This window comes from Betta splendens, chromosome 21 (genome assembly GCF_900634795.4).
Source record: "Betta splendens chromosome 21, fBetSpl5.4, whole genome shotgun sequence".
In the NCBI taxonomy this organism is placed as follows: domain Eukaryota; kingdom Metazoa; phylum Chordata; class Actinopteri; order Anabantiformes; family Osphronemidae; genus Betta; species Betta splendens.
The window spans coordinates 12,048,535-12,118,792 of NC_040899.1; the positions used below are offsets into that span (position 1 = coordinate 12,048,535).

The 70,258-nt window shown below is 44.4% G+C and overlaps 5 protein-coding genes and 1 long non-coding RNA gene across 7 annotated transcripts; 1 reads left to right on the plus strand and 5 right to left on the minus strand.

The window, feature by feature from the left end:
* Positions 1-1,329: 1,329 nt before the first annotated feature.
* gmppaa (GDP-mannose pyrophosphorylase Aa) lies at positions 1,330-8,397 on the minus strand. Of its 2 annotated transcripts, XM_055505173.1 has the most exons (13): positions 8,241-8,397; positions 7,553-7,650; positions 7,246-7,349; positions 6,877-7,069; positions 6,660-6,719; positions 6,440-6,570; positions 6,288-6,302; positions 3,943-4,077; positions 3,652-3,749; positions 3,526-3,572; positions 3,234-3,326; positions 2,355-2,523; positions 1,330-1,925 (listed from the first exon to the last, which is right to left on the minus strand). In XM_055505173.1, the coding sequence occupies exons 1-13, from the start codon at positions 8,278-8,280 to the stop codon at positions 1,825-1,827; spliced, it is 1,284 nt and encodes a 427-aa protein (XP_055361148.1). In that variant the 5' UTR covers positions 8,281-8,397; the 3' UTR covers positions 1,330-1,824. The 2 variants fall into 2 exon arrangements, with proteins under 2 accessions (XP_055361148.1, XP_028992736.1); XM_029136903.3 differs by lacking the exon at positions 6,288-6,302.
* A 1,322-nt stretch (positions 8,398-9,719) lies between these two features.
* Positions 9,720-15,368, minus strand: pnkd (PNKD metallo-beta-lactamase domain containing). The gene is made up of 9 exons (XM_029137563.3): positions 15,185-15,368; positions 14,633-14,748; positions 14,268-14,380; positions 13,733-13,791; positions 13,385-13,477; positions 12,921-13,084; positions 11,852-11,938; positions 11,578-11,693; positions 9,720-11,172 (listed from the first exon to the last, which is right to left on the minus strand). The coding sequence occupies exons 1-9, from the start codon at positions 15,337-15,339 to the stop codon at positions 10,999-11,001; spliced, it is 1,077 nt and encodes a 358-aa protein (XP_028993396.1). The 5' UTR covers positions 15,340-15,368; the 3' UTR covers positions 9,720-10,998.
* On the plus strand, positions 15,368-20,127 carry LOC114847304 (protein lifeguard 3-like). Its single transcript, XM_029136871.3, has 12 exons — positions 15,368-15,963; positions 16,336-16,583; positions 16,660-16,727; positions 16,837-16,901; positions 17,014-17,067; positions 17,193-17,243; positions 17,334-17,373; positions 17,577-17,614; positions 17,719-17,806; positions 18,166-18,261; positions 18,395-18,448; positions 19,304-20,127. The coding sequence occupies exons 2-12, from the start codon at positions 16,355-16,357 to the stop codon at positions 19,451-19,453; spliced, it is 933 nt and encodes a 310-aa protein (XP_028992704.1). The 5' UTR covers positions 15,368-15,963; positions 16,336-16,354; the 3' UTR covers positions 19,454-20,127.
* dars1 (aspartyl-tRNA synthetase 1) lies at positions 19,787-42,768 on the minus strand. The gene is made up of 18 exons (XM_029136870.3): positions 42,608-42,768; positions 40,431-40,533; positions 37,942-37,971; positions 37,530-37,587; positions 36,063-36,155; positions 34,671-34,773; positions 30,979-31,081; positions 30,304-30,384; positions 28,885-28,944; positions 26,728-26,839; positions 24,990-25,124; positions 23,204-23,351; positions 21,804-21,950; positions 21,571-21,613; positions 21,023-21,103; positions 20,741-20,852; positions 20,536-20,607; positions 19,787-20,388 (listed from the first exon to the last, which is right to left on the minus strand). The coding sequence occupies exons 1-18, from the start codon at positions 42,628-42,630 to the stop codon at positions 20,297-20,299; spliced, it is 1,596 nt and encodes a 531-aa protein (XP_028992703.1). The 5' UTR covers positions 42,631-42,768; the 3' UTR covers positions 19,787-20,296.
* A 2,324-nt stretch (positions 42,769-45,092) lies between these two features.
* On the minus strand, positions 45,093-47,040 carry cxcr4b (chemokine (C-X-C motif), receptor 4b). Its single transcript, XM_029137616.3, has 2 exons — positions 46,882-47,040; positions 45,093-46,759 (listed from the first exon to the last, which is right to left on the minus strand). Exons 1-2 carry the CDS (start codon positions 46,897-46,899, stop codon positions 45,632-45,634), a joined length of 1,146 nt encoding a protein of 381 aa, XP_028993449.1. The 5' UTR covers positions 46,900-47,040; the 3' UTR covers positions 45,093-45,631.
* A 1,963-nt stretch (positions 47,041-49,003) lies between these two features.
* LOC121201930 (uncharacterized) lies at positions 49,004-56,444 on the minus strand. The gene is made up of 4 exons (XR_005897129.2): positions 55,932-56,444; positions 55,736-55,818; positions 52,286-55,439; positions 49,004-51,971 (listed from the first exon to the last, which is right to left on the minus strand). It is a non-coding gene; the product is annotated as an uncharacterized LOC121201930 (long non-coding RNA).
* Between the last annotated feature and the right edge of the window lie 13,814 nt (positions 56,445-70,258).

Here is a 70,258-nt window from a genome sequence, read left to right on the forward strand (position 1 = left end):
CCTTTTTTCATGACAGCTGTTAAAATGTTTGACCTCCTTCCGTGCCTGCTCCCCTTCACGTACTCTCTGAGCGACTTTACAGACTTGTACCTCGGGAAGCTGCTGGAGAGAGTGCGTATTTGTAACGCTGAGCAAAGTGGACTCCTGTATTCTATGGCCTTCATATTCTATTTGGAGAGGGCCTCGGGTGTCTATATGTACCGTAGCGTCTCACTCTTTGTGTCGCAACATATATTATACATCTCAACACAGAGTGAGACTTTTCTGTCACTCTGAGACTTTAGCCAGAACAACCTGATCACAGTCCTTGAAATGAATTCATTAATTACATTTACCTATATTTACTGTTATCCTGGAAGACATTTAGATTTCTTTTTACTTTACAATAATTAGCTTCCACACAAAGTTCTTCTTCTACTCTTCTTTTGCATTTTACCGCAGAAGCAAATGGTTTGATTAAACCCCATCTAGACCTACTGTAACACGTAAAACACTGGCAACAGCTGAAATGCCCTGTGAACAATAACTACCCCTCAGCTGCTGTAACTCCGGGCCCTCTTCTCCTATTCTAATTACCTGTTGCCCTCTAATCCAAAGAGAACCACAGCACGTGTCCTCTGAGATTGCTGCAGCCTGAATGCATCCGGCCACAGGAGACCTTCCGCACACTAATACTGCCGGGATTTGCCCATGCGTCATTCACAGAAGACCTGCAGTTTCAGTGTCTAACTCAACCTCTAGCTCCACGGATAAAAGAAACCATCTCACATGTTGTGTTTTACTATTTTTAACAAGTATTAATATATCTAATATATCTCTATGGGCAAATTAAAACACTGTTATGGGCCTCGAGCCTGGCAAGATTTTGTATAGCAGTGGGGCAGCAGGATCAAAAACAAAAAGAAATGTACACAAAAGGCTACGCATGAAACATGAATTCAACTAATCAAGAACACAATCAATGTACATCAACTTGTTTTTTCCCCTTCATTTGAGGGCATTAAAATGTATCATGCCGCAGCCCCTGTATCACAATTCAAATCGCTTCTTAATAGACACTCTGGTGGCAATAATTGGAACAAAAGTGCAGAAGTGATCATGAGTGCTGGAGGGCTTAATAAGTAAATGTTAATGTGCCGCATCCATAACTTGGAACAGCTCCTCCAGTGATTGCAGATGCACCATTTAAGCGGCTGCTCGTCTTGCTTGTGCGTTAGTCTCCAGGCCCCCTGCTGAGTTCCCATTTTAAAAGGCAACGCCACTTGATTGCGACGTTAATCTCGAGCCCGCTGATTTATTTTGGTGCTAGTCAATTTTTGAGACGAACAATGGCGATGGTAAAAAATTTTAATCAGCGCTCCACACAAATAATCACCCCTCTAAATTAACCACATTCAGTAGCCAGTGATTTTTATTTACCAATACTTCTCCCTCTAAAGTAACAAGACAGAAGTTCACCAAGACGCCCTTGAGAAGCAGTACCGTCCTCTGTGAAGGTTTTTTTTAAATCATATCCTCATGTCAGTATTTATTTTACAGTTCGGTAAAGTTAATAAAAAAGCAATAAAAACTTCTAGCGTGACAGCATTTTTCAAGGTGAATCAACAAGCGTGATTAGCTCGTGTCTAATGCTGCTGACGCCCAATGATGCATAAAGACTTGAGGACAAATATATAAAAATCTATCTTTCAAAACTATTTAATGAATGTCCCATATCTTCAGTTTTGACATCCTATATACAGTAACTCTGGGGCAGTGCCGGCGTGCGTCCGGCCGCATCCTTCAGCGGTGACAGTAACTGGACACAAACTTGAGGGAGATTGACTAGAGAATAATTTGGTTTTTAAAGCTGCGGTTGAGGTCTTTATGTGGGAGGACAATGGAGTTGAGTATAATCACCTCGGAGGGGATGGTGACATTACAACCTGGGGAGATAAAGCAAGGCCTGTGTTTAGTCTAAGATATGACTTAGAAATCTCATTTCAAGCACACATGGCATGATGCATTTCACATTTTTATGTGTGCAAAAGCAATAATAAACTTCAGTACTGAATGCACCGTTTTTACACACAACATTAAGCACCAAAAACTAAACATGGAGACGGATAATAAAGATTCCCTGCAATCGTTCCTTTTTTATTAGGCCACATTGTCCACTTATTGCTAGGAAACGTGGGGCAAATGTATGCAGACAACAGCTCCAGACAACAGCTTGGACCAGCCCGGCCCTGGGAGTAAACACTAAGCAAGCACCATTTGGAAACTGGAAGCATTTCCCTCATTCTTCCATTTGCTTTCACTTCTGGGAGCATAATCTGAACATTCTGTCCCACTTGAGGGCAGAGCAGCCTTACCGAGAATCGTAATTGAGGGCGTAAGTTTCCCGTCTCTGAAAAGGGTCTCGCTGTCCATTTTTGCGTATGGATCATTGGGGTTTGGGTCACTCGGGGTCCCTTCCACTCTCGCCCACTTGCCGATGGTGCTATCCCATCCCACAATGCTGTTCAAAACACAGCTGTGGTCCTAGAGGGGAAAAAAAAACACAGTATGACAAAAAAAAACTCCTTGAGACCTTTTAAATATTTAGCAGAGAAGTCTTTGAAGCATCAAAGGGATTGAGGTCTCTGCTGCAGATATGCTGTACTGAACCGTTACTACATGTGAAACAACGGCGGACATCGGATTCCTGCAGAGAAAAACAGGAGTTGTTTATATGGAAGCGCACCTCGTTTAACAAATTGTCCTTCTGGGCAATATGCAATAAAAGTCAATAAGTCAGCCATGGCCTAAATTTATTTTAGAGATACACAGTCATCACAGAAGACATTGGATTAAATTACACCAGACTCCAAATCGTTAAAAATGACATCTTTGTGAGAGACATAGGCAACAATATTTTTGGTTTGACAGTAGAGCTTAAAAAAAACCCAACATTTCAGGGAAGTCATTGGTGAAGTGTGGATAATGTTAGTAATAAAACGTTGGGATGCCACTGACGGGACATGGGCAGATACGTTTTCCTTCAACTCGATTACTCTGAGGTTCAATTTAATTCCAAGTTTGATGTTGATGTTGTGCAATGTGAGGGAAGTTACTTTTTTCAGCATGTTGCTGAATTATTTGACTAAATATATACCTTCAATCATTATTGTTTCAAGCTAATGAGGTTCAGTGCACTCCACTCCACTAAGAGTCTGGAGAAAAATAAAACAAACACACTGCTGCATATTCACCTGCAGAGTCGCACCATGGAGAATGATGGATTCCCGAACTCGGACTCCAGCGCCGATAGTCACTCCGGTGCCGATGGAGACGTTAGGACCCAGCTGCATGTGAAAAGAACCTTAAGTGATAACCGCCGCACAACCTCAGCACCATTAAACACCCGGTAAACTAATACCGGTGACACCGCGTAATGAGCAGATCTGTATCTTACTTATTCCCAATAACAGAACATCTACTTCATAAGATTTCCATCAGTATGTGTACGGAGTTAAGAGCAAAACATTATGGAAGAACTCCTACCATGGCAGTGGGGTCAATATTGGCGGTAGGATGAATATAGACATTACCTGGGGAAATGAGGAGTATACATAAAGTTTGTGTTTGTCAATTCAAGGACTGAAGCTACAGGAGGTTAATGCAGCTTACCGCTTATTTTGGGCCCTCCCTCCTTATTTGAAGCCAGTCGTTCAGGATGGGATGTATGATATTGGTTAAGGTACAACCGACTTGCATAAATTGCAGACCTGAGGAAAGACAGGAGCTCAGTTATACTTTATTTTTAATATATTAAGCGTGACTAAATCTGTGGAATTTACTGTCTAGAACATTTAAATGCTGCGTTCAAGGTTCATCCTCTCCTCTGGCTTTTGACAGCACATATTGGAATGACTAATTTATGTCCTGATGAACGAGTCTGCATTTATCACGTTCACTCACCCTGCAGATTTAATCTGGCTCCAGAAGCTGAGGGTTTTATACACATAGAGCTTGCCCTGTCCTGCCAGTGCAGTAAAAATGTCCTGCTCCAGCCTGATGGCCTCCGCTCTGTGCCAGCCGTTGGTCGGCTCCTCTCTGCAAGAGACACGCTCAGTTTATGGTACCAAGTTACGAATAGGTCCAGGGGGGCTCGTTTAAGAAAATACCGTGCCAAAAGAAACAGCCCAGACAAAGTTATGAATCATAGTGTGAAAAATAGGATGCATTGACTGAGCTCAATCTTAGGTGTGATGATAAGTAAGATCCTGTATTGTGGAACCATTTTCATGTGTAATGTACAATGACCTAAACGGTGATAATACAACAAGGCAGCTGAGGATTCGCCATCATGAGCTGCAGATATACTGAAGTCCAAACTCACAAGTACAGAATGTTTTTTGGTTTTTATAGTTAAAGGCCTGGGTTTGAAGCCACTGCTCAGTCAGGCTCATGCAGCTGGTGTCAATGATGTCTATGTGGCTACACGTCAACCCTGTCCACGGTGGATCCTTGATTCTTTACAGGAAAAGCAGTCAGGATTATGGGTTTTATATATTTTTGTCTCATTGGACTAAAAACTACAAAGGAAAAAAAGTTACAATCACGCCTGAACTGCTCAACTGTTTGTTGAGACTCCTCTAACATTTACTTTGGTGCAAAACTAATCAACGGCTCCATTGCCTCCTGGTTTCCAAAGTGCCAAAGAAAAACATAAATGCGATGCCGCACAAATCAGGCCGCAGAACGAATGAGAACGAGAACACGCACTTGAAATGCATCGCTGCTACTAACTTTAAAGGTGTCAGTGCTGGGTTGAAGCCGAGGCTGATTACCTAGTAGTGATCCAGAACCTAAGTGGAAGAGTCTACGTGTTCCATATTAATCAGGGTCTCTGGCACAGTGCATTGTGAGAGCCCCAAGATGAAACGGAGTGTTGAATATTGATGAAAAGAATATCTAAAGGATTGCACCCATAATCGAAGTTTCGCCAAAAAGAGGGGGATGTGGTTTGAGGCAAAGCAGTCCCACAGAGAGTTTGCAGTATAACACTTATCAAGCAACTCTAGTGTGGTGAACAGTTTTGCTGATTCAGTGCCTAGTTTTTGATTTAAGTGCTGCTGATGTTTAGTAGGTGAATTATGCACACTGTGGTTTGACCTTTACTAGTATATTTGCAAAGGTGTCCTTGTCTTGCCAGATGTTAGTTCTACTACACCACAACTGACAAATCCTAAACTAGTTTAAACTTTAAAGTTTTTCCCTAACCATGCACACACTATATGGATCTCAGGTGCTTTAGCTTCAGTGTGTCAACAGGGGTCCGGTTTTACCCATTTAGGCTGGGATCAGAATGGTATCTAACCAACAGAGCAACTAACGAAACACAACACCACTAAAAAACGGTTCACCATCAAACACACACACCCACTAACTCCCATCTGTCCAGCTCCATGTGCAAAACAGAACTAAGATAGGACGGGTTGACAACAAAACACAAAACAACATTAAAACTCTAGCAATTAATTCTAATATATCATCATATTTCATAAAGCGCCCCACAGCTGGTTTACTATACTGTAAATTTGGCTTGTTCAGATTTCCTGGTGAAGAATCTGAACTGAGTCACTTACAAAGATCAGATTTGGGACAATTCAGCAAGTAAATGGGAAAGTACTGCAGCTAAACTAGAGGAACTATGTAAAGAACAAATGCCGAAGCAATAAAAAGGTACTAATTGCAGAATTTATGAAAAATCTCTGCCTCCCAGCACCCGTTAGGCTAATTAACCTGACAAATGCCATCTATAAAATGATTGCAAAAGCTAAAAAAGGAAAAACCTGTCCTGTGCCAGGCTGTGAGGCCAATAGCAAGGTGTGACAAACGGATCACATACTGTACCCGAATGGTAAACAATTTTACTCAACCCACTGCACAGATAGCATATGGTCCCTTTTGCTTTTCATTTTGCACAGATGAAACAACTATGACGTAAGATGCTGATTAATGAGTCTCAGACATGCTGGTACTGTGAGCAGCACTGGTAAGGTGAGCAGCATTTAACAAACACACAACAGTCAAGATGTTCTAGAAAAGTGTAATTCAATTCCTAATATAAAGTGCAATCTTCTTATTTTCAAGAATAATATATAATACAAAAAGCCCATCTGTGTATATTTAACTAGTAAAGTGGCCCAAGCAGCATTCACAAAGCATCATGTGCAATCTCAGCTTCACCACGTCTTATGATTCTACGGCTCACATTATACTACATACTGTAGTCACAACGTGCAGCCTGACCAACTTACCCATCATATGGATATCTGATGAATGTGTGGGGAAACAGAAATCATGGCAGGGATCAGAGAAGGGAGGAAAATGAAAAAAAGCAAATGAAGGAAAGAAATGGAGAAAATGTTGTACACGTGCACTCCGGAGCAGAGAGAGTGTTTCAACTCACAGCAGCATGTCCTGCTGATTCTTCTGGAAGACGGTTCCGATGTGCTGAAAGATGTCGGGGTTGAAGAGGTATATACCACAGTTGATGATGTCACTCACAAACGTGCTGGGCTTTTCCACATAATGCAAAACCTACATTTAAAAAAAAAAGAATAAATAAATTAGACAAAGTTATGATTCCAATATTAACAGTGATGAAAATAAAGACAAGAAGGTTATACCTCATTCGTTTCTTCATTTTCAACAATACATCCATAATTCATGGATTGCTTTCTGTTTGCCTGATAACAAAAAATGAGATTGAGAGTCATTGCTAAGATAGTTGAAAATTTTAAAGCGTAATAAAAAAAAGACATTTGATACTATTTTTATTTCTTAAGTAAAATGAACCCAAAGCACAACAAACAAAATGATTAATTAGGTGTGATTAAATCTAACCGTTGTCCCCAGAATAACACAGCTGTTGGGTTCTCCGTGTTCTTTCTGGAAGCTGAGCATCTCTTTGAGAGGAAAAGCTGAGCAGACATCCGCATTCAGAACAAAGAACGCTTCTGGACCACCGGAGACAATCTGATCCCTGAAGTGATAGATGCCCCCTCCAGTGCCCAGGGCCGCATACTCCTGCAAATACCTGGAGTCAGGAGGAGCAATCAGTCATTCAGCAGTGCTGGTTCACTACAGCACCAAAACACTTACGTTTAAGTTGAATTAAGACAATATGTTGCTACAGACACAGTAAGTCATGACTGTACTGTCTGTACATGTGCAAAACAAGCCATGAAAGTAACGATTCACACTTAGATTTACCTAATGGAAATCTTGAACTCTTGCTGTGCATTGGACAAGAATCTGTTCAGTTCTTCGTTTGGCTGATAAAAGCCGATGAGCAGAATCTCCTTCATATTTGGTACCTGTAACACAAAGCATGGTAATTGATGGGATGGGCCATTTTCATTTAAGGCTATTCTCAGGTTTACACTGGCACCGACACATTCCTCAACTAAATCAAAGTTGTTTACTAGTTTAGTTACCTAGTCGGGCTGCTACATGTTTATGAATACAACCTATAACATCTTTCTTAGCTGTTCACTGCAGATTTTGCGTTGACAGTCACCTTGACGCATGCTTCGATGTGGTGCTGCAGCATGGGAACACCAGCCACCGGAAACAAGGGTTTAGGGACTTCAAATGACAGCGGCCTGAACCTTGTGCCTGTGAACAGTACAGGCGGTTACTCATGAATGACATTGCAATCTAGACCAGTACACTACATTTACTGTTACAGTATGTATTTGAATGGCATAATATTTTTTAAATGCGGTACTACATGTTGTTGGGTACAAGTGAACGTCACATTAACAAATATTCTGACAGCAGAGTGCTCTTCAATTTCACAGAAATATATCAACATCACCTATCCAGTCTCTCAATAAGACGATTCCTTTGTTTATTTTCTGTTGATTGTTAAATACATCTGGGCTTTGAAACAAAATCTCATGAATGAATGAATGAATATCAGGCTGTCCTTCCTTTACTCACTCTAAATAATTTACTGGATGCAGTGAGCCACAGACAAACATTCTAACACTTATCTATATAACTACATGTAATAATTTGGTATTATAGTCTGAGACATTATTATGGATCGATGACAGCTGCCTTTGTTTGTCTGACGTACCCTCATTATGCCACGTCAGTGATGTAAACAAGCTTAACGCGACCATTAGCTTTAGCAGCGCTGATTCGCTTTGACAACACAACATCGACTCCGACAACAACACGGAGATTAAATATATTGCTACCTTTCTGCGGGCCTCCAATTAAAATAACCGCCTTCAACATCTCGAGCCTGAAGCTGTGACTTGTGACGATCGCAAACACCTGCCTAAAATCTACTACAGATTAACTGCGTGCTACTTCCGCATCCACTGCTTGCGTGTGACGTCACGCGGTCGCTTTGAAAACACGGAGCGGAGAAACGTTTAAAAGGGGGAATAGAGTGTGAAGACAATAACCTCTGATGAAAAAGGGGCAATTTAACGCGAATTGTGACAATAAGGTCTCCCACTTTAATGTAATTAACTAACTTTATTAATTGATTAACTTTTTAATTAATTAATTAACTAATTAACCAAGACTGCGGAGACAGACTATTACTACAGAGGACAACCATAAACCTTGTTTGTTTTTGTCTTTTGCTCATTTTATGTCTCCATCCCTAACACTGACATCATTCCAGATGTTGCACACACACTCATTAGGTGAACTGAAATAATTGGAATAAACGTCCAATGAATATCACAGCCCACTTACCTGTAATGGAATAGTAATGCAAAACTATCTGTAAAATTAAACTACATATATCTAATTTATGAGGTATTCGTATTCAGATTATGAGGGCTGGCGCATAATAAACAAGCTCTCTGTCAAGTCTGTTTACCTAGAAGATAAGATACACAGATGCACAGTCAATACTTTAAAGCTTCTAATGTATGCCGGCAGATTTTTCTCTACTGATGCACATGATGATGTGTCCTTTTAGCAAATAGTCAATCAGGCCACATACAGTGTTTTGCTTTTTATTTTGAGGTTAATGATGGCCACATTGCTAGAAGTCAAAGAGTTTAGGACTTGAATTACTTTCAATTGTGTTTAAGCCAGCTGGGTTAGGCTCCAGGACCCCCCACGACCCCGCATTACGAGCAAATGGTAGAAAATGGATGGATGGATGTATTTAAGCCTGAAATGTAAAATGCCAGAACTAAAATGATGAAAACTGTGTCGCTGTCCAAATTATTCTGGACCCAACTGCTGTCTTGTTATATTATACTACCTTGTCACCAAAGTTCAACTCCCACATTTCTTATGTGGAGCATCATTTGAACGTGCTTTTTATGAGAAAAGTTATGGCAGTGGGAGATATAACTCAGTTATCAGTTTTAAACATTCATAAAGACAACAAATAACACATAGAGACCTCTAAAGGGGGAGTTGACTTTCATACTTCCTCATTAAAACATAACCTGAAGAAAAACAGTCTTGCGAGTGGTGGTGTTCATAACTCAAACATATGCTAATAATGTGCGAATCGGCATCAAACAAACAGAACATTTTAGTCAATTACCAGGGGACAAGGTGCTTCTTTGGTACAAGATCTTCTGCAGGAGTAACAGAGGAATAAATAGATTTCTCTATCTTCAAAAGTTTAAAGGTTTATTTCTTTGCATTTTGAGGCGGCACTAGACAACCTTCATAAAAAGACACACAAAAAGCAGAGGGAATATATTATTGGGTAGAAGACTGTGTTTATTGCACTGAAAACATGTTTCCTTCTCTGTTGTCACAGACTAATAAAATCCTTCAATGTATTAAATGACTTCAGCTTTCAAAGTTACATAATTAGAAAAATCTTTTCATCAATCTGTGCAGTGTCTACTTACAAACTTACCTTAAAATATTACAATTTAAACCAGAATGAACTAAACTGATGTCGCAACTTATTTTGCAGTGTTTACTGTCCTAAACATTTAGTTATTTGTGGCAGACCCAACATATTATGGACTCTTATTTTTTTGTAGGCTGTGCACTGTGCCACTGATTTGCCCAGGCAGAACCAGCTAACATCACAAATACAGCTTGGAGTCTATAGGGAAACACCAGTTTTATGTCTAAATAAATGAAGTAGTTCAGTCATGTTTCACACTAAAACAATGGAAATGAGTCAAATACTTCACAATGTACCACAACTTGAAAAAAATTCAAGTAAATAAAAATGATGCAAGAACAGCAAAAATCATTTTTGTTGTGAGGCACAAAAACATTTGGCTCATTTAGCTCAGTAGCAAAAATACTCCCTCTTGTTTCGTGAGTGAATGAATAGAGCATTTCGGGAAGGCAACAGTGCTGGCATCCATGCGCACTGTCACAAACTAAATGATAGTAACACCTTTTAAAAGCCAAAACAAACTTGGCTCTTTCACGCGCAAGGGTGACATTTAAATCTAGTGTAGAAAGTGGAAACAGGGAAGGATTTGTGTGATTCAATAAATTAGAAGCAAGATATTTCAGTAACAATTGTTACCGCAGTCTCCAAAAAGCCACAGTGAGTGACATGGTCCATACACAACGTACTTTAGCAGCATCTAAAATGTGCAGCCAGCTAGAACCAGCATCCCAAAACAGTCAGTGTTGTAAACGACACGGTACCTAGTGCCATGTGAAGTCCAGACCTAGATTCACCCCACGTTTCACACACTGAGAAATCTGGTAACACCTATTTGTAAAAACAGTGAAGTAAACCGTGCACATCTACATTAGTGTCTCTAAATAAGAGAAACTAAAGCAGCACTGCTGCAAACCTGACACAGCACGTGGAAGAGTTATTGGATTCATATTATGTAGTGTTGGGACTGTTTTCTCAAGGGTCACGGTACAGCTAACAATTAATGTCCTCTTAAATGTACAACACCTCAGAGCTGAGCTTATTATGACTGATTCATCAACACTGCTGTCCAGTACAGGCCACTCCTGTGTTCCCTAAGGTTTAACGGACTTCTCACACTATCTCCTGTTGTAGAGGTCTTTGCGTTTTCGTAGCTCCTCCAGCACCCGAGCCCTGAACTGGGTCCAGTCTTCATCCTTGCCCTGCTGGATGCCCAGGGCCTGATGGAGCTCCACGGAGTGGCTGCGCAGAAATGGATTGTACTGCTTCTCCTCTCCAACAGTCGAGGGACTCTGAAAACAAAGCACATATATTTGTTTTTCTCTTTACTTGCTGATGATCTCCTTATCATATTTACAAATCATGGTCGCAAAGCAGAGACAACAGAACACTGATTTAAAAAGTAGTTAGTAGAAAGTTGTCAAAATTCATAGGTGTAAACTTTTTTGGCTGGGGAAAATCTAATCGAAATTCTGGACAGGCACTTGAGCGAACAGCCAACCTTTGCTCTGCTCTATCACAGACGAGACCCGACTACGAGCGCCTGCAGGAGGAAGACAGCGAGAACTCGGGGCACTGACAACACACTGCACACTGCATGCAGGTGATAAGCCCTCCCTCCCAGGTGCTGGACAATATGAATCCTTTCTGGGATGGCGGACTTGAAAGGCATAACAATGGTGATATATCATTCTCACCGTGCACAGCTTCTGGCCCCGCTGCTGCAGCACCCACTGATATTTGTTTTCCCTGGCAGCATTACGTGGCTCAACCTGAGCTGCAAACAGCAGGTTGTCTTCTGCATACTCATGACCTGAGGCACAAACAAAAAACGGACACTTGCACTCCACAGAAGTCCTTTAGGCATGCTGTTTCAAGTCTTTGACTGTAGATCAAATGTACACTAAACCACCACACTAACGCTCATGCTTGTTTGATACCGAGTGTCTGAAGGTGTGAGCTTTTTCCTACCGGGCCACAAAAAAGTATCGTCGCTTAATGTGCCCACGGTGTCCAGGGATGACAGCATGGTTGTTGCACTGCCTTCAAACATTCTCCCTGAAAAAGAAGAAAAAATTATTTTGGATTCAAAACAGAGCATATGAAAGTTGTAGAGAGAATTGTTTCTGCATCCAGCTGAGTGACAAACCTCTAAGGATCTTTTTATGGCTTCTTGAAATTGAATTTAATTCAATTTATAGTATTAGTCGGTTAGTTCCAAGTGATGACCAATATCTATAATTATATAAAAACCTTCCAACCAACAAATCCATTCATAGAAGATACATTCAGCTCTGTTTGGTATAGATATATGCAAGACACACTTTTTAAGGCCAAGATAAAAAAAACATTAACAATTAACATAACCAGGAGATTCAAAACCAACCATTACAAACAAACCCTTTTATTGTTGACTGAACTGCCAAAGAAAGTCTAATTTATATGCTTGGCCACAACAGGCAGCGCTGTGATTTGCATGCAAGCACTACTGCGTAGCTGAGAGGCCAGCGGTGTGTGTTTATTGTGTACTAGACATGTTTTGAGTTGAGTGCATTTTGAGGAGCTCGGAGGTCTTTGTGAGTGAGTAAACACAAAGCACTAAGTGTAAGCATTTGAACCAGAGCCAGGAATTAAACATTAACAGCCTGTACAAACAGATATGAGCTGCAGAAAACATCTGGCCTGGCGGCCTAATGTTAGGTAAACCATCTGGTATCTGCAGACACAATCCTCTCTCACAAAGAAAACAATGCAGACAAGTCAGTCACTTGAATTTCTCACTGAACCAGTGATGCACAGAAAGACAGGAATGCTGTAATATATTTAATGTCATCTAATATATAAAAATATTGAAACTAACACATTCCTTGGATTAGCAATACCAAACCAGCAATTCATTCTATCAATCAGTGAATGGTCAGGGGGTGTAAAAACCTGTATAGCGCAGCATTACAGCATTCATTCATTCTACATCAAATGAGCACATTGAATGTGTCAATGCTGATTAGAAGCATCCATTCATCCCTGTCCTCTAACTTACCACAACCCGACAGGAAGACCAGGTCACCAGAGAAGAGACTGGAGGGGGCACTGACCGCTCGGCCATCCAAGAGGTAGATCATGTGGCCCACTGTATGTCCAGGAGTGAAGAGGGCCCTGAAGGTCATGCGGCCAACTGTGACAGAGTCTCTGTGAGAAAGCGGGCTGGGAACACACACACACACACACACACACACACACACACACACACACACACACACACACACACACACACACACACACACACACACACACACACACACACACACACACACACACACACACACACACACACACACACACACACACACACACACAACAAGACGATGATGTTAATAAACCGCTGACATTTAATTTGGGCTGTTTGACTGAGTTGACATCTTGCCTCCATTGTATTCAGACTCTGTATTGTACAGCTGATTCTGTACAAAGCAGCATGGGATACTTTAGAAAGCGAGGACTTACTGCGTGAGGCCTGGAATGTTATCAGTTGCATTTCCATAAACTCGGCATGAGCTGTGAAGCCTTTTCAGAGCTTTATTTCCCCCACTGTGATCCCTGTTAATGCAACAGAAAGAGCATATTGTGAACTCAACAATAACACATCTCCAAACATACATTTAATTCTGGTTCAGTCTGAAAATAAACTAGATATAATAAACGTATGAAATACAGGACAGAAAAGTGTTTCTTTTAAAACACAAATTAAGTAGCAAAACATTGGCCTATATTGATTTGACGGCTTGTACAGTCTGTAATCCACCATGCTGGGAATTTCTATTAATGTCTTCTCAGGTAAACCAATAAACTCACCAATGCTTGTGTGTACAGAGTATTGCTTCTAACATCACTCCCTCCTCTTCAAGGACTGCCTGAAAAGTTACAAGTGCTGTTAAAACCTCCAGTCACCACATTAAAGCAACACTTCAGCTGCAGTTTATTAAAAAGGCCACTCAGCTACAAAATACTGCCGATCGCTGCTTCAGCGTGACATTATAATTTATACTTGCATGCCTGTAATGGAGCCTGCGGTCAAGCCATTTCAAACTAACTATAAATTAACCAGAGACAAATGATGGTAAAGCAACGACTGAAAGTAATGCTGAAAAATGAGAGGGGGAATTTGGAAAGAAAAGCGGTAATGACTTATTTATAACCTTCATTCCCAATAAAGCATTTTAGATGTCAATACTGCAGAGCTGTTGCACAATAACAAAGAGGTGAACTATTTACTTGCAGTGAAAATGGGCCCTGGCATGTTTTAACTTTTCTTTCTGTGTGCTGCAGCAAGTCAAGCCAGGTCCACTCCTACTTAAAATCTCCACTGACTGACAGTCAAGACATTCACCTGAACTGTTTGAGGATCTGCAGGGTCAACAACAACTGCAACACTGGAGGCTGTGTCAATTACAAGATAGCTGTAGTTGTCAGACAGCACGGCGATGGGAATTATTTTGATACCTGTGGGCAGAAAGAAGAAACCTTTAGTCAGTGGCAATGGTAGAATAACATGTCACCAGTACGGAATGAAAAAGAAACAGAACATTTGACTAATGCTGCCAGAAAAAAAATCATTGTCATTAATTATCATTTACTATAGCAAAGAACACACCAGTAACTACAGTAGTAAAAAAATAAAACATAAGAAGGGAGGTGCGACACATTTCCATCTTTGTTGACGTTGATGCCAGTGAAACGCACACTGTTGCATACCATTCAGCTCCATCGGCTGAGCCGCGGAATGTCCAGCAGGGTAATGCTCCCGTGCTTTCCGCATTTGTCTCTTGTAGTACATGTATCCAAGCCGGGTCCTGGTGTACAGCGTGTACCTGTGTGGCAGTAAAACAGGCTGAGACGTAGTACGCGTTGTAGCAGGAAGTGAAACCATTTACGCGTGTAATATGTGGTGGTGAACAAAATACTAGACACGGCAGCGATGCTGGTTAAAACGCACTAACTAAAGAACTATTTTTAATGCTGTTCACGCGAAACAGTGTCTCCCACAATGAAATAGAAAAACAGATGGGTCTGTGTGCTTATGCCGAATAAACCCAAAGGGTTTCGCCGATTCAGAACTTGCATCAAACTAAAGATTCAAACTAAACATTCCCGTCGACTGCTTAAAGCAAGCTTAAATTGTACCACATTTGACTGCCGTTTGGTGCGACGGCCTCTCCAAATGCTAATGGTTACATGTGCTAGCTACGCTGAAAACAACCACTGCGACGACAAAAAGCCTGGCATCAATTAGTGTCGTAAACTTACGCTATGCGGAACAGCGGCTTCTCCGTACGAGCCATTATCTTACTCAATGCTTTTCTCAGAACCAAATGTACTGTGCGTCTGTAGCGAAGACAAAAACATAAGAAACAGAAAAAAGATGCAGCAGCAGCCAGTGTCATCCATTCAGGAAACGCCATAGCCTTTGAGCTGTGCGTGATGACGTGAAGCCCATACGTCAACCCGGAAGCGAGAAAAATAGAGAGTTGAGCGATGATTATTAATAAAACAATACAATTACAACAATCACTATTGTTGTCATCGTGTACCGTTTTAAGCTGTTTTCATCACTCATATAATGGCATACTTTTGTCACTACAAAACAGCATTAAGTTATTACCATCAGCCAGTTATAAACTTTAACTTTTCTGCTATATATGTGGATATATTTGGAACAGAAAGCAAATAATAATTGTAAAAGTTAATTTACATCATAATTAGAGCTATGAATTGATTGCCTCAGCCATTGTTGGTTACTTAATAATTACTAAAATAATAATAAGATAATAGATAGATCTGTGGATGGGTGTGTGGATGGATATAATGAATGGTATTTGAAACGTGTTCCCTAATCTTATAACTAGTATTTTTATTGCGTGGAACATGAGCCTGATCCTTCATGCTGTCTGAGACCCATCAGTATCGGTATGAGTTTCAGTAAACAGATCCTATTACTACGATGACATCCCTCTGTGGTGAAAGTCTGCAAACCTTCGAGGAAGAAAAAGGACGCAGGGCACTGGGCTCTCTTCTACAGCCTCCAGGTAAGAAACGTTTGCTTTCTTTATAATATTTATAATGTAGGTTCATCTTGATAAAACTATGTATTAGTTACTAATAACTATTACAACCACTGTGAGCATTCAATGTGCCCCACACATTTATAGATTATTTATATTATTATATATAGTATAGCTCTTCGTTACAGCAAATAAATACACAAGGCTTTTATAGTTTCGGGAGTGTGTATATATATATGTGTGTGTGTGTGTGTGTGTGTGTGTGTGTGTGTGTGTGTGTGTGTGTGTGTGTGTGTGTGTGTGTGTGTGTGTGTGTGTGTGTGTGTTTATTATTTACATTAGTTTCGGTAAGTATAGGTTTGTATGTAGCTGATCACAGTTTCTTCTCTGCTTGAGGTGGTCTGGCTAAAAAACCATGACATCTAAGGTCGACAGTCCACCTCCTCCCTATGAGATTGCCCTGCACCATCCCAAAGATGCCAGCACTCTGCCACCACCTCCGTCGTACAGCCCAGGCCCCGGCCACTGGGGCCAGGACGGCGTCTACCCGCAGGCCGGAATGTGGTCCGCCTCTGGGTTGCCTCCGTCCGGGATGCCCATCATAATACCGACTCTGTGTGCTGGAGTGCCTGCAACCAGCCAAGGTTCTGAGGGAATAATACAGGACTTATCACAGCCCACAGTATATTTCGATTCGCTTACCCCTTTTCAATTCTGTAGGAGACATGGAGGATTTTTTGAACACCCAGTGGGAAAGCACATCGGTTCGACATGGCTTCATCCGAAAGGTAAAGACTGGAGTGTTTTGTTGCTCACTGTGCGAATGACAATCCAGCTTATCTCATCTACTTTACATCCCAGCTCAACAGAACGTCTTGGTTTTGTGTTTGTGGACAGGTTTACTTAATTTTAACAGCACAGCTTGCGGTCACCTTTTCAATTGTTGCTGTCTTTACATTTGTGTAAGTGTCCCAGTTTGTTCCATCATAATATTCCAACTCATGGATCACGTACAGTATGTGTTGGAGGACACAGCGTGTTACTGAGTGACTCCTTGTATCTGTGTCGTCCTAGTGACCCGGTCAGAGAGTTTGTTATTCAGTACCCCGGCATCTACTGGGCATCTTTGTGAGTTAACACTGTAGGAACTAAACAAAAAAAAACAAAGATGCAATTCAATAAATGAAATATAACCAATAATATCATCATTGCTGTTATACAGTGACACTATTTTTCCTTTTTTTTCTCCATAGCGTGGTTTATTTTTTGGTTTACTGCATTCTCATCTGCTGTAAAGAACCAAGGTGAGCTCTTGTAGAATGTGTTACCTAAGTATTCATATGTGTTGCATTGATATAGTTCCTAAAGGTGTTATAATATATATTTTTCTTTAGGAGGCGCTTCCCATGGAACTGTGTGCTGCTGGCAATATTTGTGAGTATCGCTAATGGTCCAACAGATGCGCATGGCAAAGCTGAGAACATGCTGCGAGTAGTTGGATGCTGACACCGTCAAAAACTCCCAAAGTGTCTGAACTCTTACTAATAGCAACGAAAAATAAGAGAAGGAAAGAACATAACGATCTTCAGAAGTCACTGTCTGCCGTGACATGTTGTGTTTATGTTTCATCTTTGCAGACTCTTGCCTTATCCTACATGGCTGGAACGGTTTCAAGGTTTGTTTTGGGCTCGGACACAATGCAAAATACACCATACCCAATAAAACACAGCCCATTATCACGATGATGCTTGTCCTAAACATTCTATGTGTCTTTTACAGCTATTATGAGACTAAAGCAGTGCTTCTCGCTATGGGAATAACAGCAGTAGTTTGTATAGCTGTCACAATCTTCTGCTTCCAAACCAAGGTAGATGGAGATGTAAAGCCTGTCTCTGTGTAGCTCAGTAGATTGTTGGCTTGTCAGACGTCGTCTTTGTTGTGGGTGTAAAAGAATGCCTTTGTCTCGCATTACAATGGGCCACAGAGTTCCTTTAAATATTTATAACGTTCTGGGATAAGATGTGAATCCAACTTCTCAGTCTGATGCAACCTAAGATGAATAAGTTTCATTTTTGGCTGGCGCGTGACACATCCAACCAAGGTTATTATTACCTTTTTTTTTACTTTATTCTGATCCTCTTTCGCGTCCTTATCACTGCTCTTTCATGTAGCTTGAAGCCTATTAACTCCACTTTGATCCTGGTAATGAGTTGTTTCTCATCACAGGTGGACTTCACCTCCTGTGGGGGGTTTCTCTGCATTGCCGCTGTTTTGCTCATGATCACCGGGATCGTCACAGCCATCGTCCTCTCCTACCAATATGTGAGGACGCTTTGGTCAAATCCTTTAATTCCGTCTTGTCCGCTCGCGCCTCTCTGTGAGGAGTCCACGCGCAGTGGGGTGGATCTGTGGGACTGATTTCACATTCAAAGACCTTTCTTTTGTCACTCAACAGGTCCCTTGGCTGCATATGCTTTACGCCGTAATTGGAGCCATTGTTTACACCCTGGTGAGTCTCCACTCACACGAATTGAAGAGAATCTGAGCTTGGTGTTGCAGTTACTGCTGGATAACAAGAGGCATAATAGTCCTTACAGCTTGAAATGTACTAATTGATGATTTTATAATCGAGAGAAAAATCAGAGTAAACTATTATTGTGCTATTAGGTTTATTTTGGCCCCAGTAATGATCATTCATTAGACAGGCTGAACGCCCACCCAGATAGAATCACATACTTTAAATCAATGTGTCATGCGGACTCTGATCAAAGACATCAGTGACACATTAAAGCAAAAAAAAAAACCTGAATAAATGAGGCGAGAAATATAATAGGTGCAGTTTCTTTAATCCAGGTGCTCAAGAGCAACTCTGTTATCCTTAGGTGAGCCGAGAAAGTCAATGCCGTACGTGATCAGACTGTGTCAGCAGGACCAGCCTATCAACAGACAGGGATAATGCAGCGGGGTGCAGTGTATAAAGCCCTCATTACAAAGATGAATGCACGTCTGAGGATTCAGTAGTGCCAAGAACAGAGGGATGTGGAAAACAATGGTGTGCTGTGGTGTGTACACGTACACATACTCAGTGTCAGTGTGTTGAATATGTCAGAAAGGTGATTGTTCTACTGGTGTATAGGTTTATTGCTGAGGTCACAGTGGGTGCAGGAGTTGTGCGTTTTATTGCTTAACACAAAGAACACAGGTAAATAAAATTATTTTTAAAGGGGACAAACAACTGAACCACCCAGTTATTCAGCCGAACTAACAAGATGCTTATGGATTTATTGCAGTTTTTTTGCAGAAATTTCACTAAATACCCTTGGCTACAATTTCACTAAATGTTGTTTTCTTTACTTAATGTCAGTTTTTAGTGTACAACACTCAGCTACTCATTGGAAACCGGGAGTTGGCCATCAGCCCAGAGGAGTACATCTATGGAGCGCTCTCTCTATACATCGACATTGTTCACATCTTCCTCTTTATCCTTCAAGTCAGTGGAGCTGCTACCGAATGAGCCCATAGTTAGAGATCATGGTGTCATAGAGTTTTGACAGTTTATCAACAATATAATTATGTAAATCCATCACTACCATATGTTAATGTGGATTTATGTTGTGTCAATAACAAGTATCATTCTTTATTTTAGTGTGAATGAAGTTTTTCCATTCTGTACAGTTGTCCTTTAGGATTTGACCTTTTGTTGTTCAAGGTGATGATTAACTGCTTGTTGACACAAAAAAAGACTTCAAATCTGTGAAATATAACTTAGATATAATCATTAATCAACAATAGCACAGTAATACTTATTGAAAAAAAAACACCACAAAAAATGAAGACAACATCAATGTGGGTTTGAAAAGTTATTTTTTTATGGTGTGTTTAGTTACAAAACACCTGTATTTACAGGCAAACAGCTGGAGACTACAATCATTAGTTCCAGGTCAGTGCTGGTAGTGAGAGGGACTCAGATCTGCATTAATGTAGAGTTAAAACATCACCACAGAGAAGAGCTTAGGGCACAGAATGAACAACACTGACTAGATTATTTTAAGTTGGATTAGGTGTGTGCAGATTTTCAGCAATTTATTTAAACCACTAGCCATCTCCTCTACAGTATCTTATTGTTTCCATTAACTGTTGGTGTTCAACAACTATGTGCACCATCCAATAAAGTATATCCTACTGTTACATCTGCTTTAACCTTTCATCCTAATGATTATTCATTGTGGCACATTGGAGTCATAGGGTGGCACCAGCTCCTATATACTGTTTCCCTTTGTGGATTAGTTTTGTTTCCCCGTCACCGTTACCCGTGTGTTAGTCTGACGGTGACCAGGTTTTTCCATGGCTGGGTGATTCAAGGTGTCAGGCGCTTAGGATCACGTGGGAACATGGAGGTCTGACGCACGTTGTGGAGACCAAGGTACAGCATGCAGACTCTCTCCAGGCCTGGCAAATAGTTCAATCACAGTTCAGCAGAGTTTTATAGATTAACACATATACTAGCTCACCTTTTTTAGATTATGAATAAATGAATTAATGAAAATATATTTGTGCTGTATGTTTAACATATTTATATAAGTAAATACTCCTTACCAATTCCTCCACCACCGTGTGGGGGAGCTCCATACCGGAAGGAGTCAATGTATGACTTGATCTTCTCCAGATCTGTAGAATTTGTTGATCAGTTGTTAATAAAACACTTTTACAAAACATCCAAAGAAACCTCCCAGCGTTCACCAACAGAGGGCGACAGACATCGCACACAAATCACTCATCACGCCTCGACACCGGCTCTCACCAATCTGGTGATGGACGGCCCGGTCGGTCAGCAGCTGAGCGTCGTGGATCCTCTGAGCCCCAGACAGGATCTCCTCTCCCCTCATGAACATGTCGTACGAGTTGGAGTATTTCTGATCGAAAAGGAAACATCAATTGTTACATCAGGACATCCACACAGTTGTTAATAAAGAGAGGGAGTGAGAACAAGACAATTAAAACTCAATTAAAACAACATTTGCAACAGCTCCGTTTCTTTTATGTAGCCAAGAACTGCTTGTGTTTGTGTGAGAGTGAGACTTACAGGGTTGTTTGGATCAGGCATTGTGTAGAAGGGTCTTACAGCCAGTGGGTACTTATCCAGTACATAGAAGTCGGTATCATACTGAGGGACAAATAAATGAAACAAACACAGCTGTAGTCAAACGTCACACACTTTACTGGTTCATAAAGACCCCGATGTTTCCCTTTCTCTTGTGATATCAAACAGCAACGAACATACTTATTATTGCCAGCACCGCTCAGCACTGTTTGTCCTGGCCATGCGCAGCGATATGGGGACCGTGTGAAATTGCAAATTAGCTGCTGGCAATGTTAATTTGAACTCCAGGCCGAGAAACGCCAAGTGGAGAATTCACTGTGGCTCAGGTGTTAGGGGGAGGTAATTGGTTTGTTGGAGCGCTCCGGCGTCACTCAGGCAGCTGCTGTCCACAAATGCTGATTTTAATGTGCAACTCATTAGATAATGGCTTTTCCATATTTACACCCATGTTGTGTGCGTCGGTAATAGGTGCCAACACAAACTTTTCCACTGTCTGCGTCCAAATGATAAGGAAATACATGTGAACAAACCTTTTCCTTGACCAGGCGACCGAGGAGCTTTTCGTTGGGCGTGCTGTAAAACAACAATGCATTTATTTTCACAGTGAAAGTTTTGTTACTGCAAATATCAACTTTGATCACAAGATTGACCTCTGGATGAGTAATAGCTCGATGTTTCACTTCCTCTAACTCGTGATATTCCATTCTGCTTCTCTCAAACGAAATGAAAACAAGAGGCGCAGGGCGTGTGCTGCACTTCTGACCTGAGATCGTCCTCGTCGCCCATCTCCACGCCGGCCTCACGGAGCATGGCCACGGCCTCCGTGTACTCCAGCCTGAGGGTGGGCTCCAGGAATTTGAAAGGTTCGCTGGGGAACTGCTTGTTGACCGTCTGGATCTCCGTCTGGAAGCTGAGGCAGGCGCACAGAAAGACACGGTGAAACCTCCCGACCAAAGCTCAGCATCCCGGCCCACACTGACACAGACTAGTTTGTCTCCGGTTGTTCGTCTATCACAGCTGACAGCCCACACGCCTTCATGTTCTAGGAAACGTTTTAGTATCTTAAAGCCTTAAGCCCTTTAGTTTAAATCCCAAATTTGTCTTACATGTGTTCTTCTTCTAAAATGGAGCGAGGCAAAAATAGTGCAGGTTATAAACAGGCCTAAATGGAAAAGGAACAGTTTGAACTCACACGTCAAGGGGGGGGGGCAGTGTTAAGTACAAGCTAATTCACAAGAATCAAGTCACTGCTGTCAGACTATGACTGATTTAATACGTCAAGGAAAAAACGGTTGGAAAATCATGAGAACCAGAGACAGACAAAGTTCACTGAAATGAGGAACTAGATGAAACAAACAGTTAGTGATTGACATGAACAGTATAAAAGCAGCTGGTAGTCTGACACATGACGTGTCTGGAACAAAGCTGCAGAGTCATATAGCTCATCCGGCGTTCAAAATCGTTTTTACTTTCACTGTCCCGTGTAAAGCACCTTATTAATTTCTTTATAACTGATGTGGCATTTTTCTGTGACATCAGGCCACAGGCCCAAAAAGAGACGTCTTTTATTTGTTAGGTACCCACTGAACAGTCAGTGCTACTCCTGAGGAATGCTGCTATGATGAATACGGAAACAAGGCAGAAAAACAGAACTAGGAAAACCTCAGTTCTAAAAACCCCTCGTGGACCTTTGAAGCTAGAAATGCTGCAGGTTCCACACATGAAAAGGACTCTTGCCTTCTCATCTTTTGAAACCAGGCATCTGCGGCAGCTCATTAAATGCACTGCTCCGGGCCTCGCCACTAGGAGGCAGTATAGCCACATCATTGGGCCTCGTTTGTGGCAGTTTGCAGGACAGTAAGTGGAAACCGCTGACTCGAAGGCAGAGCAGACAGTGCTTAATCGAAGGATAACGCCTTAAAATGTTTTTAAAATACCTGTAATATTTTCACTTTATGACATCCTGCAAATTTCTCATCCTGTCATTTGTGTTTTGAGAAGGAAAACAAAACCCCAGTCCCTGTGGCATTTGCATCCCATTTGGAAAACCACCGTCTACTACAAACATTTGAAAACAACAGATACCCTGAATAATCTGAAACATCACAAAAAAAAGCCAGCCTGTCCTGCTGTGGAGGATCGCTGTATTAATCTTAATCTTACTTGTCTCGCAGCCCTTTGAAGATCTGAACCATAGTGTCAGTGATGGAGTCAATGACTTCGTGGTAATGGTAGTTGAAGGCCATCTCAATATCCAGACCCACAAACTCAGTCAGGTGACGGTGGGTGTTCGAGTCCTCCGCCCTGAAAACTGAGATGGATCAAAGTTAACTTCCGTGTCTTGTGCAGATTATGTGCAGAGATGGTTGTGCGCCAGAATGGCTGCTCTGTCTCAGCTGCTGGGCCTTTGTGCTGTGAGACTAAGCTGCTTTCTTTTATCTGGTCTACAGACCAGTGGAGCGGTCTTTACATGAATCCCAGTGGTTACTTAATGTCTGTCCACATCCACATGTGACTTCTGATATGATAAATATGGACCTTGAATAAAAAGGTACACCTCAACAAGGGAAAATATTAAAAAAAAATGTTTTAAATTGGACACATAAGTCAAGTATGGTAAAATATTATTATATAAATGACTTTATGCACATTATCAATATGGTGCATCTATCCGTCTGGTTCAGCACACAAACCACGCGTGCAGGAGCGCTGACTTGGCAGTTGTTCGGGAGACAATCGCCGGAGTGCTGTTTATTAATGGAACGTTAGCGGGTGGAGAAGTGCAGTACAGAAATGAGCAGAAGCAACAGGGATGGAAGCAGCATCGACGAGGCTGCCAGGAAAAGCTGATTCAAGACTTTGGAGGAAGTTGACAAGCGCTGGAGTCGGTGCACTGGGAGCCAGCGCGTAGACGTCTTCAAGACACGGGCCAGAGCAGATTTTTGTGGTAGCGGCAGCAAAAGGCAGAAACATTTGGTGCTTAGGAGAAAAACTATAAAACCGTTGCTCAGTCCTCGTTACATCTATTATATATATTTATTGCATCTAGAGGAAGGAGGAAACAGATGATGATTTTCTGTTGTTGGTCCATTGTCTCCAGGACTAAGGACTGTTGTTAGGCTTCTGTCTTTATATGGAGGCTGATTTTCTTTTCCAGTGGGACCTAAACTACCGCTTACTGAATTGGTCATGATATTTACAAACCTCTGTATGCACATTTCTGGGTTTGTAGAAAATAAATATTATTGGCTCCCGTGTTTGCGTTTATTTCTGTCTGCTTCCCGGTGGACCTCTTTAGTCGTTTTCACGTCTGTGCAACACCGGACACTGTGGTGCATTTGGCCTCTGGGATTTCGAGCAGAGCTGATCTCAGTTCTCTGCACCTGCAGACTTCGTGCGACCGTAACTAAGGCAACAGTGCTGAGTACATTAGAAGCACTGATGACCTTAAGCCCTTTGATTTCTCCGGTTGTGCTACAGAACAGCAAACAAAGACCCAGTCAAGGGAATGACAGAATGCGTGTCCTTCCCCCCAAATGTTTTATTTTATCTACGGTGTGAATCGTGTATTTACCTCAATTGAAGGGCAAACAAAAAAAAGAGGTTTATCTATTGGAGCTCATGCCGATCTGTATGCTGTTTATTCAATCAAATGCTGACAGAGTAAAGAGCTGGGGATACTGTTAAAGCCTGTACAACGCCATAAAGTCTTTTACAAGCCCCATTGTGTAACTAACGCACTAAGCTCCACAGCAGCACTGACCACAGTGAAAGCAACAGAGGGAGGTCTGTTAAGGTTTAACAATCTAAATGCATTTGGAGGGCCTTTAAAACTGTCAGCTCCAATAAATGGGTCTCCCGCTTTTCACAACACTCCCGCCGCTCATTTCGCCATTTGCCACGAGTGCAGTGAAAACTGCGCGAGTGGACAGATGGGAGGTTTTCTTACCTGGGCCGACACAAAAGACCTTGTCGAAGTCAGCACAGATGCACATCTGCTTGTAGAGCTGGGGAGACTGGGCCAAGTAGGCGCTGGTTTTAAAGTAGGACACCGTGAAGACGTTGGCTCCGCCCTCGCTGGCAGCTGGAAGTGGACATAAAAACGGTTTGGATGTGAAATGAGAGGAGGACCTTGCCGCTGCACAGCGCAGGAGTGACCATTAATTGAAAGGGATGAAACGATAAGAGATGTGGAGGAAACACCTGACTAAGGATGATGTGTTGTTTACCACCTGCTCACAGTGATCTTTCTTTTAGTTAAATAAGGACATTTGTGTGACAGCTCTGGGCCAAGGGAAAGGCTGACACAGCCTTTGTGACTGCAATATGTAGGCTGCTGACAAAAGTCATAAAAACACCTATACATTTTTCATAATCTAATAAACTGCAAATGTTGAGTGCTGCCATCTTTTCAAAACATGCATAGGTCCAAATATACATTTGCCAGACTTACATAAGACACCTGCGGTTGTGAGCGCAGACGTCAAAGGCTTATCTGATATTCTCATGTACTGGGTGGGGGTTCACGCAGAGCGGACTGTATGTGCTATGGGTGTTGGCTGGCAGGAAGATGTGGTTTCTGCAAACAGTACACGGAGCCGGTTTTCGGGCGACGCCAAGAGAAGAGCGGCATTTTTGAATTCAGGCCTGCTAATATCATTGGCTCTTGAAGAAAAGGGGAAGTGGGCTCTTTTCAAATCTGTGACGCATGCGTGGGGCCGACGACTGGCCACCATTGTATAGGACTAACTCATACGAAGGAATCAGAACCTTTGGTGCTTTAAACATGCAAATACTTATGTACCGATGCCAATGACTCTGGTGTAGTGAGCATTTCTCCAGGCAAACAAACCCTGGACAGTGGTGGGAGAATAAAATGCCCGCCAGGGGATTTTCCTCCTCAAACCTGCTCTCACTTTGGGAGAATTTGTGCCTAAATTTGCGGAGGGGCATGAGGGACAGAGTAGAGCATGCAGTAGGCATGACATGACACAGAGGAGCGCACATGCCGACATTACTTGGACTTTGTAATAAGACTTGGCAGGACAGAGTGCAGACAGTCTGACTCATACATTTGCATTCTAGCATGCGGCTCACTGGGGTAATGTCTAGATATGTTCAGGGGTTATAGTGCATGCCTGCGAGTAGCGATCCACTCATCTCAGCCGGAGAAGTGGAAAAGCTCGACTTGTGCATGCAGAATACCAACTAATGCCTCACACCTGATGGTGAGAAAAAGACAAGGATCAACGATGTTTTTCAGGGAAAACCCTTCAAAAATGTCTATTGAAACGTACTAATAAGGGTTTGTGTTTGAATCTTCAGGGACGTGGGCCTTGTTTTGGGGAAAGGTGTCACAGACAAATTAGAGGGTCACAGGGAAGAGCAGTTAGGACTAGATGAACCTGTCTGAAGCCTCCTGATCTGTTTTCATGACTGGGTTGTGGTTCAGAAACTCAGTTAGTCATTAAAACGGTTTGGCGAGACCAACTGAACTTTAAAGTCTGGTTCCTGATTTGAATCACTTAAAATAAAAACTAAACAGGAAGTCAGCCTTACAACTGGCACATGATGACTCACAAGACACCTGCTGGTGGGTCATCTGATTACGCAATCTCCCCACTGTGGGACTATTAAAGGTTTTCTTATTCCTATTAAAAACCAATTCAACATGAGCGTATTCATACCTGATATGATTTTAGGCGTCTGGATCTCCACAAAGCCCTTATTGGTGAGAGTGTCTCTGAAGAGCTGGCACACGCCTGACTGCAGACGAAATATGGCCTGGCTGGTGGTTGTCTGCATGAGGACACACACACAAACATGCACAGGAGCATTACAACACGGCGGGATTTATTTATTACACAATCATAACTGAAACACTAGCCCGCCAATTTCTGATCATGTGCAACCACATTTTATTTTGCTGGCGAGGGCACCACAACATGCCCTCAAACCCGGCAGGAACTTCTAAAATCTATGATTACAAAATGTAAACTGAAAGCAAGGCGGGGAAAGAGATTACAGTAAAAACCTAAGCCCCAAAAACCCCTTAAAAACTGCAGCCGACAGACGGAGCACACTCCCTGAAATCCACTGACTCATCTAAAATGACCACAGGATTTCTACAAATGAGCTTTGCTGGCTTTCAGCTTCAGTTATACATCTTCATAAAGACGCGCCCTGGCCCTTTCAATACTGCACGCACAGGTCTGTGTTAATTAGAAGCTTTCATTTCTTCCTCTTTTCCATCTCTTTCGTCTGTCCAGTCCTGAATAGGCCCCTGTCTGGGTAAAAGAACGGTAAAACGATAATGTCTATATAGTGGCAAGCTCATTAATCTGCAGACAATGCCGTGGGGCCGCCGGGCAGAAAATTTCACTTATTTCCAATCTGCAAAGAGGAGTGAAGACACAACTTAGGCTTCCCTACTTCAAAAATATCAAAATTTGGGGAAAGCAGTGAACCAAAAAGACCATTTTTACCCCAAAAGCAATTCTGAGTCATTTGTGTCACACACTCACACCGGGCTGTGCCCCGTGTCAAACCTGGGTAAACCAATCTAAGACCACATTCAAAAATTAGAAAGCGCTTCCTGTTTACAGCACGTCTGCAGAGAGTAGGTGGCAGCGTAGGCAGTGGTTAGGTCCTGAAACTGGCAGTTCTTCTGAAAGAGTCCTTATAGAGCGCAGCCTCGAGTACGAGCACTTAAGGCGCCTCGACGAGCGAGAAACTTATAGAATCCACTGTGGTGAAGATCCACCACAGGTAGGTTTCACAGCGGGGATAGAAAGTTCACAATTCACTACTGGGCACACCTTCAATTAGCCAAGAGTGAATAGGATTTTCTTTTATTGGGGAGAATTTGTGGGTCCATCATATTTTTTAGACTTATAGATCAACTCAATTGGATTTTAAATATCCTATAGGCAGGTAATACAGGTGATGGGGAACTTCACAAGTCAAAATTCTCGAGCACTTTAATTTTCTGTGCTTTTTGTCTATGTTCAGTTGTTTGAACATCTATTGTTTGGGACTCACAAGGACAGAAATGCTTTTCACAGCACTGTATAAGTAAATCAAAACCTGGGCCGATCAGACTGACTAACAATTCCTGTGAGATAATGGCACCACTGGATATGACCCACCTGTTAGGAACCATGTGCCAATTGTCTTTTAGTCCAGGCATTCAAAAAATATTAAAATGACCCAAGTAAACTTTTTCGTGTGTATTTAGGTTTGAAGCAGCTCATGGTTAAGAATGGTCAAGTTACAGGGGGACTTCCCTAGGAACTAAATTATTATTGCTGGGAGCTTTACAGTTCCCCATTGGAGTGTCTGTGTGCCATTATGGGAACCACTTTATAGCTTCACTGGGCTCTAAAGTGCAAAACTGATGACAGACCTGAGTCCGTGAGCTGTGTGTGCGCGGTGTCACACAAACAGGTGTTGTTGCGAGGCCTGTGAGCTACACAACTTTGTGCTGTGGTGTCGGTGCCTTCCTGCCTGCCACACAGTCCACGTGGGAGGCACAGATCAAAACAATGAGACACTTTGTGGCTCTGTGTCTTCTGCTGCTCACACAGGTTTAGCACATCTCCCACACTGCACGAGATTCATCGCATCAGCTCACTAAATCACAGCCTCTTTTATTTCCGTCTCACTTTTAGAGTTGTCAAAGTTTGTTTGCGTTTCAAAATACGCACATGCTTAAAAGGTCATTTGCTTTTCTTTTAATGAAAAATATTCTAAACAGTTATTTAATCGTTTACATTTTTTAAATTATTTAATACATTTTAGATATTTCAGGGATCATATTTAATTAGACAGGTTAACTAACTCACCCTGAGATCAATCACCCTGTTGTCCAGCTTGGTATCTTGGTTGACGGTGGCTCTGCCTTCCTGAAAGCAATAAAGTAAAAAAAAAATTATATTATACACACATACACGTACATATATACACACACACATCACCAAAGGCAAGAGGGCATATACCTATGGAACTCTTACACTTCAGATTCACTTCCCTGCAATATTTGTGGCCACAACTACAATAAAAAAAAATTCTAATGCAGCTAAAAATCACCGGTGTTCCACTCACGTGCAGCTTAAAAAGCTTTGGTGCAGATTCCGCTATTACAAGGTCAACTACAACAAAAGAAATGGGCAATGTGGGACAACCAGGCAATAATGGAATAAAAAAAATGGAAAGGATAAATGTTTCATCACAGGAGGAACCACTGCTTCCAGGGTCATGGATGTCAGGCTTCCTCGCAGGGCCCGCTGGGTTTGAGCTAATAGCCTGAGTAGCCACATCCGGCTCCGAACAGCCCCATGCAGAGGGACAAAAGGTTAGACGGGCAGACAGTCAGATAGACAGGGTGGTTTAAGCCCGGGTCTCTTGAGAGGACAGGTGCTGCTACTGACATATTGGATCCCAGCAGAAAACACCTGCGATGCCGCTGCAGCTGCAGAGTGCGGCTCATTGTATAAACAGACGGTTCATAGCCATCACTGGTCTGGCCAGTTCCATTTAACAATATACTGATAAAAATGATAATGCAAATATCCCCCTTCTCCTCACCTCCACTTCACAAAAGTGATGATATCACATTTCCCAGGAAGTAGACTGGGTCAAGGTGATGCTCACTGAATCTGATGTTAATCGACGCAAGTGAAATGGTTTAATTTAACCAGGTTTGATTGCTTGATGCTCCCATCAATAACGGCATCACTTTGAATAATTAACTTTTTTTTTACACTGCATGAGTGAGCTGCAATTTTTCATTTTGATGCGACGTAAAGTGAAGTTTAATTTTTAGTTATGTTGTTGTCAGGGTCGCTGGACACAAATGACAAGCACATCACAAAGTAACTGTGGAAACGCGCACACACGCGCACACACACGCGCACACACGCGCGCACACACACGCAGACACACACACACACAGTTAGTGACATTTTTTTTAAGTCTTGGGACTTTCAACTGAGACACAACTGTTATATTTGAATTACAAACTCTTTATTTTCCTGACACTATAATATTCACAGTAAAATTTACCATTACAGTACATAGTAATTTACAGGAGCAGTGTTAGATGTGAGCAGATTAGAAAGCATGGAGGGTGAACAAGGCACTAAAATGTCATCACTAGTGAGAATCTTGGCAGAGAGCCCATTCATTCATTCATTCATTCATTCATTCATTCATTCATTCATTCATTCATTCATTCATGCATTCACACATGCATCCATTCTCACCTCATCCCCCTCTCCATCAGGCCTGACAGCATCCTCTAGCTGCAGCGGGAGACGGGGCTCTGCCTGGCTGATGACAAAAATCTAAGAACGACACAAAGAGCATTAAAATGCAGTGGGCGGCGGGCCACAGATGTTTCCACTAGATGTTCTGTCAGTGGAAAGCACTTGGGCTTCAAATACAGTACATACTGAAGAAATGGAGGTGCGAGACACCGATCGCTTCATCTGTTAAAATCTCATCTGTGTGTGAGCGACTGACACCGTTTGTTACTGTGCTGCTAACGAACACATGCACACAGTGAATACAAACTTCATAAAAGCTCGATTTGAATGCAGCCCACTGAGTCCTGCAACACATCATTAGTATTACATTCAGGCTTCGCTACTGAAGACGATAAACTGAACTGTGTTGCATGAGTTTTATTTCCGTTGTGCAGCCGCTACAAAGTGTGTGTGTTGGAGTAACTAATGATGGTGTGTTGATGCTTGTATGTAGTACTTTCGCTACAACACCTGCGTAGTTCCTGTGTGAACAGACGCATCCTCTGCGCTCTACCTGGAATCGGTGGCATACAGCATGTTCGCAGAGAAATACGTAACAAGCCGCTGCATCATCTGTGTCTACGCGTCAGTGTTAAGAACAGTGTTTGCTAACTGCAGGGAAACTATGCCCACCCTCTCGATGTGGAGCTCCACGTCCTGCTGGGAACAGCTCTCGATCTTCTGCTCCACTTTCCTCACCAACGCCTCCACGTCCACGATGCTCTCCTTGGTGATGCTGGTGGAGACAGTTGGGAGGGTGGAGGGTAAACAACAGCAAGCGCTCAGAAAACAAGATCAGCTGTGTGGGAGGCTTGCTGCATGACAACAGTATTTCCATTAAAGTGCGACGGACACTTGTGCTTGCATTTTTCGCGGCGCGATGTAGTGTGGGATATGAGAGTGATGAGTAAGGTGGTGAGATTTATTCGCTCCTTTCCTGTAACTCGCTGCACAACCTGAAAACACATTGGGTGCAACGACGTGCTAACTGGGGAGGAAGAGGCTAGTCTGGATACCACAGAGCACTATCACACTTTCTCTGCTCAACACAAGCGCCTCTGACTTTATAAAAAAATACAAAAAGAATCATTACAATGAAATTTTACTCAGTTTATTCAAAACTGTGTTTAGAGAAATCAGTTCAAAAAAGTCCTTTTCATTTTATGATAATGTCCAACGGTTTAATGCCACCAAATGCAAACTGCAATTTTATCCTACTATAAATAAGGACTTCACTCTTCACCAGCCACACATAGTTTTAGGGAAGATGACATTATATTCTATCAACATTCACACTTTTCTGTATCATGTTTCATGTATCATGTTAAAGTTTTTCTTTATGCCCTTCAGTCAGACAGTTTTAAAGGACGTGCAGTAAATTAGCACATAAAAGCAGAGTTGCTGCCCTTTTCAGAAAACCGATTCACAGCTTGTTGCAGAACTGTTGCAATAACACGGGCTCCCGGGAAGTACCCAGCTCTACTATAAAGACATATTGAGAGCTGGGGTATGAATTCCCCATCACACATTAAAGCAAAAGCAAACTACAGCTCGTGAGTTTTCAAAACATGACACCACCTTCCCACAGTGTATTAAGTGAAGCCCAGGCCATCATCAGAGACGCAAGAAACAACACTAACCATCACGCAGCGCAAAGCCAGATGGGAAACTCATTGAAATCCTCATTAAAAGCAGTAATGAGGGACGGAGCGCTGGGGTACTTCTGGCCCTTCGGCCCCACAACAGCTGCCACCTTAGTCCTTGTCTCTCTAACAGAAGATTATTGAGATAAATAAATCCCCACATTAATAGCCTCCGTAGCAGGGAGCAGTGGCTGGGGACAACACATTAAGCAGAGGAAGACGGAAACAGACAGATCAACTCTAGACTGAGATTTGACAATATCACATAAAGATGAGAAGAGTAATTCTGAGAGAAAATGAGAGGAAAAACTGCTTTGATGTCAAATTATTGTCTGATCATTGTGCAATTTCAGTGAGTACTATTATTAGGCATTAACAGAACAGTCACTTTTGTTACTATACTATGATTACTACACAGTATCTGGTAATGTGATATGTGCTATTTTGCAAACATTGGTTTAGTGAAACATGCTTTCGCATCCAAAATAAACCAAGAAAAAAAGCAGTGCTGCTTTCAGTCTTTCAAGATTCATATTCTGGTAAAACCAAAGTTAGAAGAATGACATTATGAAGAAACTGGAGGAAACCAGGATTGTGGTTCTGCTAATATTTAATGACTTATATTTGGTGTACAGAGACAGTCTGTATCTGAAAAGAGCGGTTTGAAATTTCAGGAAGATCTGGGTGTGAAAATCTTTTTGTCCAAAGACACTTGAGTCGACAAAAGGACGTCGAGTCTGAGGATCACTTAATTAAATTGTGTGAATGAGAGAAGGATTTCTTGGACAGACAATATGTGAAAGGAGGCTTCCTGAGCGGTGTCGTCCCTGCCCTCGGCGCGATCATCAGCGGATTTACTGGTAATCCAGGGTCTTTCTCAGCCTGTCAATCATCCCACTGAAACGTGTGAAACTAGTCCGAGGCTAAGCAACCACGGGAACCGATAGTGCCACCTGTTCTTAAAAGATTTAAATATAAAAGCGCAAGGTCTGTTATACGCAATATGACTATTTTTGACTTTTGATGCAAGACCATGTTGTCGTGGAAACTGTGTAATCCTTTTTATTTGCTCCGTTGTCAGGTGCCAATGTGTGGCAAAACAATCTAACTGCTCAACCACAACATTGCAGAATATGATTGAGTAACTACTGGACATAAATTAAAGGATCTGCCCGTTACAAAAGCTGTTGAATACAACTGATGTCCAAAACGATTTCCCGCTTGACATAAAGCCAAGCTTGATTTAAAAACCTGCCGTCCTCTCCTGCCTGTTTCAGTGCGAACACGAACAGGCTGAATCTCAATGACAGCAGGGAGCAGGTCGGCTGAGTGACGGAGAGCAGTTATGGCGCGATCTGGGGATTTCTACACTGCCAACAAAGTGGGGTCACTGCGCTCAGACGGAGCAGGATCGAGGCTCTCAGCAGAAATGACCTTGACCTCATTAGAAGAGCGCACTTGTGTTCAGGTTGAGCCTCTGGTAAACCTCTCCACGCTGCAATAAGAGGCTCCGGGGGTCGCATTTATGAAACACGAGTAAAATTGAAATGTTTGCATGACGGTAGCTCCGACTAGAATGTATTGAATGATTCAACCAAGTGTGACCAATTGGCTTCATTGTCCCATTTTTCTTTAGGTTTGTGTTTACAGATGTTTACAGCGTTTATATAACTGATGCCTCTGGTGTAATAGTTTTTATTATTGTAAAATTATGTTCTGCAGCTGCAGTTTTGCTGCTCAGTCCTTAAATTTCCAGCAACCTGAGAAGCCAGAGAAAGTGGTCCCTGCATTGTGCATGATGTCATTGTCTGGCATATCCCCATTGATGTTTGACACCGCTTTCATTGCCTGAGATCATTAATGGCTGTAATCAAACTCATTTTACTCAGCTCTTGAATTGTGTGAAGCATCACACACTAATCTTTTCATCGAAGCGTTCTGCGTCTGTAAGACTAAGACAATAGACAACCGCTACCCAGATAGCTGAGTAATGCTGCAACATCTGCCTTGCTTAAACGCTTTACTATCCAATGTCATAACGGCCAGTTTTGCTGCGGCAGATTACAGAGGGTGTTCCCTTTTGCCTAATTTAGCAATATGCAAGGAGGTGCCATTTAAGTAATTCAAGATAATCTTCCCCATTTCCAAATATGTCATAATTATCAGACAATGGGAATACTGGGAAAACAGTAATCATGTCATTTACTAAATCACTGCATGTTATAGTAAATTACTAAAATCACATCATTACTGTTTCTATGTGGATCTAGTCCAGATTTGGAATCATTTCACAAACGAGGTGCCATGTGAATGTCTGTGACAGCATCACTCTCAGCCCTCCCCCACTGAACTCCTTTAATAAAGTGCATACTCACTTGTGTTCCTGCCTCTAATAGGCTACAATTTGGCTGCTAACATGACTAATGATGCTTGGCTCTCAAGTATTTTATCCCTCTGATCTGAGCTGCCGTATCTGCCGTCTCGACAGGAACCGCTCCATTAAAACATTGCTGTATCTCGCACGTTAACAGCCTGCTTTTGTTGTCAAGTGAAAAATGATTGATTTCCCCGCCCTCCACCTCACTCTGAATGTGTGAAAATGGCTTGGCGGACGATTGGGGCCCGGCATGTTCCCACCATTGTTTTCGTCGCTCTGACAGGAAGAGCGGTCGTCGTACTCACTTTGCTGCAAACTTGACCATCTGCTTGCTGGCACGATCTCCCACTGCGACCAGTGCCTGCACGTTGAACTGCTGTTGACGCAGGACCAAGAAGCACTGCTTCCCTGGAAGCAAAACAACAACAAGACAGTGTCGGCCTGTTTAAACCTCTTTCAAAGCAAGCTTTACCGGCTTGTCACGATCTAAAAGCTTCGGCGCTCTCGGTAAAGCAATGTATGTTTGTTCAGCTAAAGGGCTGCGTGTCACTCAGGATGAAGACTGTGTCCCCGGGCAGTAAAGATCCCTCTTGTCATCTGCAGGTAAACTGGCAAACATTTGCAAACGAAGCCTTCTCTTTGAAGAGGACTGCAAAGAGAAAAGGTGATTGCTACCTTCCTAACACACACACACACACACACACACACACACACACACACACACACACACACACACACACACACACACACACACACACACACACACACACACACACACACACACACACACACACACACACACACACACACACACACACACACACACAACACACACACACACAGGAACAGCATGATCATCACACAGCCAACAAAATCTGAGGGCAGTACACATTTAGACCACCCAGGTACTTTGATGTTTGTTGATGGTGTGAGAAAGGGGTGGGTTCTGGGATAAGAGCAACGCCACAATCCCATGAAGAGATGTGCTGCATCCCAGAGCAAAGCAGGATGTTTTTCTACCTTTTGCTGACACCTATACAGAGAAATTAACATTTGACTCTGGACGTTACCTTAAGAAGACCAGGTCTAAAAGATAATGTCTGAGACATCAAGTTTATATCTAATTACACGTTTGGCACAACGTCCATAAACCTTGATATTTTATTTAAAAAAAGGTGTAATAACCTGGCAAAGCTCAGTGGGTCCATTGTATTCAAATAAAGCAGCTCCATAGCTGCCAGTAGCTGGAGCCCATCTAATAGATGATATCTGATCCTTCAGTTGGCAGCGACATGCCAGCTTGACAATGATATCAAAACACCCTTGGGTTTTCGAACTCTGCTGAACATGGAAGGATGGGGGGAGGGCAACAAGCATCCAAATTATTATTTGATACTGGGAAATAGTTTGGAAGTTAAAAAAAAATGCCCTTGTCTTTTGTAGTTTCAGACTGTAGATCAGCCTAAAAGTCAGTCAGACAGAAATCCAACATCGGGCCAAAGGCTTGTCGGTGTTGTGGTTTGGGTTTGAAGAGAGACGAGTGATATGGACCTCTTGCCCAAGGGTAGAAGTGTTAGACATTTCAGTATAGTACACAGATGATTAGCACAGAGGTCACATAATCCCAGCTGTTTGTTGTTGGTTTTTTTTTAACACAAAAGTTGGAAGAAGGTGCACAATGACGTGGACGATCTCACCTTTGGCTCTGCTGGTGTGGACTCGAGCACGTAGCCAGATCAGCTGGTCCGCTTTCTCAGGGGCGAGGTCCTGGACTCGCACCAATGTCCTGTCTGTCCCACACACCCACACACACACGGGAGTTTATTACTTCAAAGAACCTGCCCTCATTTCTCCACATCAGTATGAAGAATCGTACTCCACGACCCCCCCCCCCCCTCCCTCCCAAAGGCAAAAAGAAATGTGAACAAGCATGCATGTGCGTGTGGACATACACAGAATCAAAATCTCAAATTACAGACCTGCCTAATAAATAAGACACACTATGAGGCCTGCTGAAAGCTGTCTAACTCGCCTATTCACCGTGAGCTTTATGACAATTTGACTCTAGTTTCTCCTGTGTCACTCAGAGGCGTGCTTTCTCCTCATTATCAGCAAGAAGAGGCGGCAGACACTGAGGCTACCCAAGGGAAAACATTTGGCTGGGAACTCTGCTCCCCCCACACCTCCCACACTCCCCATTGCTCAGCCTGCCATGCAGGTGAGGTAGGGCTGACTTTGTTTTCTATCACTGGAGCTGAAAGAGCGTACAGACAGCTGGACGACCTCAACAGGTCGACCTGCTGCCGGGCCCATCTGCGAGTTAACACACACTATATGTTACTGCAATTATCAATGGAGACGCGGTCTTGTGATAAGAGGAGGAAATAGGGGGCATGTTCTGTGACGTCTGTCTGTTGTAATCATATTAAAGTTTCTCAGTCACAGAAATGTAATCTCAGAAGATCAGAATGTCGTCTTGTACCAAAACTGCGTGTTTCAGTTTATTCTCTCACTAGAGACAAAGGTGAGATATGAGATTTAACGTCTTTTAGCTATCTATCTGCGTTTAACCTGTTCTTCCAACTGATGATGTCTCATAGCAGCCAATTGACCCCGACTTTGATTTTCTAGCTTTGTTTACTAAATGTCTGGAACATTAACTCAATCGTAAGAGCACAGTCAATGTAAATGGGGTCAGGTGAAAACCTGCACAAAAATACACACAGCAAGATGTAAAGGTGAGAGTTTGTAGAAAGACTTTCTGGGGTAGACTTTCACTTCTGGTAAATGTGAGATGATTGACAGGAAACTGAGTATAAAACATAGCACAGGTAAAAAACAAAAGTGCTGCTTCCTTGAAATAATATTAAACAAGACGCTTGCTCCAACCAAAGGAAGTCTTTGAGTCTGCTGTGTGTTGTATTATCGTATTCAGCGTGAGAGAAAGTTGGGGGATTTTTTTCTGATGTTTTTCTCTCACTTTGCTCAGATTGTTTTCAGTTTTAAAAAAATCCAGCATGATTAAAATACCAACTATATCAATAACTATATAAATTTACTAAATATGAATGAGAACAGATCTTAAATATCAAATCAGTTTTTTGTCTTTTAAAATTTTCCTGTGGTTTTAGCCAATAGTGGCAATGAAACGTTTTCATACTAACCCAGTTTTTGCTGAGACTGGACCATAACTGAGACACCATATCGGTCCTTGGCGAAGTCCTGACAGAATAATAACACGCCAGCAGTTAAGATCAGTCATATCAATAATCAAACATGTCACACTCATATCACACACATGTCACGCATAAGCTCTATTATTCAAAGGCAGCACTATTTCATTGATTTCATAAGAGTCAGTCTGTCTACTGCTTCCAACAGAACAGACAGAAAGAGCAGATAATGAGTCTTATCACAATCTAAGGAGAAAACTGTAGGAGAGTCTGTGCAAACAGTCAGTGTGCAGGTATTTGCATACAAACAGTTGCAAAGCTGTGAAAGCGGCGACCAGATCAAACAGACAGGCAGGAGACCTGTCGTATGGGACGCGCAGTGTAATGCATGAGGGACACTTACATCTTCGTCTGTGCTTTGTTGTTCGGCAGCCTGAAACACAAAGAGGCGACAGGGGTTTTAAGGCGCTGGCAACGGCCAGGAAATAACAACCAGAGGACTATCTGTTGAAGTCAAACAGGAGAATGTTCAAAAACTTTCTCACTTCAAATGAAGCGACTTAAAACGTTTCGCGACTACAGCCATGTAAATTGTGTTTTCATCTTGTCATATCAGGGATTTGAAATAAAATAAAATAAAAAATATCATAGCTATGTCCTAGAGGCAAGGCTTAGATCCTTGGAATGCACAGCTCTTCTGCACATTTCTCAAACACATCGTAGACAATGAGTAATGGCAGCAGGAGATATTGCTTTGTAATAGAAAGAGCATAAGTGGACAGATATTCTTTATCTCTACACTGACTTCCAGGCAAATGACTCCTAGAGCGCGATGAGATTGACTCTTGGCAAAGTTACAATTCCATTTTCTATGCAAATTGATATTGGTGTATGGAAATGGCTCATGGCAATGGAGTGAATTGAAGCGTCCATCTTTGATACGATAATCCAGACACATGATGGATGATATTGCAGCAGATCAACTGAACATAAACCTGCTATACAGATGCCAAGCAAAGCGACTGGTATCAGAGCGTCTACAGTGACAAGTGTCAGCAGCAGTAAACAGCAGCGCTAACATTCAGTGAATAAACATTTAGCTCACCTTTCAAGTCTCCCCCAAGGCGATGCTCTCTGCATGCCACTAATAAGACAGGCAGCAGTAGCTAGTGTGGTAAAGTGTAACAACACCTGTTTCTGCCGAAAATATGCTCGGTGGGTGAATCCTGCCGAAGGGACTGAACCACGACACACTAAGAAAACGCAGACACCTTTATAAGTTGCTTGAATCGTGTACAGGGTATCTAATCTGTGAGGTGACTTTTTGTTAAACTACTGAACTGGGTTCTTCAAACTGAAAAGATAATTTACTCGGACTTCCGTCCAATTTAAAGTCTGAACTTCTTAAGTGGGTATTGGTGGTCAAAGGTCACATTGGATTATTGATTAAAACATTGAAAAGAAATTTTGAAGCAATTGCTTTAACATACATAGATTACCACTTGAAGGTAAGTTAGTTTAGCAGCCTGTTCAAGCGTAGAAATGAGATTAATTAATGCACATGATGCCTTTTCATCGTTTCGCCTTTTCAATCGAGAATGTCTTTCAGCATATAGAAATTAAATTAAGTTTTAGCGTCTGTAACTAATATGAATGCCTCATCCGCTTATTTAGCATATTTGAGTGGAACTAGCTAACTAAATACTTACCTTGGGCCACACCCCTATTTTACTTGGCGGCATCTAATTGGCTAATTGCCTAAACCTGTCTGGACATGTTTTACCACACACAAGCATTTTCCACCATGTTGTTTTTCATACAGTCTCTGTATTTCACTAAACGTGTCTTATCTGCAGCAGATATTTTATGTGGACTGATGGATTGAAGAATGAAGAATGAGCTGCATTCACCCTGGATAATTTGTTTTATTTTGGATCTTGGTAAGTTACATTTCCTAAGTTTGGTACATTTTAGTTGTTGTTTGGGGTCATTATTACTGTGAATATATAAGGTTTCTCTGTATTCGCTGTTTTTCAACTATGGCATCAATAGAAATCAGATGCCTTGGTTCGTACAACCTATTTAGCATCTGAGCTAATGTTTTACCAGTTACGTTTTTGGTATTGTGACAACAAACATTGTTAAAAACTGGACTAGAGCTCAGAATTCAAATATTTAAATATCCTGGTCAAGGCAAACATTCACCCACCCTCTGTACTGCCTTCTATTGGTTTTCTAGTCTTCTACTGGTTAGAAGGAGTAAGCAGGATTTGTTGAGTATCAGTTTATAGAGTTGAACTCAATATGGCCACTTCAGAGACATTTGTCCGCATGCAAATGTGGGTTGGTTTGGATTTTATTTTTATGGTCAGGCTCAATTTGCATTAATGTGACCTTTTACTGTAGAAAAACAGTGCATAATATTATTGATTGCGTGGATGTCATAGATGGCGGATGTGCACTAGTATCTATGAACAAAGATCTCATAGTTAAACATCCTTGGGCTCTTCAACTTTACAGTCAAGATGCTAAAAGTCAGTATGTCAACAGGACCGTTTAATGCATTAGCAAGATACAGGCAGTTTAAAGTATAGCAACTCCTACAATCAGTATTAACTATCATGATTATAATGAATGATCATTAAGTGCAGCCCTGTTTTACTGCACAGGCTCTACAATGCTGTGTAAATGAAAATGGGATCTAGTTTGGGTGAACATAAACACAGTCAAAATGACAGGAATACTTAAACAATGGACACTCTTGCCCCCCACCTGCTAACCTACCCTCCTGGACCCACAATGCCCAGCAGAACCCCACGTCACAGCCTTACCAGCTGTATGAGGCAGCAACGGATGTGAAACAACAAAAGCCGAAAACCAAACAACACTGACCAGCTTGGCCTGTTTCTCGGCCTTCTTTGCAGCTTTCTCCGCTTCCTTCTGCTGTTTCTTCATGGCTTTCTTTGACTGAGCCTGCTGCTCCTCCTCCGTCGCCCTGAAACAGGAAGAAACACACGACATAAACATCTAAGTCAACTTCCACTGCTATTTCTCCTGCTTCCCATGAGGAAGTTGTTGACTGCCTGGGAAAATTAATTCTTAACCACAGCCACCTCCAGCTTTTAAGTCTGCACCTCTTTTAATCCCATTGTTTTTTCACATACCAAACAGCTGTAGCCTGTGTGAATGGAGGGATGGGAGTTTGGAGAGCACTTAAAAGTAGAGATGTCAGAAAACAAGATAAGCTGAATAAACACCTCAGCTTTAAGAAGAGTGACTCACTGAGACATTCCCACACCATTACAGAATTTGTGTAAATAAGTGGATTATCTGATTATGATTGATAATTTAGACCTATCTTAACTAAAAGGTGCCTTTATTTGCTAAATGGTAACACTGCACTTCACAGAACAGTCAATATACATGTTACATACATACACATGTACTGTATATACAAAAATCTATGCTCTTATCTAACAGTAATAACATCACTAAAATGCTTGTGATTATATTCAACATACAATACACTGGGCAGTGCCTGTGGCCTGAGGGAGTCAGAACGAGAAAGGAAGATTTAAAGGCTATAAAATATAAAGCACCAATAAACCAGGCTTAATAATATAAGCCTGCGATTCAACGATTGCACTCTAAATCAGACCTACCCTGACTGTTATGAATGTGGTTGAATTGCAGGTGAACGAATGAATGGCGTTTTCTCAGTGAACAGGTGGCTAGATCCAAAAGAAGCCTACAGGCAATCTGGGACCTGTTTCAATTTAGTTACAGGAAATAACATGGACCAAAGGCCAACTATAAATAGCGATAAAGCCTAAACAAGAAAAGAAAACCACAACAAATCTCTTCTTCTAAGGGAAGAAGTTTAATATTGAAAGCACTGTTTCACAAACTGCAGCCTTTGTGCTTTTGGTTTTTTCAGTTTGAACAAAAATTTGTATGATTATTTCATTTAAACGAGATATTTATCGTTTATTGAAACAATATAAAAGGTGCCATACTTCATCATCTCTGCATAAAATTGTACATAAAAAACCTACATATTACTAGAATACTGTTATGTTGCCTTAAAGCAATAATCAACTATATCAAGGCAGACTGCAAATTACTTGGGCTGGTTTATGATTATGTCCCACAAACTAGTTGAATATAGTTAAACAAGCTCAACCATCTTTGAACCGTCAAGCATGTGTGTCTGGCACAGCTGTCTGAAGTATACAATCAGAACTAAATACTAACTTTGTGCATCTTTAATCTTCACACAACATACTTATAACAAAGAACACATCAGTATATGTTGTACAGGTAAAACATAACCAACTTATGCCATTTGACACCAGTCAGTGTCACAGCAACTGAATGGTGTGACAAGTGTGCTGCATTAGAGGCCAAATCCTTTCAAAGTTCAGTTGATAGACTTTCATTGACACCGGTGTCAAACATCTCATATTACTACATCATAAAAGGACAATAAAAGGGAGAAGCCTAAGTGTTATCGGTCACATGAGGCTCAGTAATTCAAAGTACAAGTGAAAAAACAAATATAGTCTTTGAAATTTATAAAGTGAATATTAGATACACTAAATAAACTGTAAGGCTGTGATTACTCAATTTATTATTATTATTATTATTAAAAATAACATTCTAATTTGTAACTAAATAACAAGTTGTAAAGTCACCAAGTAATAGAAGACTGATAAAAAATATTCTTAATTCAGCAGAATATCTGACATTAATTTCTATCAACACAACTGGTAATCAGGTAAAGTCTAAAACTGATTGTATTGTTGACCAAACAACAAACCGTATGTGAATACGACCTGACGTTTATTATCCACCATCATTTTGGGTGCATCTAGTGTGTATTACATTTAGTTAGATATTGATGCTATTTTAAATTCGTTTTGCTCAGATGGGTAAAACTTTAGGATGTCCTGTCAGATGATGCAATCTGCTGCATGTTATAGCAACGCTAGCTAGCTGCTAACCGCCTAAAACTATCCTAGCGTTACGTCCTAGAGATGCTGTGCACACAGCTCTCACGTCGGTCTTACCCGTGGACTTCCTCTTTAATCATGTTGAGCTATGTTCTGGAAGAATATTGGGAAAATGGTCCACGGCTCTTTTGACAGCGAGACTCAATACATCAGCTGTTCAGAGCATGGACGGGCACAGGAAGGAAGGACCTGTTTTGACGGAGCACGAAATACCGGATGCTTTGAGTTCCGACTAGAAACGAGTGACTTTAGTAAGGTTCCGAAATTTTTATTTTAGTCAGGCACACAGGAAAGTAGTCAAAATAATATAAACATGTCAGCTTAATCAAGCGTAACTCGATTTACAAAATATTATCATAATATAGTAATTAGTAGAAAAATAATTATTAACAACAAGCAAAACTAAGATACAATATAATACATTATGCCCTTTATGTCCTCTGAAGGTCCAATAACAAAAACAAGAGTACATGTTAAACCAATGCTGACACATAGCAATATGTGTGTGTGAAATAATTTGTTCTCTGGGCTTCTTTATTTGGAGAACCGTAAAAGGTGCTATATGTATGACACTATTACTGGATAAACACACCAAAACACCAAACACACAGGACACACAAACACATGTGAAATACTGCTACTCCCAAGTGACAGCCATGTGAGGGCTTTTTCATGCTTCCGCATGAACACTAAAAAATGTCACTTTCCATGAAATTACTTTCACGCCTTTCATCCAGAAGACTAAGTGCATCCAGGTATGAAGTGACCTTTACTGGAATGGTCACAAACAGCAAGCGATGGTGGTTCGACTACAGTGGGGGTATCATCAAAGCTTTTTCTCAGGCCGTTGGTCACAGGAGCTTTGGCTGCAGGAAATGGCCATCCTGCTGCTCACTTTCCAACCAAAACAATGTAACCATTAGTGAAGCAGGTCACTGGCCAAAAGGGGCCCACGGTATCTGCGTTTGTTTCATTCTTTGTTTGGAAAAGAAGCTTAAATAATGGCTTTGCTGTTCTTTTATTATTGTCACTCATGGTTTTAAACCTAAATAAGTTTCCAGAAATCAGTGCTTTCTGTTTGTACTAGTCTATGGTTGATAACCAACAGAATCAATTTCCTGTCTATTTCAACCGCTTTGACCTGTGACCTAAAAGTCTACAACACACTCTTCACTACTCTAACAATCATTTCTGTGTTTGGTTAAACAAATCAGATACCTACACTGGAAGCTGATGTTGATGGTGAGATGATCTTATCTTCATCACAGTAAAAAGGCTTAGTGTATCCACAGTAAACACGTTTGCAAAGCAGCACTGCAGATGTATGTTGCTGAACAGTATAATTTCTAATCACAAAGGCTTCATTATTAATGAAGTATGACGGCCTCGCTCTCAAGGATGACTTCCCAGGGAGTTCTTTGGCACTTTAGAGAATTTTGACAAGCTTATCATTAATGCTGGAGCTTCATGTTTCTGGTGATAATAAAAGACCTCAAATACACATTCAACATTCTTGAGTGTTGTATTCACGTGTCTTAGAGAGAACTTGATCAGGTATAATGGAAGATATCTTAGTATTTCTACTTTTTTCTTTATGACTGTTTAAGAAGAAGAATGTTAGAATTACTCTGGGCACAGTGAAGAGTTACTTCTCCCTGCTTGGGCTGCTGCAGTACAGCTCCTATGCTAATTATCATTTGGGCACATTTCCAAATGAAAAAGCACCTCTTGTTTTATGCTGTTTCACCGTGAGAGACCGGAGCCCCCCTCCTTATAAAGCCATTAACCTTGTGGCTCGATGAGGGCACTTCCCACCTTTTTGCATGTAAAGGAATGGAAATGCATCTCCATTGACATTTTGAATGGATGCCAGCGTTGCATAGTACAGCGGCCATTTGACGCCAGCTTCATTCTCCTTCACATCTATTGTTGGCAGCGACTTCTCGTCTCCAAGTTGAAGTTATATCACTAGTTTGCGTAGATAAAAGGGATTCACATGCAAACTGATCGAAATAGCACTGATGTACTGAGCCACAGCAAAAGCCATCATCTGAATGTATTACCTGTGTTCTAAATGTTATTAATGCTGTTTTGTGAATCACAGAATGGCTAAGCTGACCCACTGACCTGCTCTGTGAAGGGAATGAGGATGAAACTTGTTTACAAGCCGACCGTAATGGAGGCAGTCTATCTTACATGACCAAAAAGAAAAACAAAGAGGTCAGGGGAGAACTTAACCTGCTATTTTCTTTGTTAAGCAGCCATATGGGTGTTAATTATAACTGAAGATTTTGGCTTTTGTGTCACGGCCGCTTCAGATGTAAACGTGCACAGATGTTCCTGCAATTACAGGGTCTATCTGCTCAGTCCTCCTTCTGCTTTTTAGCCAGATCAGGTGGAAACATTTGTGTTTGAGACCCCCCACCCCCAGCCCTAGCTCTAACCCTCAAAGACACACACTCACTCACTGGCACACCTCATCCCCTCCCCCGATCCCTGAGGGAAATGAGAGCTGGTTCTATGAACAACACACACCACGCAGTTAAAAGACTCAAATTTTAATTTTTCCATACAAAAAAACCCAATACAAAACAACAACAAAACGATAAAAGAAGCAGCATGCACATTATATTACAAAACTTCCAGTGTAATTGACGACAATAAATAACAGCTTTCGGCGAAAATAAAAATCACACAACGTAAGTGCGAACACACAAAATGCTACCAACTATTTACAGATTTCCAAAAGCAGCTACTGAGCCTTGAGAAGAGGAAAGGACCAGTACATGGCTGAGCTTTGGTAAAGCAACACACGTTGTAAAGATGAAAACAGGCAAATTGACCTTGATTGTAAAGCTGAATGAATGGAAATGAGGCAGTGCCTGAGGATGCAATCTGCTCTGAGGAATAAAAAACTTACACAAATTGCAACCAAAAAGCCCCCACAGGACTCGACTGCAGTAAACAAGGCGAACGGTTCAAACGTATAAAAAAGTCTGTTTTTAACATCTGTACAAAATGTAGTTCTTCCAAATTAAAGCTTAAAAGGATCCAGTCACAGTCGCTGAGGCCAAATGTTTGTTAACTCGACAAAACACTCGATGACTCAGACTCAGTGGACACAGATGAAATTGGCCCTCGCTTTCTTGTCATGAGAGTCGCCCTCTGACTCGATTTGCTGCTGGGTGTCAGGGCGCTCTTGGCACTTTTCTTAAACTTAACTCCCAGGAAAGCGTAGAGGATGGGGTTCAGGCAGCAGTGAAAATAGGCCAGCGCCTCGGTGACAGAAATCCACTTCTCCACCGCCTGCTGCAGCTCGCATGACGGGCGCACGACATTCAGCATGAACACAGTGTCCAGGAAGATGCCGACGCAGTAGGGGAGCCAGCAGGAGAAGAAGCACAGGATGAGGATGACCGTGGTCTTCAAGGCCTTCTTCTTCAGCAGCTGGCCCTTGGTGCCGCGCGACAGCTTGGCAATAATGATGCAGTAACAGATGAGGATGACGAGGCCGGGCAGGACGAAGCCCACCAGGATGTGCTGGAAGCGGAAGGCCACTGTCCATATGAGGCTGGTCTCCTGTGGGTAAATGCGCTGGCAGATCGTCCTGGAGTCGGCAGCCTGCATGCTTTCATCCTTGAAGAGGAAATTCTGAGAGTCTGTGTTGTGCTCCCTGGCAAACACCATGTCAGGGACGGTGAGCACGGCGGCAGGCAGCCACACGCCAACATAGATCACCCTGCTGGCGAGCAGCTTCCTCGTGGCCTGACTGTTCGTGGCCCGCACCACTGCCAAGTAGCGGTCCAGGCTGATGAAGGCCAGGATCAGCACGCTGCTGTACAGGTTGACCGTGTAGATCATGTGCACGGACACGCAGAGGAAGTTCCCGAAGTACCAGGTCTTGGCCGCGTCCACGGCCCAGAAGGGAAGCGTGAGGACGAACAGGAGGTCGGCCACGGAGAGATGGAGCCGGTACTTGTCGGTCATGGTTTTGACCTTTTTCTGGTAGCCCATGACGACGACGACCAGTCCGTTGCCCACGATTCCCAGGATGAATATTACCCCGTAAACGGCAGGAAGGAAGATCTTGTTGAAGTCGCTGCCCAGTGCATTGCACGGCTCCACTTGGTTCAGGTCCAACTCTCCAGAGCCGGAGTCGTCAGACACGTTGTCACTGGTGTTGTCGTACAACTCAAATGCAAAATCATACTGAAAAAAGGAGAAAGGAAATAAGTTAGTCAATACATTGTCCTATAATGTAATGTAACAGTTATTTATTTAACTTTGAATATGATGGAAGTAATAAATAAAATAAAAAGTGCCTGACTCACCTCAATGTTTGACTGCATTGTTAAGCGTGGACGGAACGAGCCCGCGTGCGTTCTGTGCGCTCCGTGCGTGGTGCGCGTCTGTCTGCGGAGGAAGAGCGATCAGTCCGCAGTGTGCGTCAAAGCGCCTCGTTAAGTATCGCCGGTGCCGCGGAGCCCTCCCCTCAGGGGGCGGAGTCCCGGCTCCAAAAACAGTATAGCTATAAAATCAACTGCCCCGCTTGCGGTGAGGGCGTCAGTTTGTGAAACTTTTAGCCCCGCAACGGCAGAAAGGGACGGATAAAACAAACTGTGTGATAGTTGCGCGTCTTAAACAAACGAGCGAAGTTGACACAAGCGCTTGGAGCCACAGCGGAGACGCACTGTTGGTTTTAAAAGCACGTGGTTGTTAAGCAGCTGTTATATAATGAGTCAAGCGAAGTCAAGGCTGGTGATTATAGTGAAGTTCCCACATGAAGGCTGCATATCATATTCATCCAATAATCTCATTATTAAGTCACCACATTGTGTGTGGACACACATTCCATTTATAGGTCAGGTGATATATCACCAGCTTCACTTTTTACACTTCCCCTCTCATTCTACATGAAGCGTGGCCCAACACTTCAGGATCTCCTCAAAGGCCGTTTATTCCCCTCCACAAATCACTCGGCAAACGCGTCCGCTGACGGTTTTCATTAGCTGAGGTCTGAATCTGTCCTCACCTTCGCACGCAGCCTGTCACGTCCCAAGTGCTGCTCTGTCTGCGCTGCCCCGCTGCTAAATGACCCCCAGTGGACTGGAGCCACCAACGCCCCGCGACGCTGGGGTTTCTTTCACACGGCCGGCGTGGGGTTTTTCTTTTTCTTTTTTCTCACTGCTTCGGCAGCTCTCTCTCGTTTCATTTGAAACAGAGATGACAGGAGAGCCCACGCAAAGGTCCCCGCCCTCCCTCATGACGGTTTTATGAAAGCGAACATGGTGCGTGTGGCATGCAAATGGTGCGAGATGTCTTTGATATGTGACACCAGTGATAGATTCCCGTGAGTGGATCTGCATCATCGATTCGTCTGATGTCATCCTGCAGCACCTAGAACTCCATGACAACATAACAACAAAGCAGCAGGAATCCACACGTAAAACAGCCCCTGTATTTATTTATTTGTAAGTTTTTCAATATATCGTGGGTTTTGGCTGTTCCTTTTTTAAACATTACTGGTTGGTTTGAAAGGTTCAAAAGCGAAACCACATTATGGATCCTTTTTCATTTTCTGTTCTTAGCACCTGCTGTAGTGTGTCTAAAATCCCCGTTATGTAACAAAGCACACGTTTTTGTTTGTTCTTGCGTATTTGATGCTGGTTGATGTGTGAGGATCCACCTTTAACATCAAATCAGGATCACTGCGGTTTTTGCTTTAGAACCCCAGCAGTGAAAATGAATCATCCAATAATCACTGTTTACAGAGATATTGATTCTGCTTCTTTGTATTTAAAAAAGTGTAAAAATCCTGCGCCGGCCTTATCAAAGTTAACCTAATCCTGCATGTTTGGCGTCCTCACATCTGCCTGCGTTTGGGCTCCTGAGGAGAGAGACAGGGGGAAGCAGGCGGCGCAGAGAGAGGCCACTGTATTGGTATGATGCTCTTATCAATGGCATTCAGACGCAGACAGCTGCTCTGTAAACTGTCTGCGAGCGCAGCTCCCGTATTTCATCTGCGCGTGGAATTACACGCAGCGCTTGGTTCCCTACATTCCCCCCAATCGCTTTCGCTGCACAGAGGAATTCCACTGAAGGACTTTGTAAAGTTGCCTGTTAGACTTTTTTTTTTTTCCTCTGAAGCCTTCGTGCGCTTGTGAAAAGCTCCAAATTCCGTTTCCCGGGGCTGCTTTTTAGACGCCGCTGCCGAAACGGAGCAGTTACAGCATCAGCACAAAGCAGAACGTTTGCAGCAATATTAATGGAAGTCATTAAAATATTGGCGCTGTCACATCGGTGAGCGTGTAATAAATGTGGAGATTGAGAACGCACATGTTTAGTGCAACATCTGGCTTCTTTGTTGTGTAAAATCAGTGCAACTCAATCCACTCCGACAATTCATCGCTCATCCTCTGCCTGTGGACTCACTGTGTACATTGAGTGTATCATTTTGTAGGAGTTCAACAAAGGAGATCTGGGTCCCGGTAATAAATCAGATCTCTGCGCTGCTCCGGCAGGATATCTGCCGTCTCCACTGTCAGCGCCAGGATTCAGATTGTTATCGTGGCGGCATACAAAGGAGCCGCGAGCCACTTAGAATACAAATCACAAGGAGTGTGAACGGCGGCGAAGGGGGCTCTTCAGTGAAGAATGCCTATTGAAATGAGGCAGAAGAATGGTGGGGAGATAAAGGGGAAGAATGAGCGGCGCTGTTCAGTCAACACCGGCCCCTTTCAGCAAGTTGGCACCACGTCGTGGTTCGTAATGATACATCTGCTCCAATACCATCCTCACCTTTGCCATTTCTTTTAATTATCATGTGCAACGCACCATCCAGTCTCTGTTGTCGAAGCAGACTTTGGGTGTTTCCCCATAAATACACAAAAGGTTTGGCGCACAAACGCCTTTAATCTCCCGTCTGAGCGTTGAAAAGTGGTTTATGTGCATTTCGGCTGAGCGCTTACGCTTCGTGCCTGTTGGCGCGTTGTGGTCTCGCCTGTATTTGTGCGCTTGTCCTGCTCCCATTCATTGGCACTTTGATGTCGTGCACTGGGAGCGTCGTCTGCTCATCAGGGCCCTCGCGCCGTCGCTCACGCCGGCCTCGTCGCCCCCTTAATGAAACGCCCGGCCTTTGTGATTTTCCTGGAGGCTGAAGTGGGGGCTGTTTTCAGATGAGTCAGCGTGATCTGAATGTCGCTGCATGTTTGTGCACAGAGCCGTGTGGATGGTGCCGCGCTCTGGTATGCGCTATCTATCCATCGCTCACACGTCTGCCGGGGTGTTTATGTTTTCTATTGCTTCATCGCGTGGAGTCAGACGCCGATCGCGGCGCTCGGTCCGTGACTCCGCCCTCCGATTGTGACATCGACAGCGACCCCGGGTTCCACTGACGCACGGCAGCAGTCGGCACCAGTGGAAACGTCATCTTCACAATGCTGGCGCGGATAAATATTAGGAGTCATATTTCCACATGAAAATATTTGTTAAGGCTTCCGCTGTGCTTGCTTAAACGCGTGCGTGTGCAGGAGAAAGCCAACGTACGAACAATAGAGTCATTTTAAAGACAAAGCGTGCTCCTTATCTGGGCACGGCACCCTCTTAAACTTCCTACTTTGCTGCAGGGCTGCATGCGTTACCGAGGCTCATGAAAACGCTGGCGTTGACCCCGCTCAAGGTCACAGCTCCCCGGCGATTTCAAAATAAAATGCTCCCTAATTTGCGGGGGGACATCACTCCAAATAACACGTTTGAGTTCCTTTAAGCGACGGCGCTGCAGACACTCGCTGATACTGTGCGCGCGTGACATTTAGAGCCGCGCTAAAAAGGAGGATGGATCCATTAGTTTACTTCCCTGCAGGGATTCTGAGGTTGTAACTTCTCACTGGAGGAGAGGAATGACAACCAGGCTCCAATTTGACGCTCACCACCCACTTATAAGAGGGTTTGGAGGACTCCCCACAGTGGATCTGGCTCCAAGTCTGAAAAATCACTTTCTCCGCGTCAGGTTAAAATATACTCATCATTCTGACTTATGTTGAGCTGGAGTTATTTTAGGGTCATAACTCAGGCGTCTTGGCGTCAACGAGGCCAAACTGATTTATTCTTCTTTTTTATTGCTGGAATACTTACAACAGCCACTAGTCTGACAATGTTGGTGGGCTGACTCCAGAACATTTTTATGCTGATTATGCTGCATCCTGCCGCTGCCTGTCCTGACAAGGAGTCCCTGCAGAATGAGACAACAGGCCATGAACCAATAAAATGTGAAGCGGGGTGACACTGCCCTCCAGCACTGAGCTGGGAGAAGTATGTGTCTGCACGTGGCACCGGTCCAAAGACAGTCGCAAGGCTGCTTGAGAAATGAACCAGTTGTTGCATAGGAAGGGTGTTTTCTATGAGTCCAAGATAAATGCAAGCTTGTTTCCCTTTCCTTTCTCGCCAACGTCTCCACTGTGGTTTGCGCCTCGCAACCATGTTAAAACGTCCTCCGCCGCCTGATGAAGGTTCATCCAACTGTGTGCGTCACAGGAACAGCTCGGCCGGCTCTGAATGTGGTCGTTTGCACGACAATCACGCGCTCGGCCCGAAGACAGACGCGGAGCTGCCGCCGCTCCCGCCGCCGCTCTCTCCCGCTGCTGCATTCGTATACGACAGGAGATCACAGCCAGCGTCCTTTCAGGCTCTCCGCAGGCGGAGGCCGCCCATCTGGCCCCGCGTGGCCGCTGGAGGAGAGGCGAGGGGCCGACAGAAGCCGGGCTCAGCCCTGATCACCTCAGATAACGGGGGGACAATGGTCCAGATGACGGCAGATAAGCTCCCGAGAGTCGAGTGACCAGACGACAGAGGGAGGAAATAAATCAGCCCGTTGCCTCTTACGTTACATGTCAGAAGCAGCTTCTTTAAACCCACATCGCTGACGTTTCATCTTAGCTTTTAGCTCTGTTTGTGCTCACTCGTCGGTTGTGTCTCATTCTCATTCTCATTCGGTCCAGTCTCACGGGGTTTGGCGTGAACACGGCGACACTTTATTACGTCTCTGTATCAGATCGTTGGAGTAAACCCCACATTTTGACCTTTCCAGAGAGGCCGCGTGCATTAACGCCGGCCGCCTGTGGCACTTTGCTTTTAGCGCTGATTTACAACAGCACTCAGCGCAAGACCACAGGCCTCATTTATTATTCAGAAAGCGTGATGGAAAACTGATGAGCCGGATTTGTGTGTTTGAACCTCGGCTCGTTCCTGGGACACGGCGGGACGCTGCGAAGGCTCCGGCGCTGGACTGACGGGGACAAGTGTCCAGCGCCGGAGCAGAACAAAGCTGGAGTGGAGGGACATCTATCAGCTGTGGCCAGAGGGATGCTTTACTGCCCCCGTGGTGCCTCCTCGTCTGAAAGATGACACCGTCTACGGTGGCAGCCTGAAGGTAGCACAAAACAAACACTTGTTTTATTTTCCTCTTCCTTCGGTCGACATGAAAGGGCAGCAGGTAGTAAAAGCCGTCAGAGACGCGCACACACACACACGCACGCACGCACACACACACGCGCACACACACGCGCGCACACACACACACACGCACGCACGCACACACGCACGCACGCACACACACACACACACACACACACACACACATTGTTTTTCTGCACTCGCTCTCATGAGTCACAGCAATGAACAACAGTCCACTCATCAAGTTGGAGCCTATCGTAAAAATGTGCCAAGCGTGTGTTTTACCTGGCGCTGAAGCAGCTACAGTCACATTGAAACGTGCATTATGTCCATCGTAGGGCGCCGCGCATCGTTTCCCTCCATGCTTGTGTAGCGTCAGACTGCGAGCGCGCCTCTGGAACAGACCAGAATACAAGGATTTGCGGTTAAACTCAGCAGCGCCTCCTCGTTCCTGCGACAGCGTTTCCTCCTGGAGCCCGGCTCTTAGGATGAATCCTACAGGCGCTCGCTTTGGACCCGCGGCCCTTTGTGCGCGCCAGCCTTTGGCTCTATTTTCTCAACACAATTGAATTCTTTTCTTTTCTAAAGACTGCGAGGGGACTCCAGATCCTCCCACTGATACCGAGTGCTGCCTTTCCGACCCCCCGCTGGCCCAAATCTGTGAGGATTATTGTGTTTTTGGTGTAAATAAAACATCTGGATTGGCCGTGCCAAGACCAACATCCGCTCTTTGGGCTTTTTGATTATTTAGCAGGCTCGTGCTGTGGAGTTGTTTATGACAGGAAATAGACGCCGGGTCGCTCTGCCCGCGTACCAATAACACTTTATTCCCACAGGAAGGATATTGATCAGGATACAGCAGGTGCTGTTTTTAGTCCGACATCTGCCAGACAACTGTGTTCTCTACAAACGGCACAGACGCGTGGTCTCCATTCAAATTCACCAGGATATGATGATCAAAACACTGGGCTCCAAACAGCGGGGCAGGAAGCATCCATTAATGAATTATTATCAGGCCTTGACAAGTGAGCGAGCCGCCACGCGTGATCTGACGCTCCCATTCAGGAAACGCACACGTAACGTTTTTCAGGCCTCAGGTGGAAACAAGCTCCCATGAACTCGCAGCGTTTAGACTGGTTACTATTTGTCAAGCAGCGAGACACTTGGATATTTGCTTTGATGGCCGGAGAGGAGAGCCACGAGGCAGCCGGCAGAAGGGGCCATTATCAGCAGTGTCAACAAAGCTCCTGGGTTATCATCAATAACATCTGTATGACAGTGAGAGCGGTGTGTGTGTGTGTGTGTGTGTGTGTGTGTGTGTGTGTGTGTGTGTGTGTGTGTGTGTGTGTGTGTGTGTGTGTGTGTGTGTGTGTGTGTGTGCGCGCGCCCAGCTGTTTACGTTGGGCCACTTCCTCCACACGTCTGCCCACCAAACCTCCACTTCTTCTTTAGCTCGGATCCCTTGGGACGTTCGCATCCGCTCCGTTCCCAAAAGTCACCTGTCAGTCAAAACCGCGGGGATAGAACCAAGCGCGTCTTCTATCCATGTTGATTTCTGTTTCGGTCCTTTTGTGTTTATGTCAGACGTGCGCACAGCGCCGTCGCTTCCTGTGAACTTACGGGGGCTTTCCTGAAGTAGTTCATGAATTAATTTAGAACTGGATGAGGCAGCAGAGAGGAACAACAGCAAAACTTACCCAAAGATTCATGTTAACACTTTGTAAACAACCACTTTGACAAACGTAGCGCTGCATGTTTACTGTAATAGTGATATTAAGGGGGATTTTAGCTGCTGGTGTTTTTACTGCAGCCTCAGTCACACGCTGACACTCAGGTCAGCCGGGGAGCGGGTGCAGAACGCACCTGAGGGGTGAGGGTGGGGGGAGGAGGGGGAGAAGACTGAGAAAAGTCGTGAACTGTCCAGAAATAAAAAAAATAAGCAGCTCAGGTCAAACACACTAAAGCCTGTGACACAGACACACATTATTTCCCTGTAGTTTATCATCATATTATTCACCCACCCAAGTTTCTTTCCTCATAATAGAGACTTCTGTTTCCCTGTCGTCGACCTCTTTGTCTGACCGGTGTCGTCAGTGTTCTGCCGCATGACTCCGCTTCCATCACTTCCCCAAAACTTACACGAACTCTGTCATTGGGACCCACTCTTATCAGTAAAACGTGAAATGTCCTGTAATTGACGTATTTTATTGAGGCCTAATAAATATCTAGAGCTCAGCTTACATAACACTGACTGGGGCCATTGTGCGTGTTACACGTATACTTCTACCTCCGGCGCTTTCATTTATTCCGCTGAGAAACCCTTTGTATTCCTCTCCCACTGCATCCAGCATGTTACCGGCCCAATTTGTCTGCGGCGCTTTTATGTGAGACGACAGGCAGGCAGCAGAGAGGCAGCATCTCGAGCCGCGGTGGCTACAGTTCTGTGTCTCTCTCTCGCTCTCTCTTTTTTTTTTTTTTAACTGCTCGCCGCTGTTTGGGAGACGGAGTTTGATTTCACTCTGAAGTTGTGATTCATCACGTTGTGTAGGTGGAGACGCTTTCTGACAGATCGCCCAGCCGGCACCAGAATTGTATTATGGGTAAACAGGAGAATCTCAGGTAGCGGGTGGGTGGGCGGTGAGGGTGGGCGCGTCCCCCCCCCCCAACACGTGAGTCATGGCGTGTTTGAGAAGCACCATGGAAAACTGCTTTATTATTGATACACATGAGGTGCTGGCAACCGGGCCCCCCTCTCTCTCTCTCTCTCTCTCCCTCCCTCTCTCGCCCTCTCTGTCAGCCCTCTGAATCAACAATTCATTTCCAGCCGATTTGTACAAAAGGCGATTGTTAGCAGCAGGTCCGGCCTGTCCACTTACAGTTTCCTGAGTGAACCCTCCAGACAGCCATTGCTCAATCATGGTTCACCTCTCTGGCAGAGGGCACGCGCGGCGGCCTTCGCACTCACTTCAAATCAAATCAATGTCTGATCCATCATGTGCCTCTCGCCTTCGGGGCAGCTTTGAATCCGTAGGAACAACCCTCTGTGGTATCCACTAACTGCTTGTGTCTTGGAGTGATGTGTGTGTTTGTGCGAGTGTGTGCGCACAGAGGAATAGAATTAAAGAGGGGCCCCTGTCCCCCACGGGAGCTTTCCTTCTGCCTGTATATGTTATCTGACAAAATTAGAGCTCTTTGATAAATATATGCGTATAAATATATGTATATTACCAGATGGTGGGACGGGATTGACTGGACATAAAAGCCCTTTAAACATTCGCTGCATCTACGAAGGAGTAAAGCTTTGTGTTACTTGTCTTCATTTGGAGCTTAGCGTTAGAAATGATGACACAGACTGTTGTGTGCCTCTGTCATAGGGTTGTGTTGCCTCTTGACATGTGGCGATTTGGACCAAATCAAAAAAATAGTTCTCGTTCTGCATCTGGAGAGGAGAAAGTCACGAGATAAAATGTTACTACATTACTTATGTATTACACTACTTATTTATCATAATCACTAAAGATGATTGAGATACGACTTAGAAATATTTTTACGAATATCAATACTATAATAATCCAACTATTATGAATGAAACACATGTTTTTGGTTCACAGTTCTGTTTGTTAGGCTGAAACCTTTGAAGCATTTGATTAGAAAAGACTTTTGCGTCGCCTCTTGTGTGCATATATGTCTGTTTATACACTTTACATGACATTTTGGGAAAATATGCATATTTACTTTCAGCCCAAGACTTCCATAAGAAGATTAACGCCAGGCTTGTGTTTGATTGAGGCAGAGGCGGCACGAGCTGACGCCAGAGTCTGAAACCAAAAACAGAACAGCCAAGTATCAGCCTGTGTTCATCATTCAGAGATGGAAAGTGGAGGATCTGAAGCTGGGGATGTACAAACTGTAAACAAAGCAGAAGTCTCACCCGCAACAGGCAGTTGTTCAAAGTTTCAAACGTCATCTTACACTGGAAACGGCACCAACGGTTGAAATCCATGTTAACACGGTGGTTTGATCTTCACATAAGCCGTTCACCTTCAACAGGATCTTGCATGCATGTAATCACAGGCACTGATGACATAATTGCCCAGGTGAACTTTCTCCTCCACCTGTAACCTGATCTCACTTGCCTGCGTGTTGTTCAGCCCTATTATTAGTCTTACTCACCAAACATTGTCTGGAGCCTCTGACAAGGCTCCAGTAATAGTGACTCATGCAGCGCTCATCACATTTTACCGTTTTGGGATCACGTACAGCACTGTTCGTTTCTGCCTCTTCCCCGATTGATTGGACTCACAGTTAAAATGCCCGGCGACAGGCTGCTCATTCCTTCCATCGTTGCATTTCTAAACCACCTTACATTTGTCTAACATGGATAATTACAGCACGACGAGGTGTCATAAATCAAAACGCAGTTATTTAATACACATGTCATAAATGTGCTCCAGTCCTTCTCCATCTGTTCCTTCTTTGCTTCATAATAATCTGACACGCCTTCGAGTGAGCCCGTCTCATAAATCAATCTCAAAAGCATCTCCAAGCTAAAAGACGGCAGAGAGGAGAATTATTAAATCTTGTGCCCATCTTTTTCCCGCTTCAAGCTTGATGACGCGTGAGATCAGCACAAATAAACACCGGTGCAGCCAGAGGTCAGGCTAAACTGAACCAGAATCGCCTATTGATGACACGATGCGTGACTTCTGGTAGGTTTCCACAGCACTAGCTACACACGCACGGCCTTTATTGAAAAACGCAGCGCCTCCTATTGGTGGAAACTCTTGCGCGCGCGCGTACGGTGTTGCGCAAGGAGGCCGAGCAGCAGAGAAAGAGAAATAAACAGAGCTGAGATGGAACAAAACAAGTGTGCTTACGCACACGAGGCAGAGCGACAAGGTGAACTCCTAGTGAACTCGTGTGTGTGTGTGTATCTGCCTCATCACACGTATGCACCAGAAAAACCACGCCGCTCTGCCCTCACGTCCCCTCTCTCACGTCCCCTAGATGCCGCAGACGTCCACAGTGGGATCAATAACCTCCCGCGCGTTCACCCTCCCACTCCAACGCGGACCACGAGACGCCGAAGACGCCGCCGTGCTCCGATCTCGCACTTCCCTCGTCTCGTTGCGTGAGAGCGCCGAGAAAGATGAACTGTCGAGTGCTGCAGAGAGGCTTGTTTGTGTCCGCTCACGCTGCCAAGCAGGCGGCAGACTGTGTCAAAACACCAGCGCCTTTTCTCTCCACGAGGCCGCGCAGCGCTTTGTCAGGGTTTCTTGCGCAAGGACGGAGCTGACCTTTGTGGTGCGTTGCTCAAGAAAAAAAAAAAAAAAAAAGAAAAAGCCGCAGGTGATTAAGTCATCAGCGCTGAAGCATTTGAGCCGGTGCCGTGGTCGCGGCCACAGCTGTGATGTGGCTCCAACGCACGTTATTTGACAATAAGAGGCAGTGAATGATTTTTTAACTGCAGAAATGTCTCGCTCGTTAGTCGAGTCCTCTGATCTGGTCATTGTGCTGCTGAGGGCAGATGGTCGCCCGTCCCTGCTAAACGTGGGGGAGGGTGTGAGGCAATGCGGAGTTAGTGGACCACACCACCACCACCAGCCAGTGTGTGTGTGTGTGTGTGTGTTTCTACTCGGGTGTGTCAGCTCTATATGGATTTGCACTCACATCGATGTGTGTACATATGTTTGTGTATGTCTCAATTCCTTCTCGAGTGTGTGTGTGTGTGTGTGTGTGTGTGTAGGTGTGGTCAGTGCTCAAAATCAACATAAATGTTCATCATAACAAGTCACTTGCTCAATTATTAAAGCCTCCGACGTGTCAAAACCGAAAATTGCAGACGTTCCTTCCAACAAATCGACTTAATCGAGCTGCTGCTCAAATTGAGTGTCGTCTTATTTATTCAAATACACCATCTGTCTTTTTCTGTCGCTGACACGCTAACGTCCTGCAAATGAGCGAAGCTGCACGAGGAAAAAATACGAAATGCGCCGTTCTCGTTTTGGGAAAAATAGGCGCCGGATGCGAGGATAGGTTGTGGAGGCAGGTGGACGCGAGCAGCACCGGCGCTAATGGCAGCGTTCCTCGCTCTGAACGTGAAAACCCAGCCCGCGCTGATCCCCGCGCGCTTTGTAGCCGCCGATAATACAGTTGACAGCACATCTGGCATCATAGCGGGGCCACAGTGTTTGTCTCCCCCACTGGGATGCGCTCTCTGCACCATTAGCTGCTCACTGGGCGGGAAAACACCAGCTCCAGCGCTGTCCTGCTGCCAGTCACCGCTGATGCATCGCCTCAGCCCACGTCCACGGCGGCCGCGGATGAAAGAGCCGCATCCGCGGCCGCGCATCCATCTAGTCTGTCGTTAAAATAATAAAACCTGCAGCGCACAGCGTCCTAGAAGTCGTGTTTTGTATCAGAAGAAACTTTTATTTGCGACTCAGATGAACGGGGTGCATCAAGCAGGAAAAGTAGTTGAAGCGTGACTCATTTGGAGCTAAAACACCTTCTGGGGCCATTTTGTGCCCTGTGGGTTAATTGAGGCCCCCAATCCAGGAATAGGCTAATGTCCTTCTCTGACAATTTGGTAAGAACTGACCAAACAAACAAACCCGACCCCACAGCCAACGAGTGAAAGCAGATCCCCGTGACCTCTTGCCTGACACTGTGTTTGTTCAAGGAATTTTCAGGCCGTTAAAGCGCAGCGCTTTGAAAGTCCCGCTAGGCGCTAAAGTGGCCAGCGAGTCGAGGCTAAAAGGGGGGGAAGACGCGCCTACGAGGACTTAACCCACGCTGAGTTGTTCACACAATCGGCGCAACAAAGCACTTGCAGATCGTTAGTGGTCTCCGAGTCGGGCTGATGATCAGGACTCGGCAGGAGCGCGGTTGCTCCTGTCTTATTCTGAAGCCATGCGTCTCACACACACACACACGCGAGCGCACAACAGCAACAAAGCAATTAAGGCCAAACGAGCAGCTTCTCTGTGCTTTTTAAACAATCAAGGTGCCCTGAGGTTAATGCCCCGCGTTGGAACCCGGAGCGGCAGCCGTTGGCTTCACTTTGCGTTTTCTTCTTTCTCAACGTGCAACGATTTTATGGCATTAGAAGCCGACGCTGCGCTGCCGCCGCACTCGCTGGGAGCTTTACTGCCTTGTAAAGGTTGTTATATGTCCTCTGAAGCTCCCCGGCGTCACCGCGCAGCATTAGCCACATAAATAAGGGCTGGTGTGACCCCTGTCAGGCGCTTCCATCGCTCATTGCTTAACTAAGACAGATCAGGGTCAGACGTGCCGTCGGTTAAATTATAGCTCCTACACTTTCTCTTTATGAAATCACGTGGGTGCAGACAAAGCAAACTGTAGCATTTCTACATTTCTAGTGTTGTTTCGCTCATCTGCGTGTTCCTCTTGCTATAAATAGAGAAAAAGACAGCCCTGAAGACGTGAGGCCGGTGGAGAGCTCTGGGTGGCATTTTATTGCTAACCACCGCGTTGTAAAAGGGAATTCCGTCGGAGCAGTTAGTGACCTCCGCGCGCTGACTCTCCCCTGTCACGGCGGAGGCCGCGCTCCTTTTCCCCATCGCACAAAGCAAACAAACATTCGGCTTTTGACCGCGAAGCCGAAATCCAGCAGATGGTGCTCATCGCTTCCCGATCTCGCTCATCTCCGGCGTCCGTCTGATCTTTTATTAATTTCAGGGCCAACGCCGGTCTCACCTCGCAGCCTCCGCGCGCCGGCGTCCTAACGTGGGCTCGCGCTCGGAGCAGGGCAGCCCTGATTGTCAGCGTTCTTGTTCCTGGCTCTGCATGTCTGCTTTAATGACTTATTGATGGACGACCGCCTTTCATCTGAGTGGGGCTTTCGTGCCCGATGGAGTGTCCAGCCGTTCCCATGTCTAAGGTTTCGCTCCGGACTTTCTCCTTTTTGATCATCCCCTCAGCCTTTTTCAATCTATTTCAAGCTAAGCAGGCCCACGTAGCACCTCCCCGCCGCAGCGCCTCTTTGAATTCTCAGCAAGGATAAATGTGTTGAAAAGAAAGGGGCTCGAGGAGGGCTGACAAGCTTGTGTTACCACAGAGAGATTTACATGAGGCCATAAAAGCCCGAGTGAAAGGAGAGGAGGTAGAGCCCATATTAAAAGGTCAGAGTGTGGGGACAGAGAGGTAAACTGACCCAGCCGGGATGAAGGCCGGACCGCCACCTGCACACACTCCCATTCACGCCCTGCCCTCCGGTCGGCCACTTCTTGCCTTTGGACGAAAATCCTCCACCCCTCACGATCCCTCCCTCACCCACCGAGCTGTCTAGTGTTTCTGTCCGACGGATATTTGGACCCTTGCGCTATTTTATCACCCTCCCGACGCATAAATCAGCGGGAGCCGAGGCACCGGCTCCTCCAGCGCGGCTCAGCTCGTGCCTGGAAGCCACGTCAAGGCTGAGCAGCCCGCCGACACCCAGGATCCCCGTGCAGGGCAGGCTGGATAGATCCCAGGGTAGCGCGCTGCCAGCAGAAACAAAAGAAACCTTGTAATATGGCGAGGCGGCTGCAAAAAAAAAAAAAAAAAAAAAAGAAAAAGTTCAACTCAGATGTTTATGAGCGGCCTTGGGAGGGAAATCCATCATTGCAGAGAGGGCAATTTATGTCCAACACGAGATAGTGACTGACGTCTCCCGTCCCACAAGGAGACTGTTTCGCGGCTTTAATGCGGCGAACGCGTCAGCCGCTTGTTTATCTGGGCCCACGGCTGCAGGCGAGCTGCTTTGCAAAGAACGGCCTGAACGCCAGCCGTTCAAAAGGAGACTGCGCGCGACACAGACTGGTGAGCAAACCACTTCCTCTCACGGGTAGAACATAATGTACCCTCCATCACGCTGTTGTTGTTTTCCAACGAGGTGGTCTATTTCTGACTCCTTACATAATCGGAGGTGTCTTCATGTGTAACCGACAATAAAAAGAAAGCATCTTTTTGTTCCGTATGCTTCTTCTACTACTTAAATAATTCAGCATGAATTACCGCTTTTCATGATGTTCTGAACATAAACAGGGGATTAAAGAAGCTCTATCGCAAAATCTAGGAACAGGTTGCAATTCATAGGATCCCTAAAAACAATTCACAGTGTATTTATTGCACGGGAATAAACCCCGGCTCCAACAGACTGGCTGCGTGATGACAGGCTCTCCACCACTGCCACTGGAGGTGAAGTATCCTCTTAGACTCTGGAGCCACTTCATGGAAAAGTGTCACATTACCGCTGGATGCTTTGCTCTTCTACTTCGAATTACTGCACGCGTGGAGCCGACCGGGCGCTAATGGAACGTGACTCTCCCAGAGGCAGCACAGCTGGGTGCAAGGGCCATCTAGTGGAAACACGTGCGTCATTACAGACGGCTAACAGTCGCTCTCACCTTCGCGCTTCCGATTCCACAACTCCTTCTTTGTGAATCTAAAAAAAAAAACAAAAACACCCATATTTTACTCTGAGCTTGTTTATGTTTTGACTGCTTCCATCGTTATATATATCACACCCCACAATTCCCACTCAAACTCAAAGGCGTAATAGTTTTTATGTGTTTGTTGGGAATAATCACGGCGGGGAGAATGTAAAGCGATTGCTCTGGACGGCTGCCATTGATCGTCTAATTGCCGCTCTCCTCTGAGCGAGACAAAACAAAAGGAAATAAGGGTATGTGAGCCGGGTTCCTGCCTGCCACCCATTTTTAAAAGCTGGATCAAGGAAGGGGAGGCTGTATCCTTGGAAGGGCCGATTCAATCGCACCACATGGGTTTCACACACAAATATGGATCAGAGCAGAGTAATAACTTTAAACTCCGATGTAGAAAATTGTGCCAGATGTAGAATCCGGGCAGACACTGAATAAAGGGAACATTAGAACCACTTCTGCACGCTGAGCAGTCCACTGCGTCCTAGACGGAGGACCTGCCTTTGAATAATGCAAAGGTGTTCATTGTGTGAAATGCATCGCCCGTGGTTACATGGATTTCAAAATAAAATGAATTCACTATAAATGATGCAGTCAAGTTTATTTCTGGAACTATTGTAGCAGATGAGCCATTCATCACAGCACAATGGCTTTTGGCTGCAGCTTCCTGCCCCAACGTTTTCACTTGACATGTTTTGAAAATTGCTCCTCAATAGCAGACACCACCATTTCAGCTTCGAAAAGTTTATTGTCCCCTCCACTACAGCTGAAGTGAAATATTGTTTCCTTATGACCAGGGTAGAGAAATGAAAAAAAAAGTGTTAGACACAGAACTATTTTTCTCTTTGTGAAAAAAATATTCTTCATTTTGCTTGTGTGCACTGTGTAAATGATCCAGAGTCAGTGATCTAAACACAGCTTAGTTTAATGCCAAGTAATTTAGGTTAGAAACAGGTGCTTTTTAAACATACTGAAGCCCAAATACAAATTAAATCCAAAACATTTGGAGTTTGACTTTAAATACCACCTCAATGGGCATGAACTAAAACTCAAAGGTAATGGAGGGTAATGATATCAGGTAGTGAGTTGGCATTTGGTGGCTGCTTAAAGAAGGAACTGCTCATTATCCAAATCAAATGTTCTTCAATGAGGGAAACTAAGACACTGACTGAAGACAAGACTGAGGCTACGATGCTGAAATAGGCAGCAACCGAAAGCAGCCGAAGTGAAAAAGTACTGTACCACCAGGGACGGAAACTCAGAACTGAGCCCATGTCCACTTTGATCACGCCTTTGCTTTATTTTAAATCTGATGTATAAAGGCAGCATCCATCTCCTGGTCCGAAGGGTGTGCATGTGCATGACCAGATAGAATAGAAGCCCAGCCGCCTGTGGTGCTCGACGAGAGCTCAAATCTATAATGTCCCGCACTTCATAGGCCTTTATAGGAGTGAGACTAATTGGAGAAAGTGGCCAATGTGACAGTTGTAATTGTAACATCACAAAACGCACAGCTCTGCATTCTCTTCCTTAAACTTTCTGCATATCCTGCATCTCCAGAGAAGCACGTACTCCAGCTCACAGCAGATTTTGCCCTGTTTTAACTTTCAACTGGCCAAATCGCATCACTATCTTATTTCAAAGTGTAAGTATTGTGTAAATCCTGACAATTATAAAGACAGCTAATGGATAATCATCATCATCATCATCATCATAGCGGACTGTGGAGCCATCACAGTAATGGCTTCGGCAATTATAGTTGCATTTTGAAACACATGAATGTAAAGATGGAAAAGTTACACTAGAGTAAAAAAACACTTAAGCTTTCAGACAATGAAGCCATGCAGGATCCTAATATTATATTGACTCATCACTATACTATGTACTACATTACATAAACAATGTGAACCATGAGCACAGATTATTTGTTTTTCATATATTCATAGAGTGGGAGAAAGAAGCCCCAACCCAAACTAAATCCAGGGACGGGCTGTCAAAATGAGCAGCGCTCAGTGCCTCCCGTCATTATCTCTCCCCGCTCTGATCTTTCTGCCTGTTGGGCTCTTTGCATCAGTACTTTCGGAGCTTCCCAGGCTTAGTTTACCAGGATAAACAAGGGGCGAACAAGGCTTTCTTCCCGGCGCCACCTACACAGCGTCAGGCTGCTGCGAAAGGAAAAGCGCAAACGGAGGGATTTCATTTGTATTCGAGCGCTGGCGAACGCTGCTAACAGCCATGCAGCGCTAATCATGTAAATGATGCTGAATCTAATTAAATTATTGACACTCCTTTGAATCATAAAATAGGAAAATGACATGTCAGTTGTCTGTGCGCGTCCTCATTCCCTCTTCATAAAAGGATATTGTGAAATCAATATTGTGCAAGTCTGCATTTTCTTCAGTGCGGAGAGAAAACTGAATGAGAAGGGCTTTTGTATTAAAACTATTAGGTGTACGTGGTCCTTTGAAGTCAGTTTAGTTGTTTATTTATAATATTTGTTACTCGCTGCATCAATTCACCTGATGTCAGCGTGAACTTTCTCCACAGTCTTTACAAATACCATTGTGACGTTGCGGCGCGGCCGCTTTGACAGCGCGGTGATGAAAACCCGCCGTCGGGCCGCGAGCGGCTACTGTACCGCGGGGCCGTGCTCTGCCTCCCTAACCCCCCCCCCCCCCCCCCCCCCCTCCTCACCCGCTGGGGCCGTTTCTCCTTTCCTTCTGTGTTTATCAGCCACAATTGAGACAAATCCCTCTCATTTAACTTAGCATCCAGGAGGGCTAAGTACATAATGACACCCACTTCCCCGATTATTTACTTCCTTTATTCACTGAGAGGACAAGAGAGCAGTTTGAATTAACTCATTAATCTCTCAGTACAGGCGCTTTGTCCACCAAAATGGGTGTACACAAATCAAGGTAAATGCAGATTGTTTTTCCTAATGTCAGGGAAAAGCTATTTGGAGACTTACCGAACTGTTCTGTCAAAGGTTACACAAGCCTTTAAATTACATTGTCGGTTGCTGTTGGTGAAATGGCACTCATTTCTCCCGCTCTAAACGCTGTCTGGGAACTGCATCTGTTTGCCGATTTACCGCAGAGCCTGCAACAGGAGGCTGAAGTGATGAAGACAGGGTGCGGAGGCGACCGCGGCAGCATTTGTCTGAATGAAATCGCAAGGTGACCTGTGGATACGTGGAATACGGACTCCAGCACCAGAGTCGGCCCCGTAAACGGCTGCTACCGGATGCCTTTTCACTTTTATAATCGGATAATTAACGCCCAGCATCGCGACATGACTCTGCTTTAATGGAGCCGCTCCCTCACGCCTGGGTTGAGGCGCTCTTAATCGCGCGGCGGACGAGAGCGGGCAGGTTGGGCGGCGCCGCGAGTCGGGATATTGGGAACAAATTGACAAGGCCGTCGGTTCTGTCTCACTCTTGGTTTGGGCCGGAATGATCCGGACCAGGCGGCTGGCAGCCAATTAATCTTGGAGGAGATGAGAATGCGAGGGAGGTTTCTGTTGAAATGATTCCAGAGGACATCCTGAAATGTGATAAGGCCCACGGGGGGAAGCATTTTTCCTTAAAGGTTGCTATCTCTCCCCGAGTGCTCCTGTCTATCTGTATCCAGAAATGACAGTTTAATCCGCCTAATGGGCACGAGCTCAGATGTTTTATTGGAAATCCAACACCCTTCTTGTTTTTCCACCGCGTCCTTTTTTGCCTCCGGGCGGTTGAAGCCCCGTTTAAACGCAGCTTCTGCGCCGCTTCGTGTGGAAAAGTTCTCGAGACTAACGGCGTTGCTGGGATTGATTTAGCTTCCAGTGCATCATTCTCGCAGTGCTTACACCGCCATTACTGGAGCTGTGTGCTTAAGTAATTTACAGGAGCCATTTGTCTCTGTGCTGAGGGTACAGAGGGAGCTGAGCTCGCCTGTGTGAGTAGGAGGAAGGTAACTAGCTGGAAAGCGCCGCTGCCCGAGTCCGAGTGGGAGGTTCGGCTGCACTGGAAGGCAGACGCAGTGCTGCAGTTGGTGCAGACAGTGCAGACGCTGCAGACGCTGCAGACGCTTGAAGAGAAGTCCTTTTTATTGCGTAGCAACGCTAATATCCTAATTGTAAGCGGCATCTGCTGCTCCTTGTAGCTGAATAGCAGCCCGTAAGGTCTTAGCCGGCCGTAATGAAGCTAAATTAGCCGGCCGCACAAATGGCGGCGTGCACACGCCTCCTCTCTGACTGACACACATGCAGCGTTTGAGTGCTTCCACAGTGCAGCTCTGCAAACGCTGGGGCGCCGATCCGTCAAAAGGCCCTTCTGTTTATTTGCATATGAAACGGCCGTTATATTCCACATGCAAAATATTCTGGAGGGGTCAGTGCACACCGTCCACGCCGGTGATCATCCACTTAACACCTGGCAACACAGGCGGCGAAGGTTCAGCGCGCTTCATTAATGCGTCTGTTGGATTTGGAGACAAATGGAACAATTCAGGGACACATCCCATAATACTTGAACCGCTACTTGAATAATCTTCCTCCAAACCAGACTGCAGGATGAAAAGACAATTGGACGCGTTGACAAATGGACCGGAGCTGTTCAGTCCGTTGGGCCTGTTTCTGCATCTTCCTGTGAAAAGGTAAAAACAGCCCCACGACAGATTCTCCCCTGTTTTATTGATTCAACCAACAAATGAGAAATTGATAAAATTATAATTTAGCAATGCTTTCAATCCACTTTAATGAATAAAGCTTCATGCAGATCCTGCGCTGCAATAAAGCCAGAACACAGAGCCATTCCATTTCTGTGATCATCTGCACTAAGTGAATTTTAATATCATCATTTTGACTTTCTAATTATGAGCCCAGAGCATTTCCATTAACAAAATAATCTTAAATCCACTGCGCGGTCGCTCCCACATGCCTCCATCATTGGTCCTCGGTGGCTCCCGTGCTTATTGTTTATTGGCCCCGTTGAGCGGCGAGGAGACGCTTATTTGTTTTAACAATGACCTGCCAGTCCGTCGCTGCTGCCGATCGCTGCGCCGCTGAACGAGCTTTTCCTTCCCGTCTGCACCCTCGAGCCTGATTTCCAGCTCCTCGGGCAATTACAGTTCATTTGGCTGCATGCGAGGGAAACCGCGCTGGCCTACTTCTCAGGCTCTTCAGCTGCGTTAAAGGTTAAAGACACGCACTGCACTTAAAACCTCCATTCTCCTCTATCCGGTTATTCCCTACTGTACAATTCGGCCATTTTTTTTTCTTACCAACTAAAATAAACATTTGTCCCCACGCTTGGCTATGACACAGTTTGTTGTTTTATTGTATTTCACTCTCCCAGGCTGACACTCTGTGTAATTTCACCGCTGAGTTAAAAGCCTCACATAAAAAAAAAAAAAAAGATTTCTTAAGCAACCATCTCTCTCAAGCAGAAAAGAGACTCCGAAAATATCAGCCTTTGTGTCTCTGCAGACAGCGTTATGAGTCTGCGCTCCGACACCACGCAATATTAAAATGCCACGTTCAGAGATGAAGGAGTTGATATGCAGAGGAGAGGATCCAGCAGCATCGCAGTGGGCTCCACTGCTGCTGCTGGAAGCTCAAAGACTGAAGCTCTCTGTTTAATCGCTGAAGCTTCACGCGCTGCCTCTGTCCCAGTGGCTGTGGTTTGTTCCACCGTGACTTTTACGTCACCCCCCCCCCCGAAGTCTTGGATTGCAACGTTCTGAATCGTCGGTCCCCTGGATGTCGGAGGAATCAATGATGCTGTTCACCATTAATCCGACTGTATCTCCAGGCCATGATCCATATTAGCAGTCCTCCTGCACCGTCCTTATTGTAATGATCTGTCATTTTCAGAAAGCGTGGTCGTTTGTACAAAAAAACACGGGCCAGATTTATCAGTGGTGTTTACTAATCCGGCAGGTAGAGCTGTAATATTGGCCCTGATGAATCACGCAGCCGTCCACTATCCACTATAAGAGAGGGAGGGAAGAGGAGCTGCCCGCTGGAGTCGGCTCTCTGTGTTCTAAGATGCCTTTAATTAAGCTGGACATCCTCCAACAACGCCTCGCTCTTCCTCTCTCACCCCCGCGAGGGGGCGAGTGAGCCTGGGCCGAACTGTCGCTTTTCAGAGGATTTCTGTGCAGAGGGGGTCACGCTCTTGAACCTCGCCCGTGTCACTGCCACGTCGACCGGAGCAGCGTCCGGTGGAAAGTGGCAGGAATTCCACTGACAGCAGGAATTTCAGCGCAGAGGAACCCGTTCCTGTGTCTTTGTGCTGATGAAGGGGATGTTTTAAACATAACGCTCAACTTAGGAGATTTAAACGGGGATTTATTGATTTATACATTTCTGCTGAATGTGGTTTCCTAATCTCTTTCTTTTGTCCTATACAAATTCAATTACAGAGAGAAAGAGAAATACCTTTCATGCGAAGATCACAGGAAATCCCTCTGTTGTGCATCGCTGGCACCAGCAGCACGTCCCATAGTCGAATTCTAATTTGAAAGATTGACTTTGTTGAGGTCAAAAGACGGGAATGTCAGTGTATATCTCAGATGTGAACTGTCAAAGCCCACGGGGGAAAACTCTATAACTAGAATACCATAAAGTACTTCAGGTTCATGTTGCCTGGCAACAAAGAGTCTCTGAGAAGATTTGAATGCAGCTCAGACATGACTAAATGAAAAGCTGCTTGAGGTAAATATCTGCCGCGGCCGCGTCTTCTCTGTGATGTTCGCTAATTATGAGGCAGCTGCTGAGCTTGCATCAAAATCTCTAAACCAGAAAGAATCGGCTAATCTTTCCACCTCACCTCAGACGCTTGTGATTAAGCATCTTTGCTTTATCTCACAGAAGCTGGAGTTAAAGGTAATTAGCTGTTTGTTTAGGAAGCTTAATTAGTATTGTTTAATTACCTCCGTTAGACTCACTCTAGCGGATCTGGCACGCTCCTTTTTGGAGTTTATCTCCATCCAATGAAACCAAAAAAGTTTCTGATTGCGTAGTCGAAAGGAAACTACGGGGAGTCATTAGCTTGTTTAAGGTTAGAGTGCCAACATCTGGATCAGCATGGAGCTACATGTAATTAGGTCCTGGCAGTGGAAGTGCGACGCAAGCCTTCATCGAGCCACAATAAGGAGGGAAATCGATTCCTCGCTTACGAGCAACAACAACAACAACAACAACAACAACAACAACAACAACAACAACATGGAAAGAAAACGCAGAGGATCATTTGAGATGATGAAACAATGAGAACACCGTCTTTACGCACCCACGCGCGCGGATCCGCCCACGCGTTTACACCCCCACATTCTCAAGCACGCTGACAAATCACCCATGGCTTCTTGCAGATTACCCCCCCCCCCCCCCCCCCCCCCCCCCCCCCACACACACACACACACACACTATTACGCGCTCGCGCCCGCTCTCTGCGCTCCACTCCGCGGCGCGGCAGCCTCCGCCTCGTCGCGTCGAGCCACGCGCGGCTCCGCGTTCGCCGATCGCTGATGCGATTAGAAAAGAATCGCGGCGAGATACGCGCGGCGCCCCGAGACACGAGGTGGAAAGTTCGGTTTCCAACCGAGAGCCGGCGCGATGGAAAAGACTTGGCAGCGCGCGGCCGATCTCTGATTATTCCTCATTCTCCTGTGAACTACAAAAGGGAGCGCGCTGAATAGATTCCCCACTGCCAGGGTTTTTATTCGACTCCATCAAATTGGAAGGCGCTCAAAGCCGCTGGTGCGCCGACGAACACCGGCTCGCGTGCTTTGAACCCGCGCCAGTGTAATTCATTACTACATGACATAATTATCGCGCTTTCGTCCGCCTCTTCGGGTGAAGCCTTGCGGTGAACGCTGGATCAGCGCAGTCGAGGCCAGGCGTCTTAAGGCTCCTGGTCTCCATCTGCCACTCCTATTATACGCTGCCTCCGGTTTGTCTATAGCATCTTATCTGCATTTCCATTAGCCTCGACCCGCGGCTGTGGCGTGATGCTAATTGGATGCACAGACCCGTCTAGGTCCGGCTCTGTGTCCAGCGCCCGTGTCTGTCTGCTGTTTCTCATTAGGGTCTCGTGGGATGGGATCTATTGTGCATGTCTAAAGAAAGGAAAGGATCGGGGGAAAGGTGTCCGCTATTGTGCGCTGCTGCTGCTGCTGCTCTCGCCATTCTATATCTCCTGGCTTCACTCGAGGCTCTTGAGTTTCTGCCCTGCTGCGACTCAGCAAACAGCGTTCTATTAAGCGGCGGAGAATATGTCCGATAATATTTTATTTCACTCTCTGAAGCCTGGTATTGAACCAAATGAATTGCCTCAACAATCCTTGAATGCCGGGGTTCTGGCTGTTCCACCTCGCTGTAAAATAGAACGGGCCTCAGCTAATGCGCAAACTCACTCCAGCGCCGCGTTGAAGGAAACAGCAAAACTGACAATAGAATAGATGCAGTATATTTGCCAATATACAGTATTGGGCGGCCCTTTGGGGACCTGCTCATCTGGTTCGGCACAGACAGGTGCTAAAAAGTTACATGATATATTCAGGTGGTTTCCAATTTTTTTAAATCCGATGAGTAGACGAGGGCAGCAGCACCCTGTGATTAAGCGCCGCGCGCCCGTCGCCCGTTCTTGCCTCATTACACCAGTCAGCTGCATCATTTAGCCGCGTTTGGAGAAACAGATTTGTTTTATAGAAGTGCCGGGTAAATAAAGGCGCAGCTTGGATGCACACAGGCGCTCGTTCGGCCAGAATACGGGCGCCGCGTGGCTGCGGCGCTGCCCGGCCGGCCACTAGATGGCGCAGCCTCATCT

What these genes read in the sequence shown, in the direction of transcription:
- gmppaa (XM_055505173.1), bottom strand. Translation starts at nt 8,280, where the DNA reads ATGTTGAAGGCGGTTATTTTAATTGGAGGCCCGCAGAAAG. An exon ending in AATTGGAGGCCCGCAGAAAG is followed by an intron (nt 7,651 to 8,240) that starts GTAGCAATATAT and finishes TACTGTTCACAG; the next exon opens with GCACAAGGTTCAGGCCGCTG. An exon ending in AGCCAGATTAAATCTGCAGG is followed by an intron (nt 3,750 to 3,942) that starts GTGAGTGAACGT and finishes GTCTTTCCTCAG; the next exon opens with GTCTGCAATTTATGCAAGTC.
- pnkd (XM_029137563.3), bottom strand. Translation starts at nt 15,339, where the DNA reads ATGGCGTTTCCTGAATGGATGACACTGGCTGCTGCTGCATCTTTTTTC. An exon ending in TCAGCCGATGGAGCTGAATG is followed by an intron (nt 14,381 to 14,632) that starts GTATGCAACAGT and finishes TTCTGCCCACAG; the next exon opens with GTATCAAAATAATTCCCATC. An exon ending in CAGATCCTCAAACAGTTCAG is followed by an intron (nt 13,792 to 14,267) that starts GTGAATGTCTTG and finishes GTAACTTTTCAG; the next exon opens with GCAGTCCTTGAAGAGGAGGG.
- LOC114847304 (XM_029136871.3), top strand. Translation starts at nt 16,355, where the DNA reads ATGACATCTAAGGTCGACAGTCCACCTCCTCCCTATGAGATTGCCCTG. An exon ending in GGCATCTACTGGGCATCTTT is followed by an intron (nt 17,068 to 17,192) that starts GTGAGTTAACAC and finishes TTTTCTCCATAG; the next exon opens with CGTGGTTTATTTTTTGGTTT. An exon ending in ATGGCTGGAACGGTTTCAAG is followed by an intron (nt 17,615 to 17,718) that starts GTTTGTTTTGGG and finishes TGTCTTTTACAG; the next exon opens with CTATTATGAGACTAAAGCAG.
- dars1 (XM_029136870.3), bottom strand. Translation starts at nt 42,630, where the DNA reads ATGATTAAAGAGGAAGTCCACGG. An exon ending in GACGCCTAAAATCATATCAG is followed by an intron (nt 25,125 to 26,727) that starts GTATGAATACGC and finishes GTCCACTTCCAG; the next exon opens with CTGCCAGCGAGGGCGGAGCC. An exon ending in ACACGGTGGTGGAGGAATTG is followed by an intron (nt 20,389 to 20,535) that starts GTAAGGAGTATT and finishes ACTATTTGCCAG; the next exon opens with GCCTGGAGAGAGTCTGCATG.